Raw genomic sequence first — 60,948 nt, forward strand, 5'->3', positions numbered from 1 at the left:
AAGTAGAAGGTCTAGATTTGGGAGACATCAGCATATAAATGGCATTTAAAGCCAAGAGATAGGATGAGACCCCCCAAGAGAGAGAATGTGAACAGAGAAGAGAGGTCTGAGGACTGGCCCACTGGTATTTCCATGGTTGAAGTCCAGAAAATCAGAAGGATCCCACAAAGAGACAGAAAAGGAATCTGTGTGCTGTAGGAGGGGAACGGGAAAGGCCACAGAGGGAGTGAGCAACTATGCCAAGGGCTGCCAATAAGTCGAGCAAGGAGCATTAGCCACTGGGCTTGTCGATGCATCTGGGACCTTGATAGGTATAGTTTCAGCAGAGTATGGGGCACGAAAGCCTGACTGGAGATGATTAGAAAAAGCTGAAAGGAACAGAGGGAGAGTCAGCAAGGGAGGGCAACTACTTGGAAGAGTTTTGCTATAAAGGAAATAAAAGAAGTTGTGCTTTCACATGTATGTTCATCGCAGCACTATTCACAATAACAAAGACATGGAATCAACCTAAATGCTCATCATTGGCAGATTGGATAAAGAAAACATGGTACATATACACCATGGAATACTATGCAGCCATAAAAAGGAACGAGATCATGTCCTTTGCAGGAACATGGATGCAGCTGGAGGCTATTATCCTTAGCAGGCTAACGTAGGAACAGAAAACCAAATACCGCATGTTCTCACTTGTAAGCGGGAGCTAAATGATGAGAATACATGGACACAAAGAGGGGAACACAGACACCGGGGTCTACCTGAGGGTAGAGGGTGGGAGGAGGGAGAGAATCAGAAAAAAATGACGATTGGGCACTACACTTAGAACCTGAGTGATGAAATAGGTTGTACAAAAAACCTCCCTGACACGAATTTACCTATTTAACAAACCTGTACATGTACCCCTGAACCTAAAATAAAAGTTTAAAAAATAAAAAAGTAAATAAATAAATAAGAAGTTGTTTTTTTCAGATTGGGAGATATTTCAGGGTTTTTGTGTGTGCCATCTTGCTTATGTGTAACATTATTCAGCAGAATAGAAACTGGATTTTGGAGAAGGGAAAGGTGATAAGGGAACAAATGAAATCTTTAGGTAGGCAAGGTGGGAGCATAGAGGTGCACAGTCCGGAGGAGCGAGAGTTAGATAGGAACACAAACAGCTTACCCATCGTGCTCCAAATAACACCCCAAATAATAATCTGAATTAACAAGTACAAAGCTAACAGTGAAGATTTGAGGTACTTTCCAAAAAAGATTATTGCCGTAAAATAGAAGTTTGAAACCTCTTGTCATGCGAGGTGATCAGTCTTACTGCATAAGCCATTTCATTTGGGTTTTCTGCTGTCTACAACCAAAACAACAGCCTAACAGAAACACTTCACTAAACCTTACAAAAGTTTAACAAGTGATTTGCACTATCAGTCAAGGTGTGGGTTTTGAAAACAAAGAGACCAACAGGCAAAGCAGAGATGCGGGAACTTCAGGAAAAAAGACACTCGGCTGCCTTCTGAGGCCGCCAGACAGAAGCTTGAAGCAAGAGAATTCCAAATGCTCTAAGTCTTTATAATTTCACTCTCTTATCCCTTTGTTCTAGCCCAATGACCCTCTCAATGAAAACAAAGGCCGACTCTCTCCCAGCACACTTGTCCTGTTCTGAGGTAATTTCCCTGGAGTGACCCATTCCTCTGCCGGAAGTGGAGGTGTTGTCTGGCAGGAGACAGCAAGAGTCAGCAGAAGACCCCGGACGCCTCCTACGCCTGAGGGATTTCCAGCATCCATAGACGCATGTCATTCTTAGTCACACCTTCATTTTAAAGATGGAGGAATGGGTGGCAGGAGGGAAATCTGTTACATATTAGTTTCCAGACACTTACTCCTGTGGAGCCATCCTAAGCATCAAGGGTAGAAAGAACGCCTGTGAAAAACTTTGGTCTTGAGAACAAAAGGGTAGTGGAAGGGGAACTCATTAAAGGACCAGCTTTAACATCTACAGTCTTTCCATAGAATTTAGCCCTGAACTTTTCAGTTAATGACAACAATTAGATTCATCTCCTTGGCTACAGTGCAAATTCTTATTAGAGACCATTGTTTCCTGCCTCTCTGTTCCTCTAATGCCACTAATTGATTGACCGATTGGTTGATTGATTGAATTATTGGCTGCCTTTGTTGGGAGATTGGTTGGTTGCTAGAAGGAAGACCTTTTCTATCAAATAACAAAAAAGAACAGTTTAAACATGCCTGTATTTTGAGAAATTTGTACAGAAAACGGAAAGTGATTTTGATACTACACAGATGGAAGGTGGAGCCAGGCAAAGTGGTGATCAAAACTTTCACCTGTAGGGTGGAACTGTTATCTTTTTTCAAGTGGAAAAGAGAAAATCATCTGACAAAAGGTGAAATTAGGCCAGGCACCTGTAATCCCAGCACTTTGGGAGGCCAAGGCAGCTGGATCACCTGAAGTCAGGTTTTCAAGACCAGCCTGGACAACATGGTGAAACCCTGTCTCTACTAAAAATACAAAAAATTAGCCAGGTGTGGTGGTGCATGCCTATAATCCCAGCTACTATGGAGGCTAAATCAGGAGAATCACTTGAACCCGGGAGGCAGAGGTTGCAGTGAGCTAAGATCGTGCCAATGCACTCTAGCCTGGGCGACAGAGCAAGACTCCATCTCCAAAAAAAAAAAAAAGTGAAATTAGGTAAATTGATCTGTTTTTCCCTTAATAATAAAAAGTGACTCTCAAAGTTAACTTATGGAACAGATATTATTATTCTGAAGTAACAATAGTACTCCAAATAATAATCTGAATTAACAAGTACAAAGCTGACAGTGAAGATTTGAGGTACTTTCCAAAATAGATTATTGCTGCAAAATATAAGTTTGAAAACTAGATAAACAGAGTTAATCATGGAAATTGTAGGGTTTTAGTTTTAAAGATTTTATATGGAGAATTTCAATAGTATAATAATATATAATTTCAATAGCAAAAGAGTATATAATTCAAATAGTGTAATAGTATATCATTTCAGTGGTATAATAGTATATAATTTCAATCATATAATTACAATAATATAATGAACCCATCCCCCAGTGTCAAGAATTGTCAACACATGACAATCTTCTTCCACATGCCATCCCCGCTTTACCTCCTTCCAGCCACACTGGAGCAAACCCGGATACCCTATCATTTCATGCAAATACCTCAGTATGTGTTTCAAAAAGATCAGGAGTTTGCTGAGGGTATGTGGTTTGACATAACCACAACACTGCTCCCACATCTAAAAATTAATCATTCTTTAATATCACAGTCACTGTTTGAATTGAGAAGGAATCTTTTGAGAGGGTTCCCTGTAATTGAATATGTTTTACTTTAACATATTTTTAAGTTAAAATGAATATAAACATTATGCACAAGCATAAATATATAATAAAGTAAAATGTAAACTGTGTATAAACTTTTTTGGTTTGTTTTACTTTCTAAAAATTTCTTCAAATATACATAGAATTTAACATAAATATATAAGTGTGGTAATACATATGCTGTTTGGGTTGAGGGGGGAATTTTTTTTCTTGGACTGTTTTTACCCATTTGTCCATATAATAGTAATCCATCAATTTAGTTGCTGCCTTCTGATTTTTTTCTCCAACTTTACACTTCTCACTTCTCTTCTAGACATTGAGGATACTGTGTGAAAAATAAACAAAGTCTCTTGTTGCTTGAGCTTACTTTCTAGTGTTACAGGTATTTATGCATGTAAACATAGACTACACATAGAAAGAGTGATATTTAACTGTAAACATATTAAATATCATTTTCTGAATCTTGCTTTTCTTACTTAACACCATCAAATCAACTGGTTTAGTTCTATTTATCCTTTTTGATGCTTGCATAATACGTTAATATATCCCATCAATTGTTTGGCCATTTTCCTAATAATAAATCTGCCCTTTGTCTACAGGTTTTTAGCAGGTGGGCCACTAGAGGCATCCTGACTCTAGTGTCATTTACCTCTGGTGTTTTTTCGTTTTCTTTTCCTTGTGGATTAGATTCCAAGGAGTACAATTTCCAGCTCAACAGATATTTATACTTTTAATATATAAAGATCTGAGTTTTTTTTTAAAAAAAGAACATGTTGAAGGAGAGATACCAAGAGACTGGCAGGCAGGAATAAAGGGAAAGAATTTTCCAGGAGGATGACGATCGCCTGTGTCAAATATGAAGTCCAGGGCCTGGGAGGCTCTTCTCATTCTTTCTGCCCAAACACATTTAAGATTTTTCTCTTTCCACCACAAAAAAATGATAAGTATGTGAAGAAATACATATGTTAATAAGCTCAATTTACAATGTAGACATATTTCAAAACATGTTTTACAAAATAAACATACACAATTTTGTCAATTTAAAAAATGAATAAATAAATAAGATTTTTCCCTTAAGATAGTTAATTTTTTTCTAAAAGGCAGGCTCTCAAGAGAATGAGAAGACAAGCCACAAACTGGGAAAAAATATTTGCAAATGATACATCCGAGAAAAGACTGTAATCCAAAATATACAAAGAACTCTTAAAACTCAACAATGAGAAAATGAATAACCCAGTTTAAAAATGGGCCTAAGATCAAAACAGACACCTCAGCAAAGAAGATATACAGATGATAAACAAGTATATGAAAAGCTGGGCCCACGTCGCACATCAGTAGACAACTGCAAACCGAAACAATGAGATACCACTACCCATCTATTAGAATGGTGGCAATCCACAATGCTGATGATGCCAAATGCTGGGGGGATGTGGAGCAATTGGAGCTCTCATTCACTGCTGGTGGGAGTATGCAAAATAGCACAGCTACTTCAGAAGACAGTTTGGCATTTTCTTATAAAACTGAACACACTCTTAAAATATAATCCACCAACTACAGTCCTTAACATTTTCACAAATGAATTGAAAAACTATATCTACACAAAAACCTGCACATGGATGTTTACAGCAGCTTTACTCATAATAGCCAAAACCTGGAAGCAACCAAGATGTCCTTCAGTGGGTGGAAGGATAAATGAACTGTGGTACATCTAGATAATGGAATAGTATTCAGTGCCGAAACAGAAATGAGCCATCAAGTCACCAAAAAGACGTGGAAGAACCTTAAATGCACATTACTAAGTGAAAGAAGCCAATCTGAAAAGGCTACATGCTGAGTGGTCCCACCTATATGACACTCTGGAAAAGGCAAAGCTATAGAGATGGTGAAAAGATCAGTGGTTTCCAGGGACCTGGGGAGGAAGGGCTGAGTAGGGGGAGGGCAGGGGATTTTTAGGGCAGTGAAACTACTCTGTATGGTACTATAATGGTGGATACATTCCTTAAAACCCACATAGAACGTACAACAAGAGGGAACCCTGGGTAAAGGAACTTTGATAATGATGTGTTAATGTAGGCTCATCAATTATAACAAATGTATCATGCTGGTGAGAAATGTTGATAGTTTGGGAAGCTATGGAGGGTGGAAAGGAGGGTGGGAAGCTATGGAGGGTGGGAAGGAGGGTGGGAAGCTATGGAGGGTGGGAAGGAGGGTGGGAAGCTATGGAGGGTGGGCACATGGGAATTCTTTATTTTCTGCTTGATTTTGTTGTGAATCTAAAACTTCTCTTAAAAATAGTGTATTAAATTTGAAAACAAAAAAAACAGAGGCTCAGGTTTGCTTCAGTTCAGGGAAGTTTTCTTTTATTGTTAGTATCATGGTCACCTCTCCTCCGTTGGTTCTATTTTTTCCTCTTTCTGCAAGTCAAGGTTTCTCTATTCACAAGTCAAGGTTTTAGGATCCATCCCATGTTCCTTACCCATTTCTACTTGCTTCCCATCTCTTTCTACATTTGCTCTATACCACCCTTTTCATCAAGGGGTCTGTCTGCCCTTTGACCCTCCAGGAGAGCTGACCATATCTTCACGGTGATCTTCCACTTTTTCAGTTAATCTACTGAATGGTATTTAGTTAGGAAATTATGATTTTTAGCTCCAGAAACTCTTTTTGTGCCATATTTGAATCTCCTTCAATGCTCTGATTTTGAAATTCATACTGTCTTGTGTCTCCTACACCAGCTCTGCCTGTGCTGCCTCACCCTTCTCTCCCTGGAGAAAGGCCCCTCCAAGAGGCTGTTGCTTTTCTTTGTTGGCTTCTGGTAGATGTGCTCCTGAAGGCAACTGTCTCAAAGGTGGGAGGAGGCAGCGCACTTGCCAGTGTGGCTCGGGTTATGAAAGCACAGGCTTTTAGTCCCCTGCTGAGGATCCTGCACAAAGCCTCTACTTCCAGCTTCAGGGCCAGGAAAGACTCAGCCCACACACCCAGTTGCCTCTTGACCCCTTCAGGGCCAGAGAGAGCAGGTCCACTCACTCAGGACTCATGTCAGCCTTCTCCCCACGACTCCTTCAGAGCCCCAGCTCTCCTTGAACCCAGCTCCGCACTGAGCACAGCAGTAGCCTCCCTTAGAAGAAGGGAAGAGAGACTAGAGCCAGAGCAGAGGGTAGGTGAGCTAGGTTCACTGGGGGAGCGCCAGCATGAACCCTCAGACAATCACGACTTCCAACCAAAGTCCAAGCAGGAGCAGCTTCAGAAAACACTCCAGCCTTCTGGTGGTCCACATTGTTCTTCCTTACTGTTGATGGTATTTTGGTGGAAACAGTGGAGAAAAACTGAACCACTGAAAGCTGAAAGAACAGGTAAGTGAGAATGACCAGGTACACTGAAAACAGATGCTTAGAAACATGACGATCTTTAAAAGGAGTTCTTAGACCAGGACTACCTGGTTCAACTGCACTTAGCCAGTCATACAGATTAATATGTGTTACAGCTAAATGTCTGTAGCAGGCAAACCCCCAAATCTCAGTGGCTTAACCTTGTAGAACGTTATTTCCACTTACATAAAATCCAGTTGGAGAGATGGTATACTCCATGAAGTCACTCAGGGGCCCAGGCTGACAGAGCCTCTGCATCCTTCAACAGCAGATACTCAAGTCTATTCAAGAGTCGATATGTAGTCAGCAGACATGAGGAAAAATCAAGACTTTTTCCTGGGAGGTGTTTCTTTGCCCATCATGGAGGTTACCCACATTAACTCCACTCATATTCCATTGGCCAGAATTCCATTACATGATCTTACCTAGCTGCAGGGGAGGCTGGGAAATGCAGTCGCAGGAAGAAAGGAAATCAGGTCTGTTGAGTGTGTGGCACATCTTCCCAGAAAGCCCGATTCATGAATATATACTGTGCTTATAACCCACTAAGATCCTCTATTTCCAAACCGTATTAATTACCTAGACCTCCAAAACTAACATAATTTTTCAGATTTCAGCTTTTGACAAATCACTTGTTTTGTAAGTTTCCTCATTGTTGTCAACTTTAAGGGAATTCTGCATTTATCCAAGTGATCTAATGAAAATCCTAAACAGTAAATGTTTTCAGTAAGTAGGATATTACTTATGAAATGTATTAAAAGCTTAATAATATAAATGGACCTCCAGGTATATTGCATTACTAGGTTACAAAGAAAAAGAAATTTCAACCAAATGTAGCAGTAGTCCGAGCGGCCAGCTTTCTCAGTCAAGTGCAGCAGGACCCGCCTGGCCAGAGGATGCCAGACCAGAGGCCACCTGGTCAGCAACCTTGTTGTCTTTTGACCCAAGATGCAAAAACGATAGCATAGAAGAGCCATGTTCTGGTAAATAAACCAGTGGGTCCACAAACAAGAACCACACCCCCCCAGGGAGATATCCCTTGAATCATCCTTCTCCATGGGATCCAGTAGGGTGTCCTAATCCACGTCCCTGAACTCCAGGGTATGCGTTTAGATTTTATCCTTGAAATAGCTCTCAAGTTCATCCACCTCTCCCCATCTCTACCTTTGTCATCTTAATTCAAGCCACTGTCATCTCATCTCTCACCTGGACCATGCATGGCCTTATAAATAATCCCCTACATTCATTCTGTCTCCTTCCAATCCATCCTGTCCCCTGGTTAAAACAACAGAACAGTTTCTCATTGCTCTTAAAATGCAAGAACCCAAACACGGCCTATGAGAGCCTGCACAGCTCCTTCCAGCACCTGCAACCCCATCTCCCACCACACTACACACTTTGGGCCCAGCCTCCTGCTCTTTACACACATACTTGGTCTTCCCTTTGCTCACAGTACTTCTCCCTCCACTCCACCTCCTGATCTCTGCTTGAACCTCATTTTCCAGCCAAACTTTCCTAACATCCTTGAGTAGGCTATATCTCCACCATGCGCTCTCCTTACACAGTGCACATCTCCTGCACAGCATACAGTGACCCGCTTAAGATCCACAACTCCTATAGAGAGTAAGGTCCAAGGAGGCATTGTACCCGCACAGCCAGACAAGTCACCTGGCACAGAACAGGTAATTAGTAAATATGTGTTGAATAAACAAAATAAAAATGGAAGTGCATGCGAATAGTTCTCGGCGGTTCACAAAGTCCTTTTGCACCCATTACGGCATGTGTCCCTCACACCTTTACTTTGAGGTCAATACTATCCCCTCCTTTCTATAGATGAGAAAACTGGGAGTGCTCAGATTTAGTTTAGTGTTAGTCCCCTGTGGCTTTTTAAAATTCTGTTTTGTTACTCCTGCTCTTATCATTATTACTTCTGTCCCTGTCTTTTTTGGGTCTGCACTGTTGCTTTTTTCCTTACTTCTTTCTTTTTATTTTTTTTTTGTTTTTTATATTTATTTATTTATTTATTTATTTATTTATTTATTTATTTTGAGACAGAGTCTCACTCTGTTGCCCAGGCTGGAGTGCAGTGGTGCAATCTCGGCTCACTGAAACCTCCGCCTCCTGGGTTCAGGCCATTCTCCTGCCTCAGCCTCCTGAGTAGCTGGTACTACAGGTGCCTACCACCACACCCGGCTAATTTCTTGTATTTTTAGTAGAGACGGGGTTTCACTGTGTTAACCAGGATGGTCTAGATCTCCTGACCTCATGATCTGCCCGCCTTTCCTTACTTCTTAAATTGAAACTCAACTCGCTGTTTTATTAAACATTTAAAGTCAAAAATCTCCCTCCATATATTCCTTTAACTACATCCCACAATTTTTGATAGTGTTTTTACAGTTATTTAGTTCAAAATATTTAAATTCACTATTATGATATTTTCTTTGATTTATAAATTATTTAGAATTATTTATTCAGCTTTTGAAACACTGATAAAACACATGATCTTTTTGGCTATCTTTTTGGTTGTTGCTCTTAAATTCTGTGCTATTTCAGTCAGACTTGTGTTATTAACAATATTAAATTATTTGATTTTGTTGAGATTTCCTTTATCGTCAAGTACATCATGAAGTATTTTTAAATGTCCCATGAGTGCTTGAAAGACTGAAAGTTACATTTGGTGGCCCATCTTGGGTTAGGGGCTGCTGGACTTAAAGCTACCTGCTATTTCTGAGGAGAAACATAGGTTTATAAAGTCTTTGCTTCCATTTTAATAACACTGCAATAAAATAGTAATATTTCTGCTGATGTACATTTTTGGGCCGTTTTTCTCATTTGCTGTGTTAATTGCTTTACAAACATAACCTTAGTTAATTTTTACAATATCTTTAGAGAGTAGTGTTCCCAGTTTACAGACGAGCATATGTGGCTTATAAAGGTTAATCAACTTTCCCAAGGCAGCTGTGCGGTACAGCTGGTTTCAATCTGGATTTGTATGACTCCAAGGTCCACACCTGTGAGTACAACACGCTGGACTGTCCACGGCAGTGAGCTGCCAGGTCTGAGTGGAGCTGGAGCCATGGGAAGTAGATAATCCCTCTTCCCTCCAACTCAAGGAATGTGGGCTCTGTAGGTTACGGGCATCCCAGATAAAAGAAACACATGGTTCCAGCAGGGACTGTTTCCCCTGCTTGATCTTACAACAGCAAATTATTTTCTCCTAATTGTTTCCAGTAGGGATTGAATCAAGTCTCAGCTGCTTATCAAAACCAGAAGCATCATGTATTTTGGAATGAGAAAGACTGGGCAAGAGGGCCTTGGAGCGCCAGGCCAGGAACTGCCCACAACCATCAGGGGCAACTCACTTCCCCTCACGCACAAGGAGGATTCTTCCTCCCTGGACTATCAAAGCAGTCAAGTGTACCTTCTCTGTTTTAAAATGTATCTAACTTAAGGCCAGTCACTGTGGCTGACACCTGTAATCTTAGCACTTTGGGTGGCCGAGGCGGGTGGATCACTTGAGCTCAGGAGTTTGAGACCATCCTGGGCAACATAGGGAGACTCTGTCTCTATAAAAAAAAAAAAAAAAAAAAAAAAAAAAAAAAAAAAAATTAGCTGGGTGTGGTGGTGTGCTCCTGTAGTCCCAGCTACTCAGGAGGCTGAGGTGGGAAGATCATCTGAGCCCAGGAGGTGAAGGTTGCAGTGAGCCGGGATCACGCCACTGCATTCCAGTCTGGGTGACAGAGGGTGACAAAGCCAGACTCTGTCTAAAATAAATAAATATACTTTAAAAAATAATAAATAAAATGTATTCAACCCAGGGTTGCATGTACTGAGATATAGATATAATTATACCATTAAGACTGAAACAGGGTTGAGCACAATGGCTCATGCCTGTAATTCCAGAGCTTCGGGAGGTTGAAGCCAGTGGATCATTTGAGCCCAGAAGTTCAAAACCAGCCTGAGCAGCATGGTAAAACCCTGTCTCTACAAAAACTGCAAAAATGAGCCAGGCGTGGTGGTGCACACCTGTAGTCCCAGCTACAAAAAAAAAAAAGGACTGAAGCAGAATATATGTGAAAGGAGAAATAAATACACCAGGCCGGGCGCGGTGGCTCACGCCTGTAATCCCAGCACTTTGGGAGGCCGAGGCGGATGGATCACGAGGTCAGGAGATCGAGACCATCCTGGCTAACAAGGTGAAACCCCGTCTCTACTAAAAATACAAAAAATTAGCCGGGCGCGGTGGCGGGCGCCTGTAGTCCCAGCTACTCGGGAGGCTGAGGCAGGAGAATGGCGTGAACCCGGGAAGCGGAGCTTGCAGTGAGCCGAGATTGCTCCACTGCAGTCCGCAGTCCGGCCTGGGCGACAGAGCGAGACTCTGTCTCAAAAAAAAAAAAAAAAAAAAAAAAAAAAAACAAAAAAAGAAATAAATACACCAAAAAATCTGTTAATACAGTTACTTTGAGTGAGCATTCAAATACACTGTGAGCTTTCTGGTCACTTTGGCAAAAAAGGAAAAGTGGTGGGTTCTGTAATTTGAAATACCTGAGGAAAGAATGCAAACTCATTCAACAAGGGGGACTTTTTTTTTTGGTAGAAGATCTCTAAAATCCCTCTGCCTGTAGGTTTTATAAGAGCTCAAAGCACATGAAATTAATTCATCTCGCTTGTTTAAACTTCTTCATATTGCTCACTGTTATTGACTACAAACTTCACCTAACGCGAATATTAAACCCACCCATGTGGAAATAACAATTGGCTTTAGCAATAACTAAGAAACTAGTGAAGCAACTCTGAGCCACCACTGCATAGTGTAAGGTACTGGTTAAAATTATGGGCTTTGTAGTCAGAAAGATTGGAATTGCTGTGAATACTAAATACATCTATAAAGATTACCATAGAGCCTGGCAAATGGTCAGTTCTCAATAAACTATGATTTCCACATAATGGGGGACTTGCATTTGACTTTGGCATGCCATAACACTCAACAATCCGACCATCTGTCTAAACGTAAATGTCACCAGTTACAACCTAACCATCCCATCATCTCTCTAAGCCAGGGGCTGAGCATACTCTAGGTCTTGACTGCCTGGGAAGTCTTGGCTCTGCCTCTTACCAGCCATGTGTCCTTGGGCAAGTCTCTTAACCTCTCTGGGCCTCAATTTCCTTGCATATAAAATGAGAATGATAATGGTACCCACCCAATAGAATTGCTATGATGATTAAATAAATGAATATATGTAAAGCGCTTAGGGCAGTGCCTGGTGCTTCATAAGGGCTGTATAAATATTAGCTATTGGCCGGGCACAGTGGCTCACGCCTGTAATCCCAGCACTTTGGGAGGCTGAGGCAGGCAGATCACTTGAGGTCAGGAGTTCAAGACCAGCCCGGCCAACAAAACGAAACCCCATCTCTACTAAAAATACAAAAGTTAGCTGGGCATGGGGACGCACATCTGTAATCCCAGCTACTTGGGAGGCTGAGGCAGGAAAACTGTTCGAACCCAGAAGGCAGAGGTTGCAGTGAGCCAAGATCATGCCACTGCACTCCAGCCTGGGCGACAGAGCAAGGCTCTGTCTCAAAACATTAAATAAATAAATAAATAAATAAATAAATACTAGCTACTGTTACAGTTATTCCCCAACAGAAGAGAAACTAGGCTAACAAATGAAATATATGCCCAATATACATATTTTGGAAGCTCTTTACCACCAGAAAACACACCAGGAATTGAAGTGGGAACTTGAGTTTTGTTTTTTGTTTGTTTGTTTGTTTGTTTGAGATAGGGTCTTGCTCTGGGTCTCGCTCTGTCACCCAGGCTGAAGTGCAGTGGCATGACCATAGTTCTCTGCAGCCTTTAACTCCCAGGCTCAAGCGATCCTCCCACCTCAGCTTCCTGAATAACTGGGACTAAAGGTGTGGAAACTTGAGTGATGTTTGTGTTTGTGTTTTCACTGGAGTTTTGTGGAAGGCCAGATAAGATGTCTATATTCCAAATGCTGAGAGATTGTATTCTGTAGCTGAAACTCCTAGTTCCATATTTGAATAATTATTGAAGCAAATTTGGATCCTATGTGAACATACAGAGCTATTTTCAGTCATTAATTAACAGAGACTTACTGTGGTCATGTGGAAATGGACTCCATTTTCTTTTCCAAAGAATTTACCCACCACAGTTTCATCTGGAAACTGGCCAGCTGGATGAGTCTCATGTGGTTAGTGCTTAATCAGCAGGAATTAACCAGGGACCTTCACTAGAGTGGACCTACCCCAGTTTGGAGACCACTGGAACACAATACAATCTTCAGCAAGTTTCTTCATCTTTCTGACTCTGTGTTTCTCCTTCTGTATAATTCAAACAACCATCTCTGCCTCACAGGGCCATTTACATGATGAAATAAGATGACACAGGAATAAGACACCTCCTAGCTCGGTGCCTGGCCAACAGCAGGCACTTGCTAACTATGCTTTTCATCTATTTTCTTTCCTAACAGATGTGGCCTCTGCCCGGAAGTGAACCTTGAGGTGGCTGACCCTTCTTCATCAAGCAGGGAGCTGTGGTTCAGGGCAGGAGCCCAGGGAGCAGGGGCGATGCAGGGTGTCACTGAGCTCAGACCTCCTGAGTTTGTGAAGTCCAGGAAGCCCCAAGTTGGCAGCGGCCACATGGGCAATTGTCTGAGCAAGGGGAAGAGGTTTCTGGGCCACTGTCAGTACAAACAGGGGCTTCCTCAAAGGCATCAGCTGCAGGCCGAGGAACGGGAGAGCGGGATGAGGCAGTGAGGGTCTTTGGAGGAGTTCTGAAAGCTTGTCTGGGGTCCCGCTTCATCTTTATTATTGTTACAAATTAGTTCCATGAATCAGTCAGGTCATTGAGGTTACTCTGAAAGGAAGCATTTGAGAAGTGGGAGGATTTCTTCTTTCATTGTTGGGTGACTAATACAACAATCTTTATTTATATATTAGTCATGGGATTCTGTGAGTATTTTAGGAAAGAATAGGGACCTTTCATTCAACACCCAAAGTCTCTGTTTTTAAACTCTTCAGAAGGCCCTGGGAGGAAAACACCTACCCAGCTATCTTTTCCACCCAAGTAAGAAAACAAATGATGCTGAGAACAGCTTCCACATAAAATAGAGATGCTGAATTCATCCTTGGTTTTTAAAGCATCCACTGAGAAATTCTCAGAAAATGGAGCAAATGGTGTAGTGTTCATCCACAGACACTGGAAGAAATAGAAAAGGAACATTCTTTAGTGAAATGAAACCCTTTGAGTTCTGGGTGCTTCACAGTATTTGGGGACTCCCCTTGTGGCGCAAGCTGCAGTAGGAGCTACAGGAATTCAAGAGACAGCAGGAAATCGCCAGTCAGGGGAAAACTGGGCAGAGAGGAGGGCAAAGTACCAAATACACCCTCACCAGGCTGGGCAGACTTTCAAAAGCTGAGTAATGATGTGGCATTGTTGCCTGAGTGCCCAGATTTTACTCACCCTCATGTTTGGGTATACAAAACATTATTTGCGGATCTGGAAGGAGAGATACCCTCATGTCATGGTGAGAGTTAAGTTTAATCATTCAGAGATACAATAACCCAGTGATTCCTAAAAACAGAGCTCACATCAAATGAGCCCCCTGCTGTAGAAATCACGATCTTCTGACTGAAAGATTTCTTTCTTTTCTTTTTTTTTTTTTTTTTTTTTTTTTTGAGGCAGAGTCTCTCTCTCACCCAGGCTGGAGCGCAGTGGCATGATCTCGGCTCACTGCAACCTCCACCTCCCAGGTTCAAGCAATTCTGCCTCAGCCTCTCGAGTAGCTGGGACTACAGGCATGTGCTGCCACACCTGGCTAATTTTTATATTTTTAATAGAGACAAGATTTATCCGTGTTGGCCAGGCTGGTCTTGAACTCCTGACCTCAGGTGACCTACTGCCTCAGCCTCCCAAAGTGCTGGGATTACAGGCGTGAGCCACCACGCCCCACTTAAGATTTCTTTTTTAATTGTCAGTTTCTAATGTATCATTACTTCTTCCCCAAATCACTTAAATCAGACACTTGATTTCAACCAATCAGTAGCTTCTACAGGAAGTGTGGCCTTAATCCTTTGCTTATTTTCCAAAATGTGCCCATGACACACCCAATGTGTAATCAATACATATTGTTGCCTGTGTCTACCATACCCTGGAGACTGAGCCAAGAACAGAGTGATATAAACAAAACATAAACATACGACAAGTTAAATAACAACCCCAAACAATGAACACTGAAGATACAACAGAAAATCTATGTTTAATTTGCAAATAACACTAGAGAAGATGAAACACCAAGTTCCATGCAGAGAACCAGCTCTGTGGTCCACAGTGGGCTGGAAGTCTTAGGGGAGAGATAGATGAGTCTTGACATAAACCTTAAAATATAAGTAGAAGTTAAAAAAACATGAGAGGCCAAAAGAAGACATTCCAGGGCAGAAAAAATATATATATATGTGTGTGTGTGTGTGTGTTTGTGTGTGTGAGTAAAGGCTAGAAGTCTGAACAATGTTGGTAAAGTTTCTTAAAGGGAAGCTTTATCGCCTGAGACCAGGACCAACCAGCAGAGAAAGCAGTAAGTAGAAGAGCTAATCTGATCTCTACCTCTTTAATGAAAATGCAGAGCCCCAGTTGGGGGCACAAGGGGAATCTCTGCTTCCCATGGGCCCTCAGCCCCAAACCTTGGGGAGTGGGTGGTCCCAAGGGATTGCAATCTTGGCTCTTGGAAGTGCCCAGTACCTAGACCAGGAGCAGGTGAGAGGCCCCAAAGTCGCTCACCATCCCAGGGCAGGCCAAGGCACTTAGGGCCCATGCTGCACCCGACTCCTCTGCACACAGGGGTAGAGAGTGACAGGAGGCCATGGACCTCCCCACCAACACCCCTAGGCAGAGAAAGACAGGGCTCTGGAGCAGAGTGCAAAGGGAAGCTGCGCAGGGCCAGGTACCCCAGGAGGCTGGGTGCATGCGACTGCGAGCAAGTCCCAGAGAGGCAGTGGGAATACCTGGTGCACCCCTCCCATCGGACTTCACTTACAAAATGCAAATTCCAGCCAGGCACAGTGGCTCACGCTTGTAATCCCAGCAATTTCAGCGGCCGTGACAGGCAGATCATTTGAGGTCAGGAGTTTGAGACCAGTTTGGCCAATATGGTGAAACCCCATCTCTACTAAAAATACAAAAATTAGCTGGGTGTAGTGGCGCATGCCTGTAATCCCAGCTCCTCAGGAGGTTGAGGCAGGAAAATTGCTTGAACCTGGGAGGCAGAGGTTGCAGTGAGCCGAGATCACACCACTTCACTCTAGCCTGGGTGACAGAGGGAGACTCCGTCTCAAAAATATAAATAAATAAAACGCAAATTCCAATAAGATTAAGAATCTCAGGATGACAAACACAAAGCCTTAAGCCCCAAGCACAAAGCCCTTTCTGATCTTGCAGCCCTGAGTGACTGCACGGGTCTCCATTCATGAGGGACCTGCCGGTGTTCCACGCAGGCTGCCCTCCCTGCCCCAGGAACTCCATCTACTCCCCACCCAACTTTAGATTATGACCACTTTCTAAACAAGTCTGAAAAGCTGCTCTGCTAATGGTTTACCAGCACCACCGGTGGCGCATATGCTGTGCTCACCACGGGAGTCAGTCCCTGGTGGATCTGGATCTGGGAGCGAAGGTGGCCCTGTGCCTTCCCTGGAAAGAATGAAGAACCCGCCGGGAAGGTGCCCTTTCCCAGTGAGCTCGTGCTCACTCTGCAGCGATGCAGAGCCCAGAGAGGAGGACCTAGGGCTCACGGCAGCATCTTACGAGTCAAGGCCTCAGATGTCAGCGAAGGCTCAGGCAGTTTATTCTTGCACAAACCACAGTCAGCCTTGGAGACATGGAGAAAGAGTCAGGTGACCCTGAAAGGAGCTGGAGTTTCAACAGTTCACTTGTCTTTACCACAGTCAGAAAAATACCTTTTATGGTGAAAACAATTAACTTATTCTCACTTCTTTGGTTCATGTGTCCAAAGTTTCTGGAATTCTTTTAGCTAACCCATTTGCCATTTAATAAGGGCCTTCTAGAGACAAAAGCTTCCAAACACAAAGAGGTGACCATTTGCAAGAACTTGAGGCATTGTTGCATGTTGGTAAAAAGGATCTTTTTAAAAACAAGCCTTTAGGCTGGGCTCAGTGGCTCATGCCTGTAATCCCAGCCCGGGAGGCTGAGGCCAGCAGATCACTTGAGGCCAGGAGTTTGAGACCAGCCTGACCAACACGGTGAAACTCCATCTCTACTAAAAACACAAAAATTAGCCAGGCATGGTGGTGAGCACCTGTAATCCCAGCTACTTGAGAGGCTGAGGCAGGAGAATTGCTTGGACCCCGGAGGCAGATGTTGCAGTAAGCCGAGATCGTACCACTGCACTCCAGCCTGGGCAACAAAGTGAGACTCCATCTCAAAATAAAATAAAATAAAATGAAAATAAGCCTTTATATTGCATCAAAGGATAGCAGAATAGCCCTCCTATCCCAGGAACATGGATGCTGTTCAAGTCTCTGTATGACACAAGAGACCCTTCACTGCCCGAGTGCAATTTCTCTCTGCCTCATAGACAAGGGGAACAAACTCCGGCAGAGCCAAGCAAGGGTGTGAGGGGCCAGGTGTATTTCCATGGCACATTGTTGGCAGCCACGCAAACAGGTTCTGGTTATTTATTCCTCATCATTCCAGAGGCAGCAGGGACAGTGACTCCCATAGCCTGGCATATCACATCTTGTCACTCTGTCAGGGAAGACTGTCTACATAAGAAATGAAGGACAGAATCAAATCCTTTTCATAAATCACCAACTGACTCAATTTGCAAAACCCAAAATAGTAATAAAGTTACACAAAGTCACAGTGTATGTAACTTTAAGCATTTTCCCATTTTTGCACCTCTTCTTTTTTTAGCCAACCAGGATCAAAGGCCAAATATCCTATCTGGAATAAGAAATCCTTAAGAAAAATGAGTATGGGTCTTTTTGGGGTGCATCTATTATATCCTTCCATATTTCATATCTTCCCAGAGAAATAGTGTTTGTTTTTATTCCCCATACCTGAGAGAATTCTAGAATCTCAGTCTATTTCAGTTGTCCAGAGAGGAGAATCGAAGGCCCAATAGCTTCCTAAGAATGGGTCCGGGCTTAAACACAAACAAGGCTCAGCTCTCATGAACTTTATCACAGAGCAGGAGGGGGGCAAATAATAAACTAGGATTTTTTAGTTTATTTATCTGATAGGATTACCAGATCAAGGTAAGTGCTCTGGAGGAAACAGGGTAATATGCGGGGATGGGGAGTGACTCCAGCTGATTCCTTTGGGACCACAGGAACAGTGAGTACAAAGACCCCAAGGCAGCCAGTCACATCATCCTTATTCAATGGGCCACTGATGCTGACGATAAGGAGCAAAGCTGAGAAAAGTATGGGATGAGATCAGAGATAGCCAGGACAGGTACGTGAGGCCTTGTTGGTGCTGGTGAAGAGTCTGGTTTTTATCATAAGTTCAGAGAAAAATTGACAGAGGTTTTGGTGCAGGAGGAGGAACACCCTCTGCATTAGGTTTGAAAAGGTCCCTCTGGCTACTGTGTGAAAAAGTGGTTGTAGGGCCTGTGTTTTTTGCTAGAGCTGCTGTACCAAAGTACCACTACCTGAGTGGGTTGAAACAACAGATACTTATTTTCTCACTGTTCTGGAGGCTTGGACTTCAAAATCAAGGTGTTAGCAAGACCATGCTCCCTCTGAATCCTCTAGGGGACAATCCTTCCTTTCCTCTTCCTAGCTTCTATTAGTCCCAGGCAGTCCCTGGCCTGTGACAGCATCACTCCGATCTGCCCCATCGTCATGCGGCCATCTTTCCTGTGTAACTCTGTCCCTTCTCCTCTTGCTGTAAAGACACCAGTCTGATCGGATTTGGCCCCACCCTCATAACTTTGTTTCACCTTGATTATATCTGCAAAGGTCTGATTTCTATAAATAAGATTACATTCAAAAATCACCTGAGAGTTAGGACTTAAAGATAGCCTTTGGGGGACATCATTCAACCAATAACAGGGCCAGAGGAGCAGAGGCAGGGGCTTTTAGGAGGGAAGGAAGAGGTGAGATTCTAAACACATTAAATCTTGACTATGTTTCATAACTCTACCCACAAGACTTGTGGAGGGTGAAGGAAAGAGGACAATTGAGAGTGACTTCTAGAATTTCAGATAATGCAACTGGGAAGATGGTGATGCCACTTACGGAGATGGGAGAGTAGGGGGTAGGTCAGGCTTAGAGGGCAAATCAACAGCTCTATTTGGGACATGTTAAATTTGAGATCCCTTCTAAACACCCAAACAGAACTATGAAGAATATGCTTGGGAGTAATGTCTAGACCTCAGGTGAGGGTCTGGACTGAAAATGTAAATTTGGAAATTAGTAACATGCAGATCTTCATTTTGATTTGAATTCCATCATGAGACCGTTGAGATTTTGAATAAGGCAATAATATTAAAACAAATGATAAAAACTATTTTCATCATCTCATATGTTTCCCAAGAAAGTCATTACTTTAAACTTCCAAGCGAAAAGAGAATATCATGAGGCCAGAATATTTTTTAAGGTGAGTAGATGCCTTGGTTTATGTTGTGTATTTGAAAAAGTGATTGAACCCTGTGTTGCTGGCTTTGTTACTCAAGAACTTCTGAACTCCTGGATTTGGTTATCTGTCAAGGATAGGTATATCTTGTCTGGCACCAATTTTTTTCATGTTTTGAACAAATATTTATAAATCTAAAATAAGCTGTAATAAAGAGTCTGGCTCCGTGGATTGGTGGGGCTTTTAAGCCTCACCCATCCCTCTCCAGCTCCCACATCTGAGCAGGCTGATAGGAAGCCTGGGTGTTCCCTCTTTGGCACCAGCAGGACACGCAAGTCGTGCAAGCCCCTTCCCATGCACTGGAACCCTCACCCCAGCCCCACCCATGGCCATAATAAAAACCTCAAGCCAGTCTCCTTTCCCTGCTTTCACAAGACATTTTCAGACCAACCTGGGAAGCTTTCCTTGCTCTCCCCAAAAGCCTGATAGTGTGTGTAATAAACCTTTTTACAGTATCTTTGTATGTGTGTGGCATCATCAGTCTCAACATCCAAATTTTGGGTGCAAGTCTATCCTGCTTCTTCAAAGCTAACCTCCCAGAAATCAGGGATGAAGCACTGTCTAGGAAAGAAAAGACATGCTTAGCATTACTATATAAAAGAAAAAAGCAGCTTAGGGCCTGATGAAACAGCTGGATCCATGAGAGAGGAATCTCATGAGCCTGGGGTCACTCAGTAAGACCCCCACCTCCTTAGCCTGGCTTTTCCATGACGCAGTAAGACCCTCCCAGCTAGCCACCGCTACAAAAGCCATCGGAGGGAGCCATTCTCCACGGAGCAGCAGCAGCAAAGCATGGGTGGAAAGAGGACTGGGGGCTGGCTGGCCTTCCTTGGGGAATTCTTTTCCAATACAAATCAAAATCTACTTTGCAAGCGAAGTGTTCGTAAATTGTAGAAATTCACCTCATGGTATAGGGGCCAGAGGATGAGTAGGGGAGAAAAAGAGATGAAGAAAGGATTATGAAGCCTTGGCCAGAGTGAGAGGGCCAAAATGACACCCTCTAGCTGGTCAGAATAAGACAAAGGATCGAATTACCTGGAAAGCATATGCGTCTGTGGAGTGAATATTCTTTCCTCTAAACCACTCAGAGTTTTCAGGGGAAGTCCTCGGAGAATCAGTAACCTCTAAACATATTACATCTTGACTATGCACCTGTTTCGTACTTGTTAGCAGGAAATGTGCACTAAATTACAGGAACGCACAGCCAGGAAAGAGGGGTCGTGGTCTGGGTGCAAGTGGCAGATGTAAGGGCAACGTGGACAAAACCCATGGAGGTCGCAAAAGACACAAGAAAACACACCCTTTGGTCTGGTTCAGAAGGAAGCAGGAAGGAACACACGGGGACCTTTGGGTGCTATAGAAAGAGGATGAGAGAGCTGGGACTGCACCCTAACAGACGGGAAACTCATTGAACAACTCTCTTCCTTGATTTCTCTTCTATAAAATAATGAGGTTAAATTGGATGATCTCTAAAGTCTGAAATCACTACCTTTCCATAATTCATGGTCCCTAAATCAAAAGCATCAGGCTTAACAATCCGAAAGGAGGCCGGGAGGGAATATGACCAGATTCAGTTCCCTTCCAGCAGATCTTTATTATTATTTTTTTCTTTAATCTGTGAGTCCATCTGAACAAGATGCCAACCTTCATACCCCAGAAGTAAAGTAAGATCCCCCACTGAGTCCCGGGGTCCCTGGGAATCCACTGCCCTCCCTGGGGCTGGAGCGCTGGGTGCCAGTCTCCACTCTCCACCACACTCCTCTTTTGACCCCACCGCCAGTCACGAGGCCGCTGGGAAATAACTCAATCCCTTCAGCTCCTGGCGATAACTTATACAGGGTTTCTCCACGGGAACTGCCAAAAACATCTAAGCTCCTTCCCGCAGTTGGGAATCGCTGCCCTGCAAATGAAAAAGGAGACTAAACAAGAGCAGGGAGGCGGTGCAGGCCCCCGACAGCGCAGAAGCCGCTGGACCTGCAGCTGACTGAAGCCCACAAAATGCGCACCAGGAAAAGGCTGGTTTCCGCTCCGTTTTTAAAGCATGAGAGAAGCTACTGAGAACTGAAAAGTAAAGTCAGAATGCTTTGAAGGATATATATGCTAATGTTTTTACATTATGCTTTTGGCCAGCAAGCCACCAGAACATCTGTTTCTAGCTAGGAGACTGCTCTCGGGAAACACTTTGGCAAATGTTCCCCTCCCACCTCGCAGCCCCACCCTTAGGCCAACCCCTCCTCACCGCCCGCTCCACGTAAAAAGCAAGAACAAGGGGCACGAAGTCCAGGAGGTCTGTGGTCCTGGCTGCTGGAGCCCGCGCCTGGCTCTCGGTGCTCAGCGCTGAGTTTCCATGAGGCTCCCCAGGTGAGGACCTGCCAGAGCACAGCAACGCGGCATGGGCAGGCACCTCCAGGCCTGGCTGGCAGCGCCCTGGGAGTGGTCCCCTGGTACCTCTGCGGCGGAAAGAGGGTAACAACAGGCTTCCTATCTGAGGCTAACCCCTAGGTCGACGTACCAGGTCTCCAGCTGTTATTCTGACTGCCTCCATCTCCAGCTGCGGTGTGATTGCTGGAGCCCCCGTCCTTCACCGTCGGCCCTGGAAACTTCCCAGTGAAAGATACAAGAAACAGGGAGAGGTGGCCGGCTTAGTCCGATTTGTGCTGCTCTAACAGAATACCTGAAACTGGGTAATTTATAAAGGAACAGATATTTATTTCTTACAGTTCTGGAGACTGGGAAGTCCAAGATCAAGGGCCTGCATCTGGTAAGGGCCTCCTTGTGGTGTTATCCCATGGACGAAGGTAGAAGAGCAAGAGAGGAAGGAGGCCGAATTTATCCTCATGTCAGGATCCCATCCTCAATAACGAACCCACTCCCTCAGGAACAGCATTCATCCACTCACTAGAGCAGAGCCCTCATCTCCTAATCACCTCTCTTAAAAGTCCTGCCTCTCAACACAATTGTGTTGGGGATTGAGCTTCCAACACATGAACTTTGGGGACACGTTCAAACCATGGCAATGGCTGTCCTCATGTTGAATATTAACTGAGATAAAGTCTATCTACTAGACTTGAAGACCCTGCAGGAATTACCACTAATTCATATGTCTAAACTGCAATAAATTATAGCAGGAAATAAAATGGAATTTCCAGGAGCTAAACGAGAAGATCTTATGAACACAAAGAAGAAAGCAACAGACATTGGGGTCTGCTTGCATGGGGAGGGTGAGGGAGGAGAGGAGAAGAAAAGGTAACTATTGGGTACTGGGCTTAGTACCTGGGTGATGAAATAATGTGTACAGCAACCCCCCGGGACACGTGTTTACCTATGGAACAAACTTTCACATGCGCCCCCAAACCTAAAATAAACATTAAACAAATAAAAATAGAAATAGGATGGAATTCTGCTTTGCCTCCTTAACATTATGAGTTTTTTCATAATCTTCTATTTTGTGTGTCTGATATTTGAATCTTTGAAATGTTTGATCATTTCAAACACCAGCTCTATCTTCTCCCTCATCATGGGTATCATGTTATGGAATTCACTTCTCCCTTCTTCTCTGCACACTTAAAGGTCTTCACAAAAATGTTTAAATCTCTTTACCCCCTTTTGTCTATGAAGTTCTTTATCCCATAGAAGGGGTGACAGGCTAGGAGGCTGAAGGACATCATGCATTCTGACAGAGAAATAACACTTTCACTACAAACTGAAAAATGTACCCTCTTGAGTCAGTATTTCCCTCGTGCTATTTACACAGTCCTATGAAATAAGGAAACGTGGAAAGATCACTCTACCTTGAGGGCCCAGAAGAGTGAGCGATGGCCCTCTGGCTTCAGGGGAGCCCATGGTTAGCAGGCCACTTAACAGGAGAAGCCCTTCCTGGTTTAAAACTTCATCTGTTTCATGTTATCCTCATTTCTTTCCAGACCATTCTTCACCCTCCTTGCCTTCTCCCTACTGGCATCTCAGGCCTGACGTCACGGCTGTGTGTGAGGTGTAAATGTGTGTAGTGTGAATGTGTGTGTGGCGTGAATATATATGTGGTGGATGTGTGGTGTGTGGTGTGTATAGTATGTATGTGTATGTGGTGTGTGGTGTGAACGTGTGTGCAGTGTGTGTGTGTGGTGTGAATGTATATGTGGTGCATATGTGGTGTGTATAGTATGTATGTGTATGTGGTGTGTGGTGTGAACGTGTGTGTGGTGTGTGTGTGTGGATGATAGGGGTGGTGTGTACATGGTGTGGTGTGTGTGTGTTTGTGGGTGGGTGTGTGTGTGTGTAGGGGGATGTTCCTCTGGTTCTCACAGCCGCCATGTCAATGTCTTGTTGACGCAAACCTCTGTCTTGGAAGTCAGCTTCTGTCTCCACTGCCAGGTTTCTTGGAGCTTTTAATATGCCAGTGTGCATCATGGAATGTAGTACTTGACACAGGTGCTTATTGGCAGGCAGGGGCCCTGCTGGTCCCAGCCATCAAGTTATCTCTTCTTCTTTAATGTGATGAATACACCTCTTTTGGAAGCCCTATGTTGCCCTCAGAATCACCAAGGAGCATGCAGTTAGTGAGCAAAAATTAAATACCAGCCTCTGGCAAACCTAAATCCAAATATGTCCCCATTACTAAGTACAGTATAGTAGCCCTATAGGCAATGGATGGGACTAACTGCATATAAATGACCAGCTTTGTCACCCAGGTTAGAGTGCAATGGCATGATCTTGGCTCACTGCAACCTTTGCCTCCTGGGTTCGAGCAATTCTCTTGTCTCAGCCTCCTGAGTAGCTGGGATTATAGGCATGCACCACCATGCTTGGCTAATTTTGTACTTTTAGTAGAGACGGGGTTTCACCATGTTGATCAGGCTGGTCTAGAATTCCTGACCTCAGGTGATCCACCTGCCTCAGCCTCCCAAAGTGCTTTCTATCAGAGCATTTTGGAACTTAAAAGTTGTCCTCACTGTTGAGTTGTAAAGATACTTGTCTCAATGGATTAGCATCCTACGTGTTCTGCCCTGAAATGTAACCTTAGATAGAAATCTAAGCTTGAACACCCATTGCTCTGCAAGTCCAGGACAAGAGTCTATTGCCAAAACCCTAGCTGAGTTTTCCAGAAAGAGCCCATCTGAAGACTAGGGATGTTCTATCTTCCTCTAATTGCCTCCTAACCTCTTCCCCATTCCACCCTACCAGATCATTCCATAATGGAGGAGATGAATGCTTTTATAATCCATTAGAGGAAACCCATAGAGGCCTCACCCAAAGCAGATCTGCAGTGAGCATTTGTGTCTAATAAAGATGCTGAAAACTGCCAACTCACCCTCATCAGAACCAGGTGAACAAAAAAAGGGGAAGGGTACTTAATGTGTGTAAGCAGTGCCAGGCAGTGACATAAGATAACTTGTTTGTACCACAAACAGTTCCAAAACATAGGCTTCATTATCTGTTTTACAAATAAGAAAACTCAAGCTCAGAAAGGCTATTTATTTACTTTTTATTATTATTATTATTATTATTATTATTATTATTATTATTATTATTAGAGATGGGATCTCACTGTGTTGCCCAGGCTGGTCCTGAATGCCTGGATTCAAGTGATCCTCCTGCCTTGGCCTCCCAAAGTGTTGGGATTATAGGCATGAGCCACCATGACCAGCCAAAAAGGCTACGTAATTTGTTTATGATCACAGCATTAAAAAAGCCATAATTTGAATTCAAGTTTATTTCTCACCTAGAAGCTTAAACTAATTCCACTATATCCGCTGCTCTGTGCGGTACTTGTTTACGAGGCAAATGAGAATAGAAATGGTTTTTTGGATCAACACCTTTAACCAGGTTGGAGTTTCCTTCTATTTTTAGTTAACTGAGAGATGTTATCATAAATGAATACTGAATCTGACAATGCTTTCTCTTGGTCTATTGCAATGAAAACATGATTTGACTTTAGGTTTTTTTTTTTGTTTTTGCTATGATATTTTGTTGTTTTTGTTTTAGTTTGTTAATGTGGTGAATTATACAGTTTGATTTTTACATTTTAAACCAATTTTGCATTCCTAGGATAAACTCCAGTTGGCTATAACATGTCATTCTTGTTATATATTGTTGGATACAATTTACTAAAAATTTGTTAAGAATTTCTGTAACTATTCTCATGATGATATTAGTCTGTAGTTTTCTTATAATGTCTTTGTCTGGTTTTATTATCCTTTATCATTTATTATAAGGTAATGCTAGCTTCACAGTGTGACATACGAAGTACTCTCTTCTTTAATTGTCTGGAAGAATTTGGGTAGAACTGGAATAATTTTTTTTGTAAATAATTGGTATGACTCATCAGTGAAACCATCTGTGCTTGAAGTTTTCTATGTGGGAAATTTTATAGCTACGAATTCAATGTTTTTAATACATACAGGACTATTTAAGTCATCTATCTCTTTTTGAGTGAGCTTTGGTAATTTACATCTCTCAAGGAATGTGCCCATTTCATCTAAGTTGTCAAATTTATTGGCATAAAATTGTTCACAATAGTCCTTTATTATCTTTTAATATCTGTAGAATCTGTAATGATATCACATCTCTCATTTTTTCTATTGGCAATTTGTGTCTTCTGTCTTTTTTTCCTGGTCAGTATGGCTAAGATTTATTAATTTTATTAATTTTTCTCAAAGATAAATATTCTCTATTGTTTTTCAAGTATATATTTTATTAATTTCTTTATTATTTCCTCTCTTCTACTTACTTTGAAATTAATTTGCTTTTTAAGAAATCGTTTGTTTCCTGAGTTGGAAAGTGAAGTCATTGATTTAAGACTTCTCTTCTTTTCTGATATAATTTAGTGCCCTAACTTTCCCAAGTACTACTTTAGTGTCATGTCATAAATTGTTATCTGCTGCATTTTCATTTTAATTCTGTTGAAAACACTTTTGAATTTCTCCTTTGAATTCTTTTTTGATTTATGAGGTTTTTTAGAAGTGTGTTGTTTGATTTTCAAAGATCTGGATTTTCTAGAATTTTTTTTGTTACTGATATCTAATTTAATTTCATTAGATGAGAGAACATTTACTGTATAAGTATTCTTATTTTCAACGTATTGAGACTTCTTTTATGGCTAATTATATGATCTATCTTAGTAAATGCTCTGTGTGCACTTGAAAAGAATGTGTATACTGCTATTGTTATGTGGAGTGTTCTATAAATGCTAATTAGGTCAGGTTCATTAACAGTGTTGTTCAGGTCCTCTTCTATATCTCTGACAATTTTTCTGTCAACTTGTTCTTTTCATTATTAATAAAGAGGTATTGAAATCTCTAACATGCTTGTGGCCTGGCTATTTGTCCTTGTAGTTCTATCAGTTTTTGCATTACATGTTTTGAAGCTCTGTTATTAGGCACATAAGTGTTTATAATTGTTATAACCTCTTGAATTGACCCCTTTATCATTATGAAATGATCTTCTTTATTTCTGTTAATTACTTTGTTCTCAAATCTACTTTGTCAGATATCATTATAGCCATCCCAGTTTTCTTTGGATTAATGTTCCCATTAGCATAGTGTTAGCATCCTTTTTTCAATAGTTTTACTCCAATTTGGTGAGAATTAGAAATCTTCTGGACATTTTTTTTTCTTTTTTAGAGTCTGATTCTAAAAGACAATTGACATTGCCTTTCCTTGGTCTCAGCTACATGGGATACAGTGGAGGTGGGAGGACTTTTCAGGTTCTTCCCAGCCTGTGACACTTCATATCAGTGGGCCTGGTGAGGCTAGGATAGCTCCGTAAGTTCCCATACAGTTAGTTACCTACTAGAGTTAGAATATTTGACCTATGAACCTCATCCCACCTTTTACCCTATTTGCTTCTGAATCTTCATATTCAGCCCAAGAAAACTCTCTCATTTTCCTGATTGGTCTCACTCTTCTAACTGTAATCATGGCATATCTAATTAGACAGTACCCAAAGGTAGTATAGGGAACAGGGTGGGGGCCCTTTTATTTGAAGTGAGCTTACAATCATGGGAGAGATTCAGCTGTGAGTGCAGTCAACTCTAAATGATCAACTGGTTGAGATACAACATAAAAAAGAAATTGGAGTTTACTGAGGTAGTGAGGCTGGGGAGGAAGAGAAAGGTAACAAGGTGCCCTGAAGACAATTAGTTAATAACTACAGATATTTATCTTTCTGTCTTGAGAGAGCTAAAAGCACTACCCAGGAGTAAATATTTGTCAGATGTTGGCATCAGCCAATGCTTCTTCTAAGCTCCTCTTCAGCCATTCATCAATGTGATGCAAGCTCTCTAGTGGCCATGGCTCCAGATCTTCTCTTCTCATTGGAACTCGCTTTTCGCCTCACCTACTTCTACCCACATGTGCATTGCTGCATTCTCTGACTTCATCTTAAAGTTGTCTCTCATTCTTCCCACTAAACTGCTGGAAACAGAGATAGTACAAACCTTACTCCCCAACCCTGAAACCCCAATGTATCTTGATGAGTACTTGTCCCATCCTTTTGCAAGGCCAGTGGGGCTCTGCTGCCACCTAACTTTTCAGACCAGCAGCACACCTTGCAGACCAGAGATTGCAAACTCATAGCCCCAGGCCAAGTCTGTCCTTCAAGGGTATTTATTGGACGATACATTGTACTTCTATCTTTAATTTCAAAAACTTTAAAAGTCAGGATATTTTACATTAAAATGTTAATTTCCAGCGTATCTTGAAAAATCAGAACCCCTGGCAACACAGGATTTGTCTTTCTAAATGGCAACTCTCTTTAAATGGGCACTTGCTCTCCTGGTGGTCACAGTCACCCCCAGCTGGGTTCCCTCACATTCTTTATCTGCTTGGTCCCTATGAACATTTGGCGCTGTTATTTCTGCTGCAGATGGAAACTTGTGCAGGATAAATATGGGCAGATGCTTTTTTTCCTCTTTGTTGGATGTCACAAACATAATGTCCAGATGTAAGAATTATTTTTAAGAGAGCAGGCGTATAAGACATTTGGACTAAATTATAAACTGTAATGACAAAACTCATCATTTTGCTTTGAGAAATATTGCTTTAAGCCATTTCCTTTAGGCTGCTCACCTGCCTCAATTCTCAGAACTATGATTCGGCCCTGTGTTCATCCTTCAGAATTTTTATGTTTAAAAGATTTGTTTGAAAACACTTAAATACTGACATACAAACTTTTTTTGGCCACAGCATTTTAAACGAAAATAGTATGGAAAGTACATCCCAAGGAAATTCTGAACCTTAAGAAAATGCATATTTTACCACATGTTTTCAATTATTTTGGAATGAAGTTGAAGCTGTGGAGACCAAGCTTGGCACTGGGAACCATTGGCCTGGTCACCATCCCCACAGCTTTCATCATATGACACACAACAGCCTTCCAAACAGAGCCTTCTGAGGTCAGCTTCCAAGTGTCATCTGGCCCAGTCCAGGCCTTTTACAAAGAGAGGAAAATATGTATTATCTACCCTCAAGCTCATGCCCCAGTGAATAAACCAGGATGTGAGATTCAGATGCTTCATTTGTCCTGCACATTGACTCTCAGAGGTGCCAGCTACCTTCCCACCATCTTCCAGGTTTCATTCTTCATTGGAAACAGAAAAGCCTATTAGGGTAAAACTTTATTTTTCTACATGTGTTGGCTTTGAGAGATGGTTTACTTTGAACACCCACCTAGGTTGAATGAGAGTCTTCCCTGACTCAAAAATGGCACAGTATTATTTATGGCCAAGTACAAAGTTTCTTTGGATGAATTATAGCAGAGATTCCATGAACCAACACCACATTCAAGGGACACTCGAATGGTCGAGTAGCAGTCGATTTAGTGTGTGCCAGGAGATCTCAAAGAGTCACTCCTTTAGATGTGTAGGGGAAGAATATTTTTTCTTCAACCCCCATAGGTTCTTAGTTGGAATGGACTCCTTAGAACTAAAGACAGATTAACAAGAGAAAAACAAACAGAAGCTTATGAACATGTATGTCTTGTATATACATGACATATAAGACACCCAGAGAATGAGTAATTCTCCAAGAGGTAGCCTTGATTTCAGCTTATATAGAGTCTTCAACAAAGAACAGTTAATTTTTAGAGAAGTGACAAAACAAAAAAAAAAGGACAAAACAAAGGAAAAGTTGCTAGGGGCAGCAACTAGTAAAAGGCAAATAAATGGCAGACGAAGGCTAGTTAGCAAAGCTTGCTCCTATAGATTCTTCTGGTACCATCTCCAGACAACAAAGGTCTAAAGTTGTGTTCAGTGGTTAACCTTCACTCTCTCTGGTAGAAGCGCGGCAGGACACCTTTTGTCTTTGCAAACCTATGTCCCACTTTAGGCAAATCGAGGTGGGGCAGAGAGCTCTCCTGCATCTGCTTTCTCTTGTCTTTAGTTCAACAAACCTTCATGTTCTGGGCTGCATGTTCTGGTCTCCCACAAACAGATGGCATTCCAGCCACTCCTCAAGAGGCCTGGCAGTTCTGCAGAAGTGTTCGTGGGCTGCCTCAAGGAGGAAAAGCCAAGAATGAGGGCTCAGCCCCCAACCCAGGCCTCAACTAAAGCAGCTCTGTCTTCATCTGATTTAATATTAGCCTTTAGAGTAATGTTTCGTTTAAAGAAAAAAATCCATGAACGAAACATTCAAAAACCACTGCTTAGGTACAGATAATATTTGGACACCTGAATACACTCCCACAAAAACTGTTGTTGTTTTTGAGACACAGTCTCACTCTGTCCCCCAGGCTGGAGTGCAGTGGCATGATCTCGGCTCACTGCAACCTCCGCCTCCTGGGTTCAAGCTATTCTCTTGCCTTAGCCTCCTGAGTAGCTGGGATTACAGGCATGTGCCACCGCACTCAGCTAATTTTTTGTATTTTTTAGTAGAGACGGGGTTTCACCACGTAGGCCAGGATGGTATCGATCTCCTGACCTCGTGATCCACCTCCCTCGGCCTCCCAAAGTGCTGGGATTACAGGTGTGAGCCACTGTGCCTGGCCTTTATTGTTTTTAAACAGCATGCAAGACCTACTATAACCATCCCTCACTCTTAGAGCTATTTCTTTCCTGAATTTAGTCATGGAAGTCCAGATTGACGTGTAAGGCTGCTTCTATTGAGAGACTGCTACCAGGCTCACAGTGTCAAATTTCCACTATAGCTTCAATTAATTATATATTTTTTGAGATTTTCATGTTTAACACCAAGCTACAAATATGAAATTTAAGAAAGATTACTGACATACAGAAAATAACATGAACAAAGTTTCTACGTATCTGACTCATGTTTAAGTCACATCTAATACTCAAAGTCCCTCAATTCATCATTCTAACAAAGGGAATGGCAACAAATGCACACACATTTGGATTTCTGATCACCTGGCCCACCACTGAAAACATGAAAACACTAGGTTACTTCTGAGTTGAGAACCCGACTAATCTGTTAAAAATGTGAATCCTCCTGTAAGTTGCCCCAACAAGCCGTTCTTCAGCTCTAGCTCCTTAATAAGGCGAAGCAGAAAGCTGAGCTCCGAATCCCAAGGGATGCGTCATTTCGGGCCAATGGGATGCCACTATGTGGTTTATTTGTTTTTTTGTTTTGTTTTGTTTTGAGACAGAGTCTTGCTCTGTCACCCAGGCTGGAGTGCACTGGCACAATCTTGGCTCACTGCAACCTCCACCTTCCAGGTTCATCAATTCTCCTGCCTCAGCCTCCCGAGTAGCTGGGACTACAGGCACATGCCACCGCATCTGGCTAATTTTTGTATTTTTAGTAGAGATGGGGTTTCACCACGTAGGCCAGGATGGTATCGATCTCCTGACCTTGTGATCCGCCCACCTCAGCCTCCCTAAGTGCTGGGATTAGAGGCGTGAGCCACCACACCCAGCCCTACGTGTTCTGTAACTGTTTCTCAAGTCCAAAACTAGAACCCTTGGTCTAACACATTTTCCTGTGTCTTGGGGAATATTTATGCTGAATATTTAAAATCTGGACTGTTTAGAAAGTTCTGATTGCACTTCCACCAAAAGCCCAGTGTCCCAGTGGGTAATACGGAAAGCCAGAAGACAAAAAAAGATGGGCGCCCCAGCAGCAGGGCAGACATATACATCGCGTGCCTCACCACTCACTCACCCTGAGTGCTGAGCTTCACCACTGCTTCTTCCCACAGGTAGCGGAACTGGGGACAGGTGTTGGATAATGTATTCGTCCCTTCTCACATTGTTATAAAGAGCTACCTGAGACTGGGTAGTTTATAAAGAAAAGAGGTTTAACTGACTCACAGTTCCACAGGCTGTACAGGAAGCATGGATGGGGAGGCTTCAGGAAACTTACAAATAAGGCTGAAGGTGAAGAGGAAGCAGGCATGGCCTTCACATGGCCAGGAGATGGGGGGTGGGTGCTATACACTTCTAAACAAGCAAGTCTAGGAGGATGGTGCTAAGCCATTAGAAACCATCCCCATGATCCAATAACCTCCCACCAGGTCCCACCTCCAACACTAACGGTCACAACTCGACATGATATTTGGGTGGGGACATGGAGCCAAACTACATCCACTACATTGGGAAAATGCCCTGAGCTGCTCAGAAACACCATCAGGACTTGGGCTTAGGAGCCAGTTTCTAAAACTATGCCACAACGCAGAAGATCCTATACGATTTCTTTCCAACAGAATCAATATTTCTCACTTTATTTTCCTTTTTGCCAATGTATAAGTTTCTCTTCAATATTTTCTATGTGACCCAACCCCACTTAATTCTGTAAACATTTCTGTTTGACTTTAGCAGACACTCACCACACACAAAGCAACAATAACATGCACACAGGGTGGGCTGAGAGAAGCACTGATACAGAAGAGCACAGGACAAACCAAAGGATGGAGGCTCCATGGACCCCCACTGCCTGGGTGACAGCGGCTGGAAGGCAGAGGCTATGGACAAACGGAAGGCCTCTGGAGGCCCCTTTCCCAAACCACAGCCAATCACCAATTTCTACCTGTGTTTAAGGTTGTTCATGTTCTTCTTATCGTAAAGGATGAGTGTGGAAAGATGACATCCTTGAGTCCTGCTAAATCCACCCTCTGTGAGTATAGTTTCTCCATGCAGGAGTAGGCACAAATATCCCAGCCCCTACTACAGGGAGCATAGTGCAGATATCTGCATTTAGCTAGAGGCTAGTCATGTACTTTCTTAAGTCATTACATAGAATTATCAACACATAGGCACTAAGGAAACTTGTTTTGGTGAAAGTTCAAGGGGGAAAATTATCGAAGTGTAAATATTCCATCTTGTCTTTATTCTCCCATTTTATGAAATCATTTGTTTTCCTTCCTTTTGTCTTTCACTCAGTGATCATATATTTAATCATCATGCCCCAGTGGGGAAGCCAGAGACTCTAGAATGAGGATAGGAGTTGATGTAAAATTTCCAGACATCCATGCACTCACTTGTTCCACTGGACCCAGAAGAGCTGTCAAAAGGCCTCATTGCCCTATAAGTCACAGAAAGGACGTCCTAGATCCTTTCTTCCTGGGTCTGAAAATGAATTTTGTCAAGAAAGTCTTTCCAATACCATAATGAAGTTCCTTCTCCAACTGTTCAGCCTAGCAGTTGGCTCATAAGGCAAAAAGGAAACGGAGATGGAAAAGTAGCAAGACAGGCTGTTTCTCACGGGCCCCAGGCCCCCAGCACACAGACACTGTTTCACAAAGTGTTGTGGATGGTCGAAGGGAAAATAGAGCACAGGAAATAAAATTAAAGAAATGAAAGGATTGCCATTTTATCACATCAAAGTTAGGAAAATATATTTTATTTCTTGATTTTACTAAATGAAATGCTTCCACAGCTAACGTTGTTAATTGCTTTTTTCTATTGATATTTCCATTCTGTGGATTAGTGCTAGAATAGAGCTATGAAAGCAAATAAGCATGTGTGTTGAATGTCACAAAATGTTAAATATTCCTTCACATATCTTTATAAATATCTATGATAATTTATAAATATAATTAAATACATAACTAAAAATAAAACTACCATTTGATCCAGCAACCCCACTACTGGGTATCTATCTGTATTAATCTGTTCTCACACTGCTGCTAAAGACATACCCAAGACTGGATAACTTATAAAGAAAAAGAGGTCTAATGGACTCACAGTTCTACTTGGCTGGGGAGGCCTCACAATCATGGTGGAAGGTGAAAGGCACATCTTACATGGTGGCAGACAAGAGAGAACTTGTGCAGGGAAACTCCCCTTTATAAAACCATCAGATCTCATGAGACTTATTCACTATCACAAGAACAGCACAGCAGAGACTCACCCCCATGATTCAATTACCTCCCACCAGGTCCCTCCCACAACATGTGGGAATAATGGGAGCTACAATTCAAGATGAGATTTGGGTGGGGACACAGCCAAACCATATCACTATCCAAAGGAAAAGTAATCATTTTATCAAAAAGATACCTGCACTCATATGTTTAACACAGCACTATTCACAGCAGTAAAGATGTAGAATCAACCTAAATATCCATCAACAGATGATTGGATGAGGAAAATGTGGTATATATACACCATGAAATACTAGTCAGCCATAAAAAAGAATAAAATTGTGTCTTTTGCAGCAACATAGATGGAACTAGAGGCTGTTATCTTAAGTGAAATAACTCAAACAGAAAGTCAAATATCGCATGCTCTCACTTATAAGTGGGAGCTAAATAATGTGAACACATGGACATAGAGTGTGAAATAATTGACATTGGAGACTCAGAAGGGTAGGAAGAGGTGAAGGATGACAAATTTCTTAATGCATACAATGTACATAACACAGGTGATGGTTTTACTAAAAGCCCAGACTTCAACACTATACAATATATCCATGAAACAAAACTACACTTATACCCCTTAAATTTATACAAATAAAAAACATACATTCATTATGTCTTTATGTATATTAGCATGTTTATAAGTTATTATTTATAAATTAATATAATTAATTATATCATGTTTATTGATTAATAAATTTGATATTAATTATAAGTATTCATGACAGCTTTATAAATATTAGTATACTAATTTTAAAATAAGAAGACTAGAGAAATAGAGAAGTATGACTGAGGGCACATCAGAGGCCTCCCCTATTTCCAGAGGGGGAAAAATATTGGGGAAATAAGAATGAGGAAGGAGGATGGGTAGCTGGGTGGATAGAAGCAAGGTCCAGGTCTTTTCGTTCTTCTGGCATCATCTCCACTGATGGCAGCAGCCAACTTCTCATTCAATGTCATTCTCCATCGGCCCAGGTAGGGCCAGTGCATTTCCCCTAGAGGAGCATCTTCTCTTGGGAATAGTTCATATTTCAATGCAAAAAAAAGTGCTTGTTTATCCTCTCAAAATATGAACAAAGAAAAACTAAGGGTGGGAACAGAAATTTGCAAATGAAAGCCAGATTGCAGCCTCTTAAGACTTTTCAAAAGATGATATCATCTCCGTACTATGCACTAACGAGCTCTTGATAATCAGTACTATTTCCATTCTTATAATTACAGCAATCTCTTCAAGCTGTCAGAGCTGTGAGCCTCTGATCCCAGTGGGGCTGTGGAGTTACTACCTTCCAGCAGAAAATCCCCATGCCTATAGACAAAACAAGTAAATAAAGTGCTATATGTACCACTGTTTTCAAATGTATGTAAACACTTTGTAAGTCATAAAATATAAGGTTATGTAAGGCATTACTAAAATTAGTCTGTTTTTATCTTTACATTTTTTTCTGAGTGATTCAACATAAAAAGTATAACTACTACAAAGCAGATGCACTGGAAATGTCATATTTACTTTCTTTAACTCAGCTTAATTCCAATTCTGAGTTCCCATCCCTCTGGACAGGCAGGAAAATTGTTTTCTCCCAAGTTCCCCTTACTCAGATGCAGTGCTAGTGTTCCCTCATCAGTTCTCATTCATTCTCCCCAGAGGTTTCATCAGATGCGGAACTCTTCAGTGAGTCTGGGTAGCAGATGGCTGGAGTCCAGCCCCATTGGGTGCAGCTGGCAGCTTCTAAGGGCATGCACCTGTTAGGGCCAGCACCACAGAGCTCTGAGCTCCTGCCAGTCTCCTGAACTCTCCCTACTCTAGGCTTCAAATGAGAAGGAAATAAATTACATATGGGAACAAACTCGACATGTCTATCAATTATGTACTATCATCTTATATCAGTTGGGGTCTAATTCGGAAACAAAAGAAACCACACAAGAGTTTTAACAGGGAAACTTTAATATAAAGAAATGCTAATTATAACAGAGGATTAACTACATCCTAGAGATAAATAGAACATAAGGACAAAGATGGGGTTTAATAAATATTTCACTGAAAATTTGATTGAGTGTCATATATGAATTTTTGTCAGTCATAGGGGTAAGGAGAACTTTAAAGAATCCCCAAGGGATGAAGGAGAGTCCTCAAAGAAAAAATCAAAGCTAAAAAGGTGAGGACCCACCTCTCCAAGGCTGGGATTCAGATCTCACTGGAAGAGGTGTGCTTGCAGCCCACAGGATGGTGGAGAAACTCACTGAGTTTTCCTGAGCCAGAGCCAGTCCACCAGAGCTAGGCAGAGGGTGGCAGACAGAGTAACATGAGCTGGGACTGGCAGGCTAGAAGCCTCCCATTGGCTGCTGGTGGTCCAAGCTATGGGCAAGGAGCTGCAGCTGGGACTGGCACAGGAAACACCCTGCTAGGATGAAGGAGGCTCAAGGCTGAGAAGCTGACCACTAAGGTGCCTGCTAGACTCACTGAGAATCTGCCTGTGCGGAGGCCCCTGAAACTCAATGAAGGTGGGCTCCACTGGATGTCCTCCATTCATGCCACAGGCTGCCACAGTAGGATTTAAAAGAAACAAACAGACAAAACCAGAACACTGGAACCTGGAAGTGATGCCCATTCTTCTTTACTGTCCATCTAGTGCCCTCTGCTAACAGAGTTTAACAATATGCCAGCTGCAAAGGGGAGATACTCACAAGGCCCAGCTCCATTATCATAGAGCAGGCAATGAAGGGTGGGGTTAGAGCTGAGAGGCCATAAATAGGTAACTGGCACACCTATAAAGAGATCTAAAAATGTCTTGTGTTACAAACAAGTCCTCATGTTCAAAGTATTCATCATAGACTTTTCATCCTGTTGTCTATGTCTGAGGCCAGGGCCCCAGCTCCGGTGGATATCATGTCTATGAACCGCCATCTCTTCCCAAAAAGACCTACACCACAGACTCCTATTTTCTTTTCCAGGATCCAGTCCTTGTCCCACTCTTCTCCCAGGAACCAGCCTGTTACATGGACCAGATGCCCAAGAATCCAACATATTTAACAAATATGCAACTTGAGGATTAAAAGGCAAAGACTACAAAAGTTCATATATGACACTTAATCAAACTTTCAGTGAAATATTTATTAAACCCCCTTTCTGGTACAGTTGTTCTATAAATATAACTTCCAAAAATAACTTACATGCTGGAATATATGCTTCTCTGGTAAGAAATAAAATTGAATTCTGTTAAACTGCTGCAGCCATCTACAAAGAACACACTTCATCATTACATATTATGCATCCACATACCCAAATGTATCATATTAGTTCTAATGGAAATAAAGTAAATTTTTGGCACTTTTTATAATTTGAATTAAAAGTCTCCACTGAGTTACAAAGTGCTTAGAAATTTTATTCAGAGATATAGATATTGCAAATAAAGAGAAAAATTCGCAAATGACAGTATTATGCCACAAAGGGCAGAAATTGAGATTTTAAAGTTAGAATTAACAAAATTTTTCAATGAAGTGGTAAGAAAAACATTTAAACAATTTTCCCAGATACCAGCAAAAAAATTAAGATATAATGAAAAAAGACATTATATTATGGAAGTATCAGTAATGGTAAATACTTAAAAAGAACTCTATACCTTTTGCAAGAATAACTAGTGTCCAAAGGGCATTGGTAAAATGATAGTGCTTGAGCCAGTGCCCGATACACTGCAGACTCCCCAAAACATTTACTGCATTGACTGAAATTGAAAACTTAAGACATTTTGGCAAACTGACTTTGATTTATCCAATCATATTTAAAGATAAGCAGAGTTGGCCAGGCGTGGTGGCTCACATCTGTAATCCCTGCACTTTGGGAGACCAAGGCTGGTGGATCACGAGGTCAGGAGTTCAAGACCAGCCTGGCCAACATGGCGGACCCTTATCTCTACTAAAAATACAAAAATTAGCCAGGCGTGGTGGTACGCATCTGTAGTCCCAGCTATTCGGGAGGCTGAGGCAGGAAAATTGCTTAAACCCAGGAGGCGGAGGTTGCAGTGAGCCGAGATCCTGCCATTGCACTCCAGCCTGGGTGACAGAGCAAGATTCTGTCTCAAAAAAAAAAAAAAAAAAAAAAAAGATAAGCAGGGCTAACCTTTAGTAAATATGTCATCTGCAAAGTTTTGTCCACGAGGATCTATGCTTGACAATGTTGTTAGGGGCTGGCTCCCTCTGATAAAGGAGAACTGCCTGTGGCATGTGACTGAAATAGCACGTGTGCAATGTTGAGTGGCATGCCCCCTCACAGCCCAAAAAGGCCAGGGCAGTTGCCTGGGCGGAGTATAGGAGTTGGGATGGGGGGAGGGCGTGAAGGAATCTTTATAAAGCTAGGAAGGAAATCAGACTTGGCGGGTATTGTGGAAACTGATGGAAAGCCCATCGAATCAGAAGCCGCGCGCTTGTGTCTGCAGCAGCACAAGAGGCAGGGCCAGTCACCTGGCAGGACTGAGAAGCGCATCTAGACACACTGACAAGGCGTGCAGTGGGCAGGCTTATCTAGAGTGTGGGTACAACTAGAGGCTCCTCAAAGCTTCGCCCGTCTATGGGTGCCAACAAGATCACATCGATTGTAAGAATTCCAAGCCGCACTGGGGCTGGCCTACACTTCCCAACACGAGACCCACCTCCACTCCGCACCTCCAAATCCCACCAACCCCCTCAACCGGCCCCCAGCCTTGCCCACCCACACAGACCTCCCCCTCACTCCCAGGCTTCATATTTCCTGGGGTCCCCTCGGGGTCTCTCACACGTGCCATAAAACGCCCAATCCTCCCCTGCACATTGGTTGATGCCCGGAAGCAGCTCTCCCCTCCAGTGTTGGAGACGCGCAATCCTGCTTCCCCTCCTGCGGAAGGTGAGCATTCTCCCAGACTCAGGCAAACATGCTGGCCTCGCATCTCCCATCGTCAGTTTGCCAACATACCCAGGCTCCAGTGGGGTCAAGGTTCAGATTCCATCCCAGGAGGCACCTCTTTGGTGGGGACTCCACAAAAGACTGAAGGCATTGGCTTCTGTCCCCCAACCTCACCCACAGCCATCAGCAGCTGCCCTCTTCTGCATTCTTTGATCAGTAAAAGAAGTAACATCTGAATCTTGTAGGAAGCCCTACACACAGGCAACTGTCAGACACACCTCCAGCTACGCCTTCTAGCTTGGTTGCCATCCTTAGGCCCCTCCTACATAAAATTCTGGCATCTCTGCCTCCCAGGATCCCCACCCCGACCCCCACCATAAAGGCTTCTATGGGGCCCATCCTGTTTGGTGATAAATTTGTAGGCACGCATCTCCAGCTTTCACAGATTCCAGCCAGGACCCTCGAGCACCTACAGCATAATGCCCCACCAGTCACTACTAGATACTTTCTGAAAGAACAGGTAGGCAGGAAAGCAATCACCTCCCAAACTCTTGCTCCCTTTCTAATGCTATTTCTAAGGTGAACCTTATAAGAAAAAGAATTTTATAATAATAAAGAGCTGGAAAAGATAATGAGCATTTAAAGGATACGAATTTCTCAAGAATTACTCATATATAAATTTTCATTTGGCTTTTTTTTTTTCAGAGACGTACCCTCTATTTACAGCAGGAGGAATTAGGCAAGAGGGTCATCTGGATTTGATCCAAAGTGAGGACCTGAGTTACCTGGACAGGTTTTTTGTTAGATTCAAGTTTTTCGGATCATTTTTCATTTTGGGGGGATGAGTTGGTTGGTTGGTTGGTTAGTTAGCTGATATTTTAAATTGTGAAGGCTAGTTTAGTTTTGACAGAGCAACCATGCTCACGGGTGCTAGCTTTACAAAACAAACAAACAAAAACAAAAAAACTCAGTGACTCAGGGATCAGAAGGGAACATAAATATATCCACCCACCTCTCAAACTTCTAGCACAGACATTAAGGGATTATTTTCCCTTGAAACACCCTAAAAAACAAAAAAAGAAAAGAAGGGATGGATGGAGGGAGAGAGGGAGGGAGGGAAAAAAGGAGAGAGAGAGAAAAGAGAAAGGAAAATAAAGAAAAGAAAGAGAGAGTGAGAGTATCGGGTTGTGAGGGATTTTTTTAGATAGGAGTGGGGAGACTTCTTTTAAAAATCATTAAAATATGCATATATTCCAAAAGCATAAACAGATGTTGGAGGAGGATTAAGAATTTAGCAATTTGCTATTTTAAAACTTTAGTCCTGTCTATACAAGGCTTTTGGGGGAGAGAGAGAGAGAGAGACAGAGAGAGAGAGAGAGAGAGAGAATTGGATCTAAACTCAGAATAGGCAGCTGGGTGGCATGGCCAGAACATTAAAATAAAAGTAGGGTTTGTTCTAAACACAGAGGAAAATGTTTAGAATAATAGAATTATACTCAGCAAAGAAATAAGAGCACAGCTGTTACATATTCATATTTGAAACACATTACTGCTTTGGGGTTTACTTTTTACTGGACTTTATAAATTGCAAAACTCAGGATTAATTGCCTTTCTACTTGACAATGATTTTGTTCTTTTGTTAAAACACAGCAGCTTTTGCTCACAGAGAAGTTCTCAACAGAGCAGTCAGCTCCTGAAAGTTGATCATAGCCTCACCGGCTCCAGTACAACACAGTGTATTAAGTATTTAACTAGAAAAGCAAGTTTCTTTGTCCATAATCCTACCGAAGCTGAGTAAAAGTGGAAAAATAATGGTACCCACCTCTTAAGGTTGTTGTGAGAATGAAATGGGTTATCAGCTGTGCAGCAAATGGCTCTGTGTCTGACACAAAATAGGCACCCAATAAATGCTAGCTCTAACCTTACTTCTGTCTGGCTACTCTATTTCAAAATTCTTCAAGACCATTCACAGCATTTTCCAACACTTCCTACAAAAGTGGAAAATCTCAGCAATTGGAAATTATAAAATCTCTTTTTAAATAATTTTTTAAACTTTTTTTGAGACAGGGTCCCACCTCAGCCCCCTAAGTAGCTGGGACTACAGGCATGTGCCACCATGCCAGGCTTTTGTTTGTTTTTTGGTAAAAAGGAGGCCTTGCTACTTTGCCCAGGCTAGTCTCAAACTCCTGACCTCAAATGATCCTTCTGCCTTGGCCTCCCAAAGTGCTGGGATTACAGGCATGAGCCACTGCATCTGGCCATCATCCTAAAATGTCACATATCCCATAGGAAAGTGAAAAGTCTACCATATCGGAGAGCTTTAAGCAGTGTACATGCACAAGTATCTGTAAGCAAATCATCCAGAAGAAAATACCAACCAACTGTCTAATAAACTGTTCCTAAACTCCATCACATTTATCTCAAGCATCAAAAAGGAAAATTCTTTTTTTCTAAAAGAAAATAGCTTTTTTGAAAATAAGCCTTCCATCAAAAGTCTCCTGTTTTAATTATTATTATTATTATTTTTTGAGACAGAGTTTCATTCTTGTTGCCCAGGCCGGAGTGCAATGGCACGATCTCGGCTCACTGCAACCTCCGCCTCCCAGGTTCAAGTGATTCTCCTGCCTCAGCCTCCCAAGTAGCTGGGATTACAGGAGTGTGCCACCATGCCCAGCTAATTTTTTTTTTTTTTTTTTTGTATTTTTAGTAGAGGCAGAGTTTCACCACGTTGGCCAGGCTGGTCTCAAACTCCTGACCTCAGGTGATCAGCCCGCCTCCGCCTCCCAAAGTGCGGGAATTACAGGTGTGAGCAACAGCATTCAGCTAAATTCTTAATTTCAAAAAAAGAAAAGCAGTAAACTCTTCTTACAGTTATCCAATGAAATAAGCTAAGACATCTGAAAGACATATTGTCTTAATCTGTTTTGTGCTACTATAAATTTACCACAGACTGGGTAATTTAAAAAGAAAAGAAATTCATTCTTTTTAGTTCTGGAGCATGGGAAATCCAATATCAAGGTACCAGCATCTGGCAAGAGCCTTCTTGCTGTGTCAGCCTATGGTAAAAGGGCAAAGAGAGGGTGAGAGGAGAGCAAGAGGGGACTGAACTCATCTTTTTATAAGGAACCCATTCCCACAATAATGGCATTAATCCATTTATGAAGGCGGTGCCCCCATGACCCAAACACCTTCCATTAGGCCTCACTTCCCAACACCACTGCATTGGGAATCAAATTTGCAACACATGAACGTTGGGGGACACATTCAAATCATAGCAGATACACTGAAATTTCTCTTGCATTTGCACAAATCTCTTCTATCTATTTACCCAGGGGAATGTTTTTCTCACATGGGCCATTAACATGTGAGGAAGAAAAAGGAAAGAAAACAATAAATGCGTAAGTTGAAACAAAACGTATAATGTAGAAATGCAAATATTTGAAAGTCCGCTGCATTTAAAAAGCTGTATTGTGTATAGATGGAGATTTTTCTTTACTCCACTTTCTCCTCACCAATATATGATGCAATATTTTTCATTCAATGTTCACAAAGTAATTTATCATCAGATTGTCAAGTCCTTCACCAGCCTACCATGAGGAATTTGCAACTGCGCATTCTGAATTTGGAGAATCTTATAAACCGATGACAGGAGACTATGATCATACAAGCAAAGAGACAGCTTAGATTTAAGCCAACCAGGGGGATGAACAAAGAAACAGCTTAGACATCAAGTCACTGTGCTTCAGAGCCTCTAACTCCTCTGGCTCTTCAGATGCTCCCAAATCTTCTTCCTCATTGTGGTATTTATCTTAACTGATTTAAAATATGAAAGAAATATTCCAGCTTTTTACAATATTTAAAATAGAAAAAAATGAAAGAGCTTGAACACAAAAAAATTGAAGAATAGTTAAATTATGGTTCACCACCCCAGTTGAGTACCAGGAAGACATTTAAAATGATGGTGATTGATACAGTTTGGATATTTGCCTCTTCCAAATATCATGTTGAAACATAATCCCCAATGTTAGAGGTGGGGCCTGGTGGGAGGTGTGTGGGTCATGGGGGCAGATTCTTCATGAATGGCAAGGTGTCATCCCCTTCTTGATGAGTTCACACGAGAGCTGGTAGTTTAAAAGAGCCTAGCCCCTCCTCCCCTCTCTCTTGCTCCTTCTCTCACCATGGATATGCCGGGCTTCCCCCTTTGCCTTCCGCCATGATTGTGAGCCTCTTGAGCCCTCACCAGAAGCAGATGCTGGACCTGTGCTTCTTGTGCATCCTGCAGAACCATGAGCCAAATAAACCTCTTTTGTTTATAAATTACCCAATCGCAGGTGTTCCTTTATAGCAAAGCAAAATGGACTAATACAGTGATAAAGACTATGGAAAGTGGGAAAATCAGAGCACCTCACACCTTGGGACGTGTGATGGCCATAGTCTGGAAACACAGACAAATTAACATAAGAAATGATGTATTGATGTTACATTATAATACACGAAGTGTGAAATAACGTCACATATTATGTTCACTTTGTTTCCTGTCACCGTGATATGCAATCCATCACAGTGCACACAGTGCTAAGGCTGCATTTCCACCTGTACCTGCATCGGTGATGCACTGCCTCAGATGATTTCTGTCTGATTTTTATGACGAAAACTGTGCTGGGCACAGTGGCTCACATCTGTAATCGCAGCACTTCGGGAGGCCAAGGCAGGAGAATCACTTGAGCCTGGGAGTTTGAGATCAGCCTGAGAAACATGATGAAACTCTGTGTCTACAAAATATATATATTTTTAATTAGCCAGGCACAGTGGCACATGCCTATAGTCTGAGCTACTCAGGAGGCTGAGGTGGGAAGATCACTTGAGCCACGATTGTGCCACTGCACTCCTGCCCAGATAATAAAGTGAGACCCTGCCTCAAAACAAAAAGTTAAATTAAAATTAAATTAACTAAAATTTTAAAAGCCTGTGCTTTTATCTCATTATAGAAGTAATCAAGGGCCTTCAGATCTAGCAAGCATGGCACCCTCTCCAGTTGGCCACATCATTCACCAGTTTGGGAAATTAATCATCTCACCACTCTGGCATAATGGGTGCTGTACATTCCTGTTAAAATCATTTCAAATGACTTTCTCCAGACATTTAAAAACAGGCATTAGGATCACTTGAGGCCAGGAGTTTGAGACCAGCCTGGCCAACATGGTGAAACCTCATCCCTACTTTAAAAAATACAAAATTAACCGGGTATGGTGGCGCATTACTGTAATCTCAGCTACTAGGGAAGCTGAGGCACAAGAATTGCTTGAACCCAGGAGGCAGAGGTTGCAGTGAGTTGATATGGTGCCATTGCACTCCAGCCTGGGTGACAGAACAAGATTCTGTCCAAAAAAAAAAACACTGGCATTAATTGACCACTTTAAAGGGATCAAATACATTGGATGATTGCCTATATTATCAGACTTTATGGGGCTGTCTATTGACCCAAGGATTCTGACATATCTCAGTGTGGCTTCAGCACTCTTCAGGGACTCACAAGCCTCCTGGAGAAAGACTTATCCTTAAGGAGAAGGAAATCAGTGTTCAGAGCTTGGCGAAAGAAAAACTCCTTAGATTTAAAGGAAGGTGCAGTTATGAATACAGCCCCTCTCTCTAATTGTCCTCCAAAGAGCTCTCAAGAACAGACTTTCTTGAGACCTAAAGAGAACAGGGCCTTGAATAAAATTGACATCTTTATGAAAATCCTGGGGAGGTACTGAGACACAGCTGTCTTCAGATCATGTAAATGGGGCAGATCCATTGCCCCTCTGAAACAATGGCTCCAAACGTCCTTGGGTAATGAACAAGAAGAATCACAGAGACCATCTGGCTGGCGGAATCTTAGAAGAAGCATATTATGAGAGTCAAGAAATATTTGAGGGTTTCTTACATCGTTTGTGAACTCCAAAATTACAATAACGTCCTCCACCATCTTGCACATATTTCATCGTCATCTCAATAGACACTGTGACTATGAAAGGCACAGGACAGGTGCTTACAGATATCATGAGCATATAATTTATCACCCAACCCAGGAAATTTCTGAAGTTGTAAAAAAGATGCTATCAAGAATGATTCCAGGACGGCAGGTGTAAGCCAGGACTGACAAAGGGATGTCAGTACACAGGATCACCCCATGAATCTACAGGCTGCAGAGAGAAAGCTTTAATCTTTAACTTTAGCCTTTTGTTCTCATCAGTTTTTTTTTTAATCCTCTCAGCTCTTGCTCTTGTATGCATATCTTTAGTCAAAGAAAATATGCAGGCTGGCCGGGCACAGTGGCTTACGCCTGTAATCCCAGCACTTTGGGAGGCCGAGATGGGTGGATCATGAGGTCAGGAGATTGAGACCATCCTGGCCAACATGGTAAAACCCCGTCTCTACTAAAAATACAAAAATTAGCTGAGCGTGGTGGCACGTGCCTGTAATCCCAGCTACTCGGGAGGCTGAGGCAGGAGAATCATTTGAACCCGGGAGGCAGAGGTTGCAGTGAGCTGAGATCATGCCACTGCACTCCAGCCTGGGAGACAAAGTGAGACTCCGTCTCAAAAAAAAGAAAAGAAAAGAAAAAAGCAGGCTTTCCTAGACATCTTAACCTGCCAAACTAGAAAATCCCTAAATAGTAGTCCTATATACATACATTATTTTTATTTTTTAAAATTTTTTATTCTTATTTTTTGAGACAGGGTCTTGCTCTGTCACCCAGTTTGGAGTGCAGTGACACAATCTCGGCTCACCACAGCTTTGACCTCCTGGGCTGAAGCCATCCTTCTGCCGCAGCACCCCCAAGTAGCTGAGACTACAGGTGCACACCACCATGCCTGGCTAGTTGTAGAGACGGGGTTTCGCCATGTTACCCAGGCTGGTCTCAAACTCCTGGACTCAAGCAGTCCACCTGCCTCAGCCTCCCAAAGTGCTGAGATTACAGGCATAAGCCACTGCACCCAGCCTGAAAAAACAAACAAACAAACAAACAAAAAACAGTTCTTAAACGCAAGGCACCATCCTAGATGTTGAGGAACATGTCACTTGGCTCTTGGAGCTTGCACTCAGGGAGGCAGATGATGACTAGGTGGCAAATAAATCATTGAAGAGGTGCCTGATTAAGGTATTACCTCTGGGCATGGAAGAGTCTATTTATTTATTTATTTTTATTTAATTTTTTTTGAGACGGAGTCTTGCTCTGTTTCCCAGGCTGCAGTGCAATGGCACGATCTTGGCTCACTGCAACCTCCACCTCCTGAGTTCAAGCCATTCTCCTGCCGCATCCTCCCAAGTAGCTGGGATTACAGATGCCCACCACCACACCCAGCAATTTTTTGTATTTTTAGTAGAGACAGGTTTGCCATGCTGGCCAGGCTGGTCTTGAACTTCTGATGTCAGGTGATCCACCCGCCTCAGCCTCCCAAAGTGCTGGATTACAGGCGTGAGCCACCACACCTGACTGGAAAAGCTTACTTTTAAAAAGAAAGGTCAGGAAAGACATTTCTGAGAAGGTGACATTTGAGAATGTGACATTTGACCTGACTGCAGGACAGCACTGACCAGTCTGACAAACCCCTTCCACAGGCCTACAGTAGTTTTGTTTCCAGCCCTACACCACTTTTCCTGTTTCCTCCCTGCTTTCTTAGATCTCATGGAGTGATGGCAGTAGAAGTGACCCTTCAATGGTTTCCTCATGAGATGGAGTGAATACAGACAAAAACAAAAGAGCTTTCCGTTGCAGGCTTAGGAAAACCTTGGGGAATAGAATTATCACTACCAATCAGCATTGAGCAGCCATAGGGGTGCCTGGAATGAGATGCGCCTGAGTTTGCTTTTAATCATCTACAAAATTATCATGATCTTCCAGGAGTCCTTCGCTTTGAGATCAGTAAAGGAAATTTATACTCAGAGAAAGAGGGAGGACAGACTGTCCTGACCTGGACTTAAGTGATCACAGTATTCTCTCAACTTTGAGTTCATGTTTACACTGAAGCCAGTGTGTCTCTGACCCCATAAGACTCCTAGCACTATTCCTAGCCTCCGTTGGCCACAGGTCCCACTGACAGATACGTTCTTGTGGTAAGATATTCCTAGTGGTCAATATGATTCCTCCCGCAGGCATATTACATTGCAGTTTCTTATCCCACTGTTCATGGCTAATTAGAATAATCAATGTCTCTCTCTTCCAAATGTTAGCCACATGGGGTCAAGTCAGCATCAAGCTAGTTTTTTATCACAAATTTTCCATATTCCTCTTTTCTTCCACATACCAGGTCAAGATTGCTACACCCCTCTCAACTTTTTCCAACATGTGAATTTTGGAAACGTAACAAGAAGGAAGAGTGAATAGACTTTTCAACTGGGGACCAGCAAGAGCCAAAGGAAATGGAATAATGAAGCATGTTCTGCTATTGAGCCTGGGTCTGTGACCATGTCCAAATGAGGCTTTTGCTTTTTATAGGATGCAGATCATATCATTCACTCATGCTCCATAAGACCCTAAGATTTATCCATGAGACTTATCCATAATATTTGCCCCAAAAGATTTATCCATAATAGACTATTCTACTCCCCACTTTCTCACTCACTCTTTCCCCCTTTCTCTCTGTGAACCTTCTACTCAAAGCCAGGTTTTCATAAGGGCACATTTATGAGGCTATTGTTCACAGATGATTTACCCAATTTTTCTTTATTAATTCTCCTTTGATTGCTTTCAGATGTTGTCTCCTATTTTTCCAGATAGGTAATATGTTTTTCAATCCTCATCCACACAGTAAAATATTGTCATTTGCCATATTATTTGGATCCTCAATAGATTTTTTTCAGGTATATTTACTACTACTTGACATCCAGGCAATACCCAATAATAATAGTAAACTCTTAAATAGTATTTACTGTCTTCCAGGCACTGTTTTGAGCACTTTACATTTATTAGCTCATCAGATTCCCCAACAGCCTTGTGAAGTACGTGGTGTTATAACAATTTACAGATGAAGAAACTGAAGCACAGAGAAGTCAAGTAAGTTGCCCAGTGTAAATCCCATACAGGTCTATTGTGTTTGTTCCTTGGCACTCAAACTTAGTAAAATTGCGTAATGTTTTTGTCTGTGTTAATTTATCAAATTCCTATGTATCTCTTTTCTGAAACAGAAGAAATAGGTCAGTTCAAAATAATCATTAGGCCAGGCACAGTGGCTCATGCCTGTAATCCCAGCACTTTGGGAGGCCGAGGCGGGCAGACCATGAGGTCAAGAGATCGAGACCATCCTGGCTAACACGGTGAAACCCTGTCTCTACTAAAAATAGAAAAAAAAAAAAAAAAAAAAATTAGCCAGGCGTGGTGGCGGGTGCCTGTAGTCCCAGCTACCTGGGAGGCTGAGGCAGGATAATGGCATAAACCCGGGAGGCGGAGCTTACAGTGAGCCAAGATCAGGCCACTGCACTCCAGCCTGGGCAACAGAGCCAACCTCCATCTCAAAAAATAAAAATTAAAAAAAAAATCATTACCAGTCAAAATGGAACCAGACATCTTTTTCTGATTGACTGATTAAATTGGATTGGTTGTAGCTCTGCTCTTCCAGGAGAATGGATGGGTAGCTCCCTTGTAGGGAAATGACTCTGATTAGCTTTCCAGGCCACTGAGCTAACTCATTAACATTTAGGATATTTTTTCTGTCCCAATTCTATAGCTTGGCAAAGTGCACTTTTCATGACCTGCCTCCAGCTTCCTTCCTTCTTTTTTTTTTTTTTTTTAAATAATTTCAGCTTTTATTTTAGATTCGGGGGTATATGTGCAGGTTTGTTACCTGGGTATATTGAGTGATGCTGAGGTTTGGGGTACAACTGATCCTGTTACTCAAGTTGTGAGCATGGTACTCAATAGTCAGTTTTTCAGCTCTTGCCCTCCGCTCCATCTCCCCACTCTAGTGGTCCCCAGTGTCTATTGTTGCCACCTTTATATCCATGAGTACCCAAGGTTTAGGTCCTACTTATAAGTCAGAACATGCTATATTTGGTTTTCTGTTCCTGCATTAATTCACTTAGGATAATGGCCTTCAGCTGTATCCATATTGCTGCAAAGAACATGGTTTCATTCTTTTTACGGCTGCATAATATTCCATGGTGTATATGTACCAAATTTTCTTTATCCAGTCCACTGGTGATGGGCACCTAAGTTGATTCCTTGTCTTTGGTGAATACAGCACTATTTGATGAATAGTGCTGTAATCCCAGCACTTTGAGAGGCCGAGACAGGCAGATCACCCGAGGTCAGGAGTTCGAGACCAGCCTGGTCAACATGGTGAAACCCCATCTCTACAAAAAATACAAAAATTAGCCGAGCATGGTGGCGCACACCTGTAATCCCAGCTACTTGGGAGGCTGAGGCAGGTGAATCACTGAAATCCGGGAGGCGGAGATTGCAGTGAGCTGAGATCACTGCACTGTACTCCAGCCTGAGTGACAGAGTGAGACTTGGTGAAAGAAAGAAAGAAAGAAAGAAAGAGAGAGAGAGAGAGAGAGAGAGAAAGAAAGAAAGAGAAAGAAAGAAAAAGAGAAAAGAAAAGAAAAGAAAAGAAAAGAAAAGAAAAGAAAAGAAAAAGAGAGAAAGACAGGTCAGGTGCGGTGGCTCACGCCTGTAATCCCAGCACTTCAGGAGGCCGAGCCGGGCACATTGCTTGAGGTCAGGAGTTTAAGACCAGCCTGGCCAACATGGTGAAACCCCATGTCTACTAAAAAATTACAAAAATTATCCAGGCGTGGTGGTGGGAACCTGTAATCCCAACTACTCAGGAGGCTGAGACATGAGAACTGCTTGAAGCCAGGAGGCAGAGGTCACAGTGAGCCTCAGCTCACTGTGATTGCACCAGTGCACACTCCAGCCTGGGCAACAGAGCAAGACTAGTCAAAAGAAAAAGAAAAAGAAAAAGAAAAACAGCAGTCCCCTGCCCCATTTTCCCACCCCCAAGTCTTAGCTACTTTCAACTCTTAATTGTGTCTTCTCCATATTTCTAAACAATATGTTTGTTAAATGAATTAGGATTATGTTCATTTGCAAGTAACAGAAACCCTTCTACAGTGACTTAAACAAGTAAAGAGTGTATTTGTCACACACAAAAAGAAACCCAGGCATGAATCCCAACAGGGCCTTCAGAAGCCAAGCTCCTTTCACCTTTCTATGATGCCATTCTTGGCTTGTGACATTCATTGGCATGGTCACAAGGTGGCTGCTGTATCTCCAGGCATTGTGTCCACATCCCAGGAAAAACACAATGGGGAAGGACAAAGGCATCTTTCCTAGAAAAGCTCTGTTTTTAGTTTGAAAAGGAATACCCACTGCAAAAACTCCTGCCTGTGCCTTCTTTAGTCTTTTCAAGATTGCAAGTTGTTGGGGCTTGTGGGTGGGGTGGGGGTGGGAGGAAGAGTTTTCTGCTCCTTTGTATAGCGTCTCTATTTCCTCCAAATTCTTTTTTTCTGTTTGTTCATGTCTTTGCCATTTGTTTCTTACTGATCTGTCTCTAATGTTCAAAACTTTCCCCGAAGTCTTGTGATCTTTGCCTCCTCACTCACGTTTAAGAGTAAATCTCAGACAAAGTGGTTGGAATTACTACGTGCTTGGACAGGACATGTGGACAGAGGTTTTCACTGCAGGGAGAATAAGTGTACCGTTTTACTGGACATACACTGTTGTCAGTATCTGTAGGCCTTTCACTTGGGCTGCTCAGTCTCCCCAGAGAGAACTCCTCCAGTATCCCGCTGGTGACCTAGGAGTCTGGTTGACATCGTCCTAAACAATGAGTGGGGAAGGGTTTAGGGGATCTCACCATTAGCAGATCTCTCACCTTAACTGTGTCTGGCGTCCCTGAGTCCAGAGTTCTTGTGGTCCAGTCTCTTCACAGAGAACCACAGTCTTCTGCCAGGAGAAGGAAGGGATAACTATCTGACCACACTGGACCAAGGGACCCACTTACTTCTGCAGACTTTCAACCAGTCCCCCAGCTTCAGCCCCACCTGCGTCTTCAGAGGATCCTGGGTCTCTGGGTCCTGAGCCTCTCCAGGCCCTGCTGCATGGGCAGCTTTCGCCTGGGCTTCCTTCCCCGCTGCTATATCTGCTCTGCTAGGTCACTTTGCACTCATCCAGAGGTTTTCTGGCTTCCAGAATATCTCAGCTTCCTCTCTACTCCTGCTTTCTCATTTGCAATTTAAAGCTTTTCAAAATCGCTATGTGGTTGTTTGAATGGGAATTCCAGAGAAAGGAGAGGTGCATCCACTAAGTTTATCCAGAAGTCACTTTTTCCATATCATGAATGCAGTCATCGCTCGAGGACCAGTGCAAATGTCTGCTCCTCTGTGAAGCTGTCACCAAATTTCTTTCCATCCTTCTCCACCCTAAAATTAATCCCTTCCTCTCTTACATTTCCACAGCACTCAGCACAATTCTCCCGTCCTCCCTCTGATCACATCACATCACATCAGGATTGGGGATGTTAGCCCCCAGCTAGAGAACAACCTCGTAAAGGCAAACACATTTTAGCAGTCATCTTTGTATCCCTACCTCCTGCCTGCGTGCTTGACCTAAGTAACTTCTTAACTTTCTGTTTTTTATAAATTAAAAAACGCTGATATAAAAAATAATGGACTAGGGCCAGGCGCGGTGGCTCACACCTGTAATCCCAGCACTTTGGGAGGCCAAGGCAGGCAAATCACAAGGTCAGGAGTTCAAGACCAGCCTGTCCAACATGGTGAAACCCCATCTCTACTAAAAATACAAAAATTAGCCAGGCATGGTGGCACGTGCCTGTAATCCCAGCTACTTGGGAGGCTGAGGCAGAAGAATCACTTGAACCCAGGAGGTGGAGGTTGCAGTGAGCCAAAACCACACCACTGCACTGCAGCCTGGTAACACAGCAAGATTCCGTCTTAAAAAAAAAATGGACTAGGAGGCAAGACCTTCAGGATTTCAATCCCAGCTGCTGTGCTGAGAGTTATTATCACTTTGTGTGCATTCTCCTGGTTCAAAGCCAGTGCTCAGTAAATGATATTATTCTTATTGTCAGTCTCTCTAAATGGCGCAAATGTCCGTTTCTCATAGTAAGTATAATAAGACAGACAACACACTTACCAGGAAGGGGAATTCTAAGATTAGGAAGACACAGCAGGTAGCTTTCAGCCAATATCTCAAGAATAGAATAGGAAAAATTCTGGCATCAGAGCTGGCTTGAGCCCTAAGATGGCCAGTTATTTTTATTTTTCAACAGCTTTCTGTGTTGTAAATTAAAAGTAATGTTCACTTTTAGTCAGTAGGTTTTTCTTTAGCCTAAATTACAGTCTTTTAATTAAAAGTATTAGCATGCCTTCCTTAAAATTATTACTAGTTAGTGACTTCAGTTATAAGAAATTTTATGTAATTATTTCTATGACACACTAGTCTTGTGGATGGCCTCATTTTACAAAAGAAATACAAAAGGCAAAAGCGGTACCTCAGTGGCCAGGATGTACAGAAACAGACATGCCCAGCCTCTCGATGCAAATTCTTTCCTCTAGGTGGCACTGGGGTACGATTGTATTCTAGGAGCTATATCTCATATTTTTAGTAATGGGGTTCATGAGCACTTGTTATTAAACTGAACAATCACACTCATTTACAAGTGATAAGGACCAGAACTGATATCAACTGATTAAATATTGTGCTTACCCTAAAAACCATTCCAGGAAAACGATATGAAGTGATTTGAGACTCGTTGGTTCCAGTTTTATATGCCATAATACTCTCAATTCACTTCCACTATAATTGAGCTCACATATTCAAATAAAGAAGAAAGAACAACTGGGCATGGTGGCTCACACCTGTAATCCCAGCACTTTGGGAGGCCGAGGTGGGCGGATCACTTGAGGTCAGGAGTTCGAGACCAGCCTGGCCAACATGGTGAAACCTCATCTCTGCTAAATATATGAAAATTAGCTGGGTGTGGTAGTGCGCGCCTGTAATCCCAGCTACTCAGGAGGCTGAGGCAGAAGAATCGCTTGGATCCAGGAGGCGGAGGTTGCAGTAAGCTGAGATGACACCACTGCACCCCGGCCGACTCTGTCTCAAAAAAAAAAAAAAAAAAGTCACAGAAAATTGAGCTCTTTCACTGAAGTTTCACCAGCTATTACAATGCCATAAAATGACGGATCGCTTAGCCCACACTCTCTGAGGATAATGTTTGGACTTCCAGTTGAGATCCCTCATCCGCATTCTTTCTTCTTCAAATGCATAGAAATCTGGGTAAAGTTAGTTATTCACTAGTATATACCCAAGCTCAGAAGCAAGAAAGAGAAAGTGCTAGAAGAAAGAGAAAAGAAGGAACCTTACAGAGTGGGCAGGTTGGAGGAAATCTCCAGCTGGCCTGTAAGGGAGGAAGCAGAGGCAGATGGAGAAACACCCTGGGGCAGGCCACCCAAAGGCAGAAACTGAGGATGAAAGAGCCAAGGAGTGCAAGCTCCTGAAGTGGGCCTGGCCCAGGGTGGGGAATTACTGTTACTACTTCAGCAAGAAGAAAATTTAGCCCAGAAGGGAGAAGAGTGCATGAAGCAATGAGCTTAAAACAAACAACAGAAAACTTGGAAACTCTAAATAAACACCTATCTCAAATATAAAAATAACAACTCCTTTTGAGATTACAAACAAATGTGGAACTAAAATAATAGATAACAACATGGAAGATGATAAGTGGATTCAAAGGGAAGTTACAGCATTCTAAGGTCGCTGTTCATGAGTAGGATAAAGATATTTATTAACCTTAGACTTTGTTAGAAAAATAAAAATTATATATATGTGAATAGAAATAGAACTTATATTAATAATTTCTAAATCCACAGAAGAATAAGGGAAACTTTTTATAAAAAGAAAGGAAAGAGAAAGAGAGAGAAAAAAAGAAAAAGCTCTTTTAGTTCAATAGAATGCAGTAAAGAAAAAATAAGAACTTGGCCAGCATGGTGGCTCATGAATCTCAGTACTTTGAGAGGCTAAGGCAGGAGGATTGCTTGAGCCCAGGAGTTCAAGACCAGCCTGGGCAACACGGCGAAACTCTGTCTCTACAAAAGATAAAAAAAAATTAGCTGGGCATGGTGGTGCTTGCCTGTGGTCCCAGCTACTCAGGAGGCTGAGGCGGGAGGATCACTTGAGCCCAGAAGGTTGAGGCTGCAGTGAGCTGTGTTCACGCCACTACCTTTCAGCATGGGTGACAGAGCAAAATGCAATCTCAAAAAAAAAAAAAAAAAAAGAAAGAAAGAAAGAATAAGAACCAAAGAAAAACATAGTTGACACAAAATAAAATGATAGAAAGAAGTCCAAATGCATAGTAATTATAGTAAACATAAATATATTTTGACTCACTAGTTAAAAGACAGAAACTCCCAGAGGTTTTTTATAGAATATCTAGGCTTTTTATTCAAAAACTGGGCATAAAAATTTGAAAATAAGGCCAATTTAATAGTATTAATTTAGTCAAATAGAATTAAGGCCAACAATACTAATAAAGATAAAAAGGGAGCTAATAATAAAAAGAAAACATAACTAATAAGATGTAGAAATCATAAATTTGCTTCACCTAACAAAATACCCTTGAAATACATACGCCAAAAATTACCAGAATGTAAAGTACAAATTGACAAATACACAATCATAGTGGTTTTTTTCAACACATCTCCATCAGAAACTGTTCCATTAAGCATGATAAGAGTGCAAATGATTCAAGCAATACAATCAATAGCTTGATATACATCCCAATAAATACAACATACAGTCTTTTGTGAAAGCAATTCTCAATGCAGTTCAAAAAAAATTATATCACATAAACCAGGTTCTGTAATTGCAATAACATTACAAACAATAGTAGTTTTTTAACTGAAAAAATAAAAATACCTTTAGAAATTAAAAGGCAGATTTCTAAAATAATTTATGGTTTAAGGAAAAGCTCACATGAAAGTTACAAATATTTAGTACTAACAACAAAAATGTAAGATATCAACATTTATTTGATGCCACTAAACCAGGAAGCATATTTTAGGAAACAAAAAAGCCAAAACAATGAGATAAAAATCTTCAATCAAAAAGCTAGAGAAGTCACAAACTGAAAAAAATATTTGAAAATCACATATATGGCTGGGCACATATAATATATATAATTACACGCCTGTAACCCCAGCACTTTGGGAGGCCAAAGCAGGTGGATCATGAGGTCAGAAGTTCAAGACCAGCCTGGCCAAGATGGTGAAACCCCATCTCTACTAAAACTACAAAAATTAGCCAGGCGCAGTGGCAGGTGCCTGTAATCCCAGCTACTCAGGAGGCTGAGGCAGGACAATCGCTTGAACCTGGGAGGTGGAGGTTGCAGTGAGCCAAGACTGCGCCACTGCACTCCAGCCTGGGCAACAGAGTGAGACTCCATCTCAAAAAAAAAAGAAAAAAGAAAGAAAATCACATATATGATCAAGTATTTACATCTAGAAAATATAAAGGACTCTCAACACTCAATAATAAGAAAACAAACAACCCAGTGAAAACACTTGGGCAAAGTTGAACAAATGCCTTACCAAACAGGATACACAGACAGCAAATCAGCATGTGAAAAGATGCTCAACATCTTTGATGCTGTTTTAATTAGCATACCTAATTAAAACTATAATGAGAGCCTGGGCAAATGGCAAAACCCCATCTCTACAAAAAAATACAAAAATTAGCTGGGCATGGTGGCACACGCTGTAGTCCCAGCTACTCAGGAGGCTGAGGTAGGATTGTTTGAGCCTAGGAGGTCAAGGCTGCAGTGAGCAGAGATTGTGGCACTGCACTCTGGCCTAGGGGACAGAGTGAGACCCCCATCTCCAAAAAAAAAAAAAAAAAAAAGCCTATAATGACATGTCACTATATACTAAATTAAAAGAATTGATCATTCATAGTGTTGGTGATATGTGAACAAGTGTTGGCAGAAGGTTTCTTTAGGAGTCATTCCATGACTAGATATTTATTTATCCAAGAGAAATTAAAACATATGTCCAAACAAAACTTGTACATAAATGTTCATATCACCTTTCTTTATAATAACTAAAAATCTAGTGAATGAGAAAAAAATATTTTCAGCCCACGAAAGTTTGTAGTTAGGCCAGGTGCAGTGGCTCACGCCTATGATCCCCACACTTTGAGAGGCCAAGGCGGGCAGAACACTTGAGACCAGGAGTTCGAGACCAGCCTGGCCAACATAGTGAAACCCCATCTCTACTAAAAATACAAAAATTAGCCAGGTGTGGTGGCACACACCTGTAAACCCAGCTACTCAGGAAGCCGAGGCCAAAGAATCGCTTGAACCCGGGAGCCAAGACCATGCCACTGCACTCCAGCCTGGGCCTCAGAGCAAGACTCTGTTTCAAAAAAAAAAAGTTTGCAGTTGGGACAGACTTTTGTAACCAAAGACAGATTAACAAGAGAAAAAGAAATTACTAATGTGCGCAGTGCCTCAGTGGAAAGTGACTTAGGCAGTAGTTTAGGTGTGTGGCTTATATAGTATATCTAACAAAAAAACAATACATTTTAGAAAAGTGACAAAACAAAATAGAACAGTCCCAGGCTTCCAAAGGCAGGAAACTGTGGGAAGGTAAATATAGGAGAGGACAATAATGGAGTAAAGTCTGTTCACAGGTTTCTCTAGCGCCATATCTGAGCTAATAAGGGTTTATCTAATAAAGGAGAATGTACATCCTATCTTTAGGCAGAAAAGTTGGGGAAGGGGAATAGAAAGACCTTTTGTCTGTAAATTTCTGTCCTGTCTTTTTTTTTTTTTTTTTTTTTGAGATGGAGTCTCACTCTGCTACCCAGGCTGGAGTGCAGTGGCACAATCTCAGCTCACCGCAACCTCCGCCTCCCAGGTTCAAGAGATTCTCCTGCCTCAGCCTCCCAAGTAGCTGGGATTACAGGTGCCTTCCATCACACCCGGCTAACTTTTTTATTTTTACTACAGACAAGGTTTCACCATGTTGATCAGGCTGGTCTCATCTCCTGACCTCAGGCGATCCACACCCCCTTGGCCTCCCAAAGTGCTGGGATTACGGGTGTGAGCTGCCACGCCCAGCCTCTGTCCTGCTTTTAAGCAGAGAGAAAGCAGAGAACTGTCCTGCATCTTAATTGTCTTTAGCTCAACCATCTTTTATATTTTGGAGAGTTATATCCTGGTCTCTCACACCATAAACAACCCTAATGTCCATCAGTAAATGGATCAACAAACTGTGGTACATCCATACAATGGAATACTGCTATGCAGTGAAGAGGAATGAATTCCTGATACACACAACAGCATGGAGGAATTTCAAAATAATTATGCCAAGCAAAATAATCTATACAAAAAGAAACGCCTACTGTATGATTCCACTGATACAAGTTCTAGAAAATACAACCTGCACAGTGATGGAAAATGCTGGAACTCAGAGAATGATATCCAAAGTATGACACTTTGACATGCTGAGTGCTTTGAACTAAAGAAGCAGCCTCAGAACCAAGGTCTCTCTGACCTTTCTCCACCCTGCTGTCTATCCTCTTTCTCTCTCAAAGTATGAGAAGGGGCTCTCTCTGAAGTTTTCTTTCTCTGACTAAGGGAAGTTCCTCCAGAAGGAGTGCCATTGTCATGAATTCCTTCCCTGAAATCTGCATTAACCAGAGAAGTTGAACTTGTATTGCAGGAGAGGAGGCAAAAGGTCTCCATCCAGGTCACATGCCCAGACTCTTCACCTATTTTTCTGAAGGCGGCTACCTGAGAGATTGCCTGCATAATAAGACAGCCTTTGTTTGCAGTGTAGTTCCTCCCCCTATTCTCCCATAGCTTGTCACCATCGCTCTCCAGGAGCCTCCAAGCCCCATTTCTTTCTGTATCTCAAAATGCTATTTAAGCTTCAACCATCTGGCCCATTTTTGAGTCTAATATTCTGTGTGGTTGCTGTGCACATGTGCACATAATAAACTTGTATGCCTTTTCTCCTGTTTGTCTACTGTCAGTTGATTCCAGAGACTTAAATTATTGAACCTTTAGAGAATGGAAGGAAAGGTCCCTCCACCACTATGAAAGCAAATCATCAGTTGCTGGGATCTGGAGTTGGGAGAGGCAGAAGGAAGGGATTGCCAGGGGCATGAAGAAACTTTCAGGGGTGATGATGCGGTTGTGATTGTGGGGATGGTTTCATGGGTATATAAATCAAAACTTATGAAACTGTAAACTAAATATGTGCAATGTATTGTATAATTAACAATTATACAATATGTGCAATGTGTAACTGACAAATTATACCTCAATGAAACTTGTTTGAAAAAACAGCTTGGTGTCTGTGCAAGTGTTGATTAAAAAAAGATCAGTGAATCAGAACAGTGAGCCCATAAATTGATCTGTATATGTATAAATATAAATATATAATGTATATGTTATATATAAATATACATATATGTATATTTAGAAACTTGGTATAGGAGAAAGATGGTATTACCGACAGTGGAGAACTGATGAATCATTCAAGTAGTGGTATTAAGGCAGCTGGCTTTTCTTATTGAAAAGTTAAAGTAGATGCATACTTCCAAAATAAATACCAGGTTGATCAAATACTCAAATGTGGAAAGAAGAGGTTAAAATTATCAGTAAAGATGAGGAGCAATGACGCATGCCTGTAACCCCAGCATTTTGGGAGGCCAAGGCAGGAGTATCACTTGATACTCGTGGCTGGCCATGAGTTCAAGACCAGCCTGGGAAACATAGCAAGACTCTGTCTCTACAAAAAACAAACAAACAAAATTAACTGGGTGTGGTGCTGCATGCCTATAGACCCAAGTTACTCAGGAGGCTGAGGAGGGAGGATCCCTTGATCCTAGGAGTTCAAGGTTGCAGTGGACTATGATCACACCACTGCCCTCCAGTCTGGGCAATAGAGAAAGACCCTGTCTTAAAAATAAAAAATAAACATGTTCGTGACTAATCCTTTTCCCCAGGCCAATGCAGAGTGAATGTTTAGGGGAAAAAATCTAAGTTGGCAAGTTTCTCACTTTTCTGCAGTTTTTGTTCTCTCTTTAGTTTTCCTTTGGGACTTTCAGGATTAGTTGATCCAGAAGGCAAACAAAAGGATTTCGATAGAAGATAATATAACTGATTCCCAGGAAATAGGACAGAGACATGCATCAGAGTTTCAGCTGGCCTTGACTTTCAGCTGAGAGCCTCTTGAGCACCGGCAGGTGACAAAAGCACAGGGATGAGTTGGTGTCATCTTACTCCCACACCACCTCCTTCTTTCCTGCAGAAGCACTTTTCTGCACCTGGGGGAGCAGGACCACTAAGTCTCCGTTAATAGAAGGACTCACATGCCCTGAGGTCACATTTCTGATTTATTGCAGTGCCCTCTATGAATCAGATCCCTGCTGGGCTGGCCTGCCCATAATTCAACTCTTATTTTAAAAACTTACAAATCAATAATACAAAGAAAAACTGCCCAATAAAAATATGCCAGGCAATAAATGGGCAAACTTCTTGATTTTCTTTTAGCCAGAACCTCCCAACACAGCCAAGTGCAAGCAGCAGGGTAGCCAGAACAAGGCATCTGGAAGCACCTCAGTTGTCACGTGCAAACTAAAGGAGAGGCCTCCTCTGGGTGGATAAGGTTCAGGGCTGGACTCCACAGCAGCTGAGCTCAGCACCACTCACCCTCTCTGCCAGGTGCCAGGTGCCTTTTGGCCATGCAGAAACGTCATCATTTTCCATTGTATCCCTGGTCAGAATCCCTCTTCCTCAGCTTACAGACCATTCATTAGCCCAGTTTTTCTCATTTGCCACCCTTCTCTCAAGAAGCTTTTTAGACATTTTTTTCCTAATCACTCCCTCCCATAAAGTGGTAATGATACAAGAGATAGAAATTATTTAGGCAGATAGTGAGGGCAAAATAGTCCTCAGCAAAACTTCCCTTCTTACGAAAAAGCAGCCCAGGAAATCATTTTCCTCTTACAAAGAGCAGCCAGAAAGATCGAGCTCCAAACATAGATACGGAAGCTGGTAGCTTGCACGGGGGAATGCCAGCAGCTGCGCCAATAGAAAAAAAACTACCTGGGGCCAGGCATGTCCACTGTGGAAGCTCCACCTTCCCTTTTTTGTTAGCATGTGTACAGTAAGGAAGAAATGGGCAACATAGAGAAGCTCAGGCAGAGAACCCACCTGCATAACAAAAGATTGGGGTGGGGGCTGCCAGAGATTCATACCCTATGTAGTTGGCACATCTGGTTCTAGCCACCTCCCCACTAGCTCATCTATAAAAACCCCTGTATTTCCCTGAGGATCAGCAACCAATTTTTTCCCAGACCCCTCTCTGTAGCAGAGAGCTAGTCACTTTCTTTCACCTATTAAATTTCCACTTTTAACCTCACCCTTTGTGTGTCTGCATCCTTGATCTCCATGGCCATGAGAAAACAAACCTCGGATGTTGCCCAGACAATGAGGCTGCTTCAGTAATACACAGATATACTGCATATTGGTCATGGACTGAAGGACTTTAGAGGGCCATAAACCATTGGCATTTCCAAGATTTTTTGCCCCAACTTTTGAATAAACTTTTGCCCCCATAGGGTGATGTCACCCTGTTGAGAGTTCATGCATTAGCTGTTAGCTGTGGAGCCTGTCCTCTGTCACTGGAGGAATCCACTCACCTGCAGTGAGGTTGAACACAGCCTTCACACTGATGGCACTAAGACAACTAGCTGGTACGCTCCAAGACCAGGCACCCAGTAACGGTCCTCTGGTACCACCTGCAGGCAGCAGGAACCTGGCATAGACCCCACCGCCTGCTGTGCCCACTCCTCATGCTCCCTCCACCTCACTAACCTCCACTCTTACCTGGTTTTCTTCTATTCTCACACACTGCTTCCTGGTTTGCAGGGAGAGAGAGAGAGAGAGAGATATTCAGCTCACAAGAGAATCTCATGATTTTTGAATGCTTGATGAACAAAACCTCATAGTCTTTAAACTGGCCAGCTGATAAAGTAACAAATTCATTCATGTGCTAATTTGCTCATTCAATCAATGACAGCAGAAGAAGAGGACCCTGTGCTAGGCTCGAGGCTGTGTGTGGGGGAACAGGAAGTTGTCCCGAAACACAGGACAGTGGGGTGTGAGAGGTGCAGCGTCAACTGCAGAAAGAGCTGATGCTTGAGCACAGTCTTGAGGAATGAGCACGACTTGGTTTAGTGAATAATTGGGGACCTTTGTGCACAGACCAGGAAAGCAGATGGGCTTGGGAAACTGTATCATAATACAACAGCCATGGTGTGGAGTAAAGGCATGGAAACTGAGGGACTGAGGATGGTGGCA

At 42.3% G+C, this 60,948-nt stretch overlaps 2 long non-coding RNA genes across 3 annotated transcripts, besides 2 other annotated features; both read right to left on the reverse strand.

Annotated features, from left to right (window-relative positions):
* Positions 1–5,692: 5,692 nt before the first annotated feature.
* Positions 5,693–14,372, reverse strand: LOC105378085 (uncharacterized). Of its 2 annotated transcripts, XR_943179.3 has the most exons (3): positions 12,843–14,372; positions 6,909–7,163; positions 5,693–6,695 (listed from the first exon to the last, which is right to left on the reverse strand). It is a non-coding gene; the product is annotated as an uncharacterized LOC105378085 (long non-coding RNA). The 2 variants fall into 2 exon arrangements; XR_001744434.2 differs by lacking the exon at positions 12,843–14,372 and having other exon boundaries at positions 6,909–8,699.
* Positions 12,970–14,169: an enhancer, noted in NCBI's record as "P300/CBP strongly-dependent group 1 enhancer chr6:160015262-160016461 (GRCh37/hg19 assembly coordinates)". NCBI's record gives its function as "activates an origin of replication core promoter dependent on BRD2, BRD4, P300/CBP, MED14 and CDK7 cofactors, with strong dependence on P300/CBP, by STARR-seq in HCT116 cells {active_cell/tissue: HCT116}" and the evidence as "EXISTENCE:reporter gene assay evidence [ECO:0000049][PMID:35650434]".
* Positions 21,255–21,771: an enhancer, noted in NCBI's record as "H3K4me1 hESC enhancer chr6:160023547-160024063 (GRCh37/hg19 assembly coordinates)". NCBI's record gives its function as "activates a minimal SCP1, AML or CMV promoter by ChIP-STARR-seq in naive H9 embryonic stem cells {active_cell/tissue: H9 hESC(naive)}" and the evidence as "EXISTENCE:reporter gene assay evidence [ECO:0000049][PMID:30033119]".
* Positions 35,621–52,462, reverse strand: LOC124901450 (uncharacterized). Its single transcript, XR_007059840.1, has 2 exons — positions 50,255–52,462; positions 35,621–38,776 (listed from the first exon to the last, which is right to left on the reverse strand). It is a non-coding gene; the product is annotated as an uncharacterized LOC124901450 (long non-coding RNA).
* Positions 52,463–60,948: the final 8,486 nt, after the last annotated feature.

Source organism: Homo sapiens, chromosome 6 (genome assembly GCF_000001405.40).
Source record: "Homo sapiens chromosome 6, GRCh38.p14 Primary Assembly".
Lineage (NCBI taxonomy): Eukaryota > Metazoa > Chordata > Mammalia > Primates > Hominidae > Homo > Homo sapiens.